This window comes from Sminthopsis crassicaudata, chromosome 1 (assembly GCF_048593235.1).
Source record: "Sminthopsis crassicaudata isolate SCR6 chromosome 1, ASM4859323v1, whole genome shotgun sequence".
Taxonomy (NCBI): Eukaryota; Metazoa; Chordata; class Mammalia; order Dasyuromorphia; family Dasyuridae; genus Sminthopsis; species Sminthopsis crassicaudata.
In genome coordinates, this window is record NC_133617.1 from 532,726,562 (window position 1) to 532,798,650 (window position 72,089).

At 35.6% G+C, this 72,089-nt stretch overlaps 3 protein-coding genes and 1 pseudogene across 3 annotated transcripts; 1 reads left to right on the forward strand and 3 right to left on the reverse strand.

Moving 5' to 3' along the window:
• Positions 1-15,170: 15,170 nt before the first annotated feature.
• Positions 15,171-15,746, reverse strand: IFNB1 (interferon beta 1). Its single transcript, XM_074287913.1, has one exon. The coding sequence runs from the start codon at positions 15,732-15,734 to the stop codon at positions 15,171-15,173; it is 564 nt and encodes a 187-aa protein (XP_074144014.1). The 5' UTR covers positions 15,735-15,746.
• A 6,990-nt stretch (positions 15,747-22,736) lies between these two features.
• Positions 22,737-39,366, reverse strand: LOC141550791 (uncharacterized). The gene is given in 7 exon segments (XM_074281787.1): positions 22,737-22,960; positions 23,136-23,236; positions 23,657-23,864; positions 24,211-24,535; positions 24,537-24,988; positions 24,991-26,230; positions 39,304-39,366. Coding segments are annotated over 7 exon segments (2,613 nt in total).
• A 9,601-nt stretch (positions 39,367-48,967) lies between these two features.
• Positions 48,968-49,555, reverse strand: LOC141550797 (interferon tau-2-like). The gene has a single exon (XM_074281799.1). The coding sequence runs from the start codon at positions 49,553-49,555 to the stop codon at positions 48,968-48,970; it is 588 nt and encodes a 195-aa protein (XP_074137900.1).
• A 16,847-nt stretch (positions 49,556-66,402) lies between these two features.
• Positions 66,403-66,973, forward strand: LOC141550805 (interferon alpha-1-like; annotated as a pseudogene).
• Positions 66,974-72,089: the final 5,116 nt, after the last annotated feature.

Here is a 72,089-nt window from a genome sequence, read left to right on the forward strand (position 1 = left end):
GCCTTTCAGCTAGGGAGCTCCATGGGCAGTGGGAGCGTTCAGCATTGTGGGGTGGGCCATCAGCATCCTTAAAGCAGCCCACAGCTGGAACCTAATGCATTTTTTGCAAAAGGCCCTATTCTCAAATGTCACCAAATGTCCCTGGATGGAGATTTGTTTCCTCTAGGTTTCAAGCTACAAATTTTCAACTACTCCTTCAGCCTGGAGATCATGGGATGACTGACTGGGACACAAAACACCCCTTAGATGCCCTGCTATTGTTTTCAGATCTCACACCTCCCCTCCTGGCCTGAACCCCCAGTGAATTTGGGGATAACTCTATGATTCTTGTCAGCTTGAAGCAGCTACTGAAGATGAGACCTTCACCCTTTTACTCCAAATGAATTTGGGGGGATTGCTTGAGGGGGGAAAATGATGTAAACTAAGAGATTTTTTGGGAAAAATGATGTAACCTTTGGGGGAGCCCGGATGTAAACTGTGTCCCTTTGGGGAGACTCAAACCCTGGGGAAAGCATACTTTTCCCAGACAAGCCCTTCCCAATTTAAGTGGTTTCATTTGATCAGAGGTCTTGGTCAATCACACTCCATTGAAACTGAAATCTTTTGGAGGTGGCCTGGATCCTCTTCAGGGAGTACTCAGACCCTTGGAAAAGCCTTCAAACTCCTAGTTAAGTGGTTTTATTTAATTGGAGATCTCTGTCTGATGGTCCTTTATTGATTAGCCGAAACAGCTCCTAGCCATAGGCCAATATTTACCCATATAACCAGGGATCTGTTAACCCACCTTTCCCAAACTCCTAATGAGGTTTTGCCCACTAAGAAAGCTTCCTTTTTAGAACAATAAAATTCCCTTTTCTTGACACACAGATTTTGGGTTTGTGACCCCAATTCTTTCACCTCTTCACTACCACTAACCTCACCATTTGCATCTCATCAAGATTACAATGTGAATTTATTATTAATCTGAGACCCACTGTAATGTAAAACATTGCAAATAGGTCAAAAGATTGACTCATTTGGTTGGGACAGTGGGAAATATGAGTTTTACATTTCATCTAGTCCATCTTTTGAGTGTTCTTCATTTTATTCTTTTCACTCCATCATCTTCTCTCGCTATGCTGACTACACTTGGTCATCCTCCTATTACCACTCTGCCTCTCCAGAGGCCCTTGTTAGCCCTGTGTAAATGCCTGAAAACATTTTACATCAATATCCACTAGTCCTATTTGATTAAAGTTTTAGTTCTTTGCTTGATTTTTGTGTCCCAGAAGGATTTTGTAAGGTGTTTAATTTCTCTATCGCTTCAAATAATTTTTCTATATAAGAGCTTATGTATTATTTGTTATTTAAATGTTTAATATAATTCAGTTATAAATCCATTAAAACCAGGTTATTTTGGTTAATTTTTTTTTCATTTTTGGAAGATCACAGATGTTTCTATTTTTGAGGTCAGATTTTTGGGGAATAGATATTTTATCTTTTAGAAATATTTACCTGTTCATATATTTGGGAATGATAGTTTCTAATAAATTGGTTTATTTCTCTCACTCTTTCTCTCTCTCTCTCCCTCTGTTCATGCTCTTTTTTTATTGTAGTAAATTATCAAATAGTCAGGGATATCATTGACCACAATTCAACCCAGGCGAGAGAGAACCAAAGGATTATGTATGGGGTCCAAATAAGAAATGTCATTCTTGATCCTTAGCATTGTCTATAACAACTAAACTGCATTATAGAAGGCACATTCATTGGTACAAACTTAATAATCAGAGCCACAGTTAGGCATATATTCCAAGGTACATGTGGGCTATTCTTTTGAACATATATTACAATGACAATCATGTGGCTTCTCTTTTCCTTTTTTCCCCCCAAATTAGTCACATAATAAGCATTCATTAGGGAAATTTTTCTCATCACAGATTGGTTGAAAGTCTTTTTAACATGCTATGTTATTGACCTTGATATAGTGCTTACTGTAGTTAACATCTATCTCTTTTACTTGATTTAATTTTACTTGGTTATCAGCAACAGAGAGAGCCCATGTAGATGTGGCCAGAGCCAAAAAAGTCAGGGCTGCTGATTTCATCATGAAGACAGAAACTGGAACAAGAGGCGATTGTGCTAATCATTGAAGGCAAAGGCTTGGTTAGGAGACTTTCTTTGTTTGACAGATAGAGCCAACCCAACACCCACAATAAGCAAATGCCTTTTGAAAGTCACAAGAATCTTTTCCCAAGTTCAAGAAAAATTTCCTCATTAATATCTTTTAAAGACACAAGACTCAAATATTGAATCAGTCATTTAAATTCTATTCACTCCTATCAAACAGGCATTTTATTATTTTTTTTTTTCCTGAAGCAATTGGGGTTAAGTAATTTGCCCAGGGTCTGAGTTAGGATTTGAAATCAGGTCCTCCTGATATTTTATCATCTTTAAAATTTGATCATCTCCTAATTTGTAACCCCTTCATTCTTTGCTTTGCACTCTGCCATCACTCTCTCTTTTAAAACAATTAAATCTGCTAATTGCTCTGTTAGCTGATTATATTTTTATATTGTAGGCTAAATTCATTATTCTTCCTCACTTTTATTAATATGTATTCAAAGATATACTTTCTTCTAAAGACTATTGCTGCATCTTGCAAATTTTGTTATTTTTTCTCATTGTTATCCTTTTCTTTGATTCATTCTTTAATTCACTCACTTTTATTTCCATGATTTATTTTTAATTCCCTCATTTAATGCAATTAATTTAACTAAATTCACTTAGTTTCCATTTAGCTCTGCTTGTTTTGTTTACATTTTCATAACTGATTATAATTTTTATGTGTTATGATACACAAAAGAAACCTCAAATATTCTGCATTTATAAGTTCTTTATGCCCTAGAAAATGACAATTCTCATAATGATGCTAAAAAGCTAAAAAAAATCATAGTCCTTAATATTCCATTTGACAATTGCCAACTAGCTAATAATTTAATTTTTCTTTTTTCATATTTATCTGTGTCCTTCATTTTAACACATAAGGCTCCTGTTTTAAGTATGTTTATTGAATGTAGAAACATCATTGAATTTTGGTTTGGTTTGTTTTCCAATATGTTTTGCAACTCTCTTTCATTTCATGAGCAAGTTTACAAAATTAATATTCAATCATGAGTACTTTTTGTTTTTCCTTCTGTTTTGGAACAGAAACAGTTGAAGTATCAGCTAGCATCTTCCTCCATCTACCAAGATTCCTACAATCCCAGCCAAGTTGCTTGCAAAGAAAAAAGTTGTGGCGTAGACCTGGGGTAATTGGGATTAATTTTGCCTCTAAGTGGATTGATGTGGGATCTAGCTATGAGTCTTTTTGGAAAAGAGGAATATAAAAGTAGTTTTTATTACTTTGGAAGAGAGTTTCTAAATCCCAGAAACCTCATGCTGACTGATTTTTTTAAGCTTCTTGCTACCTTAATTTGTAGACTTCTTCTAGGTAGTTTTTATGTGTTTTTAGCTCTTTTAAATTGCCCTGAGAATTGCTTCTACTGGAAAGTTTTGCGATATAATTTAAATAAAAGATTTATTCATTCAACTTCTGGTTCTAAATCTTCCTAATTGCAGCAGGATGGTGATCTTTCACTAAATTCCATATTATCTCATTGTTTATTAATTTGTTTGGGTTTAAATAATTCCATCTCAGTCTCCTTCATCCCATATCTTTTCTTAGATCGACACTATATCATCAATTATTTCTCAACTATTCAAACAACAAGCTAGGCACCATACTAAGTTCTAGGAAATACAAATGTAAAAAATAAAACAATCCCTATGCTTGAGAACTTACATTCACATGCAGAGATGCATAGACATATGTATGTAAGTGTATATGCATCATAATTGTAAAGAGAATAAATTCAAATAAATTTTAAATACTTAAATACAAAGTAGTTTGGGAAGAAATCATTAGTAGTTGGAAGGATCAGGTAAGGTTTCATGTAAAAGGTGGTAGTTGAGCTGCCTCTGAAAGGAAGAAAAGGATTCTATGAGATTGATGACAGTTCAAAGACTCATATAAAGATGGGAGGTGAAATTTCATGTACAAGGAGCAAGAAGAAGGTCATTTGGTTTGATCACAGAGTATGGGGAGGAGAAGTAAGATATAATAAGTCTAGAAAGATGGGCTCATTCCAGGACTGAAAAGGCTTGAAAGTATAAGTAGAAGAGTTTATATTTTATTCTCTACAGAGGTCATATGGAACCAGTGGAATTTTTTGATTGAGGAAATAATAGGCCCTTTCTGATTTTAATGAAAATTACTTAAGCAGCAGTATATAGAATGAATTAAAGTGATAAAAGAGCTTAGGTATGGAGATTGAGTAGGAAGTTGTCTAAGTGAGAGGTGATAAGGACCTGAATTAAGATGAGGCAGTGTGTTTAGAAAATATATATGCAAGAGATGTCAAGGAGGTAGAAATGACAAAATTTAACATTTGGTGAGAGAGATTGAAGAGTCAAGATATATTAAAGATATAGACCTGGGAGCTGGGAATTTAGGAAAAATAATTGAAGTTTGCTTTGATATGCTGAATTTGAGATGTCTCTGGGATACTTAGGCATGTATGTCTAGTGATGCAAGAGTGAAGCCCAAGGGAAAGCCTGGGACTGAATAGCTAGATCTGAGAGTCATTGACATAGATATCATAATTAAATTCATAAGAGTTGATAAGGTCAAGTAAGAAAATAGAGAGGGAAGGAAAAAAAAGGCTCAGGACAGAACTTTGAGGAACAGTTAATAGAGGGTGTGATGTAGATGATGATAAAGCAAAAGAAACTGAAGGATGCGTTTGTCAAAATGTGACAAATAGAAAACCTTGGATTTCTATAATCACAAACCAGCACTCCCTCCATGAGAGCCTTTAACTCTTGCCTGAAAGGAAGCAGGAGAAGGGGTCATGAGGCAGGACTGGGAATATTGGAGTAGAATTATATGTATCTGCTTCTTTAAATATTAAAAATCTAGGAAGAATGATTTTTGGATCCAAACTATTTTTTGACACTCTCTGTTAATGGAAAAGGAGGGTCCTAAGCTATATACAAATTTGACTTCTTACCAAGTGCTAATTAGAAAAACATCAACACAAATATTGAATAGTCCATAGCAAAACATTTCATTTATCTAAGTCAATAAAACAGAAATCAAATAAACTGTACAGATTATTATGTAACAGTTCTCCCATTGGTAATGAAATATCACACACACACACACACACACACACACACACACACACACACACACATACACACACACACACACACACACACACACACACAGATATAGAGATAGAAATATAGAGAATCCTCTCTATTACCTAAGAGGAAATTCCCTGAATTCTGTAGTGAGATTATAAGGAAATGGGAACATATTTGAATCAGGTCTTTTGATTTTATGCTGCCTTCAAATTACAATCTGCAAGAGAAGATGAGAAGAAAGAGATGATCCTATAGGTAGGTTCCTTTTGTCAAGGAGAAGAGCCATTTTGTTGTTGGAAACGGGAAAAGGGGGAGAAAGTGAGGGATAACATCAAGGAGGTATAGGAGGAATTCACATTAAATGGTTTCAACTTTCTCCATAAAAAAGTTATTTGCTCTCAATTGTCATGTGCCTTAAGCACACCAATTCACAGATAAACTGAGCACATATTCCTCACAATGAATTACTTCCACATAGCTTAATATTTCTCCTAATATTATCATTGTAGCACTTTTTATCCTAGGATGAACAGAATAAAATTCACTAATCTTGGAACTCCTTTACTTGTCCCTTATCTCTATAGTTATCCCAAGGTTTCTAGCATTACCAATTCCTATTTATAGATCTTGGTATAAATTAGCTTATATTATTTTTCTCCCTTCAGAATTAAAAAAAAATACATACTTTAAGATAGTTAATCATTAATGACTTTAAAATTTGCTAAACATAATTTTATATTGAAGATAGAAACATATTATCTTTATTTTATAGATATGTGCTCTATGGCAATCTATAAAACAAAGGGCTTGAGGTTAAGGAGCTCCTATTTTAATGTCAAGGAAGGGAGGAGAGGACAAGTACAAAAATTACTTTGATACTGGGAAGAGTGAGATGGGCAAAGCCACATTCTACTCAAAGGGTGACAATCTTTTTAAACTTGGGATCAGGTGGACATGGCTCTTTTCAAATATGAATTGATTCAGAGCAGTTCCAATTGTTCAGTGATGAAGAGAGCCATCTACATCCAGGGAGAGGACTGTGGGAATTGAGTGTGGATCACAACATAGCATTTTCACTCTTTCTGTTATTGTTTCCTTGCATTTTTGTTTTCCTTCTCTTCACATGCTTGGGTTAGACACCCTCTAACTCACAGATAGGTTATCCTCAATCTGCTTTAGCCTCTCTGCTGAGACAGTTTACTAGGGTATGGTCACTATTCATACTACAGTTTCTTGGAGCCATAGATGAAAACTAAGTGGATGAGCAGTTCTGAAAAAGGTTTGGCAATTCCTCACACCAGAGGTGTTAGTCTTCTTTAAATACCCCTTCAGACACAGATAAATATGAAAAAAGAAAAATTAAATTGTTAGCTAGTTGGCAATTGTCAAATGGGAATATTAAGGACTATAATTTTTTTTAGTTTCCTATAGCATCATCATGAAAATTGTTATTTTCTAGGGTATAAAGAACTCATAAATGCAGAAATATTTGATGTTTCCTTTGTGTATCATAACACAATAAAAGTTATAATCAATTAGGAAAATGTAAATAAAACAAGCAGAGCTAAATGGAAACTAAGTGAATTTAGTTAAATTAATTGCATTAAATGAGGAATTAAAAATAAATCATGGAAATAAAAGTAAGTGGATTAAAGAATGAATCCTAGCAATAATCAATGGCTACCATTCTAGATCAGGCCTTCATTACTTCTCAAATAGACTACTACAAAACCTTCTAATTGATTATCCTGTCTTTAGTATCTCCTCTCTCAAATTTATCCTTCATACAGCTGCCAAAGTGATATTATTCCTGGAGCACAGATCTGATCATGTCACTCTCTCACTCAGTCAATTTCAGTGGTTATCAAATAATCACATAATTTTCTGCTATTTAAAACTCTTTACAATTTAAATCTAACCTCTCTTTCCAGTATTAATACACATTATTCCTCTTCACACACTTTTTGGTCTAGTCAATCTGGCATTCCTCATACATGACCTTCCGTTTCTTTCCTCTGTTTTTTTTTTTTTTTTGTACAGAATGACCTGCCACAGAAAATACTTCTTTCCCATCTTTACTTCCAAGACTCCTTAATTTCCTTTAAAACTCTGTTGAAGTGGCACTTCCTACATGATATCTTTCTTGATCTACCTTCTCTCCAGCTGTTTCCTTCTTCCTACCCCATCCCCAACTTAAATTACCTTCAATTTATTTTATTTTCTCTTCTTTCTGTGTTTCTGTCTCTGTCTGTCTGTCTGTCTCTCACTGATTGTAGATGACTGGACAGTCATCCTGAGATGAATGTATCCAGTATTTGTCAACCCCCAACATTTGGAGTAGTCATTCTAAATATATTGCTTTGAAGGTTTTAAGCTAACTTCTTGTGACTACATAATAATACTTATTATAGTTGCTTATTTTAAATTTTACACTTTACATTTTACAAGACTCTGAGAGTCTTGTGTAAAAAACTTACTTTATTGTAGAAAATAAATAGCTGTCCTTTATTTTGCAATGGGCATCTTTCCATTCCTACCTTTGGGAAAATCATGAGCCAAATCTAAGTTATAAATAATCCCAACCCTATCCCACAATGCTTCATGGTTGGGCACAAGAAGTCCAAAGAGGACAAGAATAAAAAAGAGCCTAAAACCTTTTATTAGAGGCCACATTCCCTGAAGAATGAACCCAACCACCATTTTTAAAAGCCCAGAACAGATAGCTGCTTTCTTTATACCTAAGTGGGCAATGCCCTAAACTTTTGGACCCAACAGAGTTTCTAATTTTTAGGTTCTCTCTGTTGTTCTTTTGCTTGTTGCAGTATATCCCTCATTAATCTGGCTATGGAACAGTTTTATAATATATGTTTAAAATATATTTCAAATCAAGTTTGAAATCATATGGTATAATCCCTAAATATTAGTCTGGAAACCCAAAGATGTGGATGCCCTTAGAATAAAGAGGTGCAAAATCATCTTCCTACTAAAAATGTGCACATGATTATTTCCAATGTATATATTTTTCTAATATTTTAGTGAGAGGACCAGCAATGAAATTTCCTCATAGAATTCCAAATCAATTAATGAAAAACCATTTGGAAAATCTTGGCTTCCCATATAAGTTGCAAACTCCTTAGACTGGCATTCAGGTCCTTTGCAACTAGTCTCCAACTGAACTTTTCATCCTTATGTTATATTGATTGTTTCCAGTTTCATTCTGCTTTCTTCTATCTTCTTGCTTTTGCTCCTCTCTAGTCTTATAATCTTTCCTATTTTTCAAAGCCTAAATTAGATGTCATCTCCTCCATGAAACCTTCTTATACTCCTCAAGCTCAGGAGACATTATCTTTCTAAATTTTTTTTAGAGTTTTATTTGTATCTTCCTAATACATTTATCATATTCTCATGTGACTTTGTATTATTAATCATATTATGATTCTTGAAGACAAGGACCATCATTCACCTCTGTATTCACCTATTCTGTATGTTGAATTGTCTATTAATAGGAAAGTCTGTCTTCATTGACTTGGCTTTATCTGTATATCAGAAATTTCTAGTTCAATTGTCTATGAGGTAGAATGATATAATAGAGCATTCTAGCTAAAGTTAGGAAGGTCTGAATTCAAATCCTTCCTCAAACACTGATTAGTTAATTAGTGTGACCTTAAGCAAGTCATTAAAAAAAAAGTTCTGCCTCAGTTTCCAAATTTGTAAAATGAGGAAGTTGTTTTAGATGGTCTTTAGGATCTCTTCTAGCTCTAAATATTTCTACATTCCTTCTGCCCTTAGGAATTTTTGTTTAATTTTTTGTTTTCTTAAGAAAGAATCAGGACCCCCAAAATTTTTTAAAATGAGAGAAGATTTTTATTCACAGATTTAGGGTCAGAGACCTTAAATATTCCCATGTGGTAATAAAAGCAGAAAGTGCCAAAGAGTTGCTCTGGTAACAGAGTTCAAAAAGGAAACTAAATCCAATCTTCTGATCTCTAACTTTCGTGCTGCTGGAAGTGAAAATGGTGGTTGAAAAAAGGAAATATAGCTTGGCCAGACAGTATGATGAAATCTCTGCCTTTAGATACTGACCAATTCTTTTTCCTACCTCAAGTCTGGTGGGGGGAAGAGGAGGCAAGGAAGGAGAGAGAGAGAGAGAGAGAGAGAGAGAGAGAGAGAGAGAGAGAGAGAGAGAGAGAGAGAGAGAGAGAGAGAGAGAGAGAGAGAGAGAGAGAGAGAGATCATTTTTTTCCTGAAAGGCAAATTTGGGGCAGATGGGAATTTCCTGGCATTCCTTCTATGGACAGGAAATCCCTATCTGAATGGAGAACGGATACAGTTACCAGATGCTTAACTCAGAAGAGTTGTTAGTGAAGTCAAGATTTGTACCCTAAAGGCATTTCTATTTCTCATTTGTTTGAGAAGGGAAACAAAACCATGACCAGAATCATAGTAGCATGAACAATTCAGGTTACATATGTGGCCACCTATAAAATCTACTTGTTTCTTCTTTGAATCAAGTTTGTGTAACAATATCACTGCTACCCACTTTTTTTTTAATTAGAGAGTTTGAGAGTTACTAATGGTTGTACCAAAAAAGTAGTGACTAAGACACTTGTCAACAACACGAGACTTGAGCAAAAAATAGTTTCATCTTTCTGATTGTTCAAGAAGCTTCTCAGTCATTTCTTTCTATCAATACAAAATAACCATCCTCCCTTGATCTTATCCAAAAGATTGAGAATTGATCACTTTTGTGATCTTCTGTGGGAACATTTTTTTAATATGTCACATATATGTCAAGACTACACGTCTGAGCTTGCTAATTTCTGACAATGATTAGAATGTTTGTTGTCACTTTTTTTTCTCAGTGTATGGTTTATCTCATCTCAGGTTTTCTTCTCAAATTCTGTCTATGAATTTTAGGGCTACCATTTTTATTAAGAGTTCTTAGTATTGTATACAATATGATGAAATTTCTGCCTTTACGTACTGATAGATTTTTTCCTATGAGAGAGAGAGAGAGAGAGAGAGAGAGAGAGAGAGAGAGAGAGAGAGAGAGAGAGAGAGAGAGAGAGAGAGAGAGAGAGAGAGAAATATGTTTCTTTCTTTACTGAAAATATGCTATTTATGCAATACTATGTATGGGCTTCTGATGCATCAGATTTATTATTTCCCACCTTCTCTCTAAGCCACCCTCCATGCCAAAAAATTTGAACTATTTATAATATAGAGGAAATATCTCAATTCCATTGAAGGCAGCTGGATGAACTTGAAGTCAGAAAAGTCTTCCTAATATGCTTCAGTAGCTATATAATTCTAAACAAGTTACTTAACCACTCTCAGCCTCAGTATTCTCCTTTACAAAATGGGGATAATAATAGATCCTATCTGCCAAAAATGTTGGAAAAATATGTTGGAAGCCTTAAAATGCTATATAAATGTCAGCTTTTATTAAGAATAGGTTGTTTCTCCTAATTCATAAATGAATGAAAACAGTATTTAAGTGTTGTCAAAATTTAATATACGTCTGGTAATAAGCAGGGATCTGAGATAGAGACATGGGATTCTCTGATTCTTGATTTTTTTTTAAATTATAGCTTTTTATTTACAAGATATATGCATGGGTAATTTTTCAGCATTGACAATTGCCAAACCTTTTGTTCCAATTTTCCCTCTCCTTCCCCCACCCCATCCCCCAGATGGCAGGTTGACCAATACATGTTAAATATGTTAAAGTATAAATTAAATACAATATTAGTATACATGTCCAAAGAGTTATTTTACTGTTCAAAAAGTGATTCTTATTTTAAAATAAATTTTATTGTTATCTTTTTTATATTCTGCCTAGAGTTCCTTCTATATTCCCCTTCTCTCCTTCCATGAAAATCATTCATCATAACAAAGAAAACCAAAAAAAAAAAAAAAAAAAAAAAAGAAAGAAAGAAAAGAAAAAGAAAGAAAGAAAACAAGGAAAAAGAGAAGGAAAGCCAGTAAATCAATCAATTCATTAAAAAAAAAAACCTACCTTCCAAAAACCTGACATATTCAATCTTCCACATTCATAGACTTATTTCTTCAAAGGAATAGGGGGAATAATCATCTCATATAATTTCTTTGGATATTAAGCTTGTTCTTTGTAATTCTGAAACATTTCTTTTCTCATTTGTTTTGTGATTGTTCTTTCTATTTTCATTATGTATACTTCTCATATTATTTGATGGGCTTCTGGGCTTCAATATTCAGCTTTTCTGGGTATCTAACAAAAATGATAGAAGCCTGTAAGGACTATGGAGGCAGCTACTAAAGTCCTCTGCCATTTGTCCAGGGCCAAAGCCTTTTTGTCACCCTTTAAGCATAGATTTCCAAACTGCAGTCTAGGGATTCTCAAACTACGGCTGGAGGGCCAGATGCTGCTGCTGAGGACGTTTATGCGGCCCACCGGGTTATGGCAAATGGGCTGAGGGGCGGAGACAGAGTGTGAGTTTTTGTTTTTACTATAGTCTGGCCCTCCAACAGTCTGAGGGACAGTGAACTGGCCCTATTTAAAAAGTCTGAGGACCACTGGCCCAGACAAAGTCAACTAAAATGGGGGTTAATATTAATGCCCTGGCCTGGAGGGAGAGGGTCTCAGAATGATTGCTGTTTGGGAAGGGATCTATTTCAGATTGAAGCCAGTGGGGCTCTAAGAAGCTACTTCTGGGGAGCATCATCTTGAAATCCAAGTGTCTAGGAATTTGTGTCAGCAGTTGGATGGTTTTCTAAGTGGTTTATGAGAGGATGAGGGAAATTGGAAGGAAATTGTTGGGATAATAATGGTAGCCAACTTATATATAGGACTGAACTAAGTGTTCTGCAGCTATTACATCATTTGATCTTTATAGAAACTTAATGTTATTCCCCCCTCCTTTTATTTATTTATTTATTTATTCATTCATTCATTCATTCATTCATTCATTCATTCATTTATTCATTTATTTATTTATTTATTTATTTATTTATTTATTTATTTATTTTTTTTTTTTTTATAGATGAGAAAACCAAGACAAATAGGTAAAGTGACTTCCCCAGGATCACAGTTAGTAAGTGCTGAGGCTTTGAATTGAGATCTTTCTGATTCCAGCTTTCATACTTTATCCATTGTGCCACTTAGCTACTCATTTTTTCCTTGGCTCTGTTGCTGTGAGGTCCTAGGAGTACTATTAGTGGGTGAGTATCCTACTAAGAGGAGATTTTGTTTTAGTCCTTTAGAGGTTGGTCAAGATTTCAAGTTTAAAAGAAAGAAAGAGATCACAACATCCAAAAAAGAAAAAAAAAAGCTTCAATCTTCTCTGATCTCTTTTTTTTTTTTTTTTTTTTAATTTTTGGTTCCACCATTCTAAAATTTGATTTTAGGAGTTATTTTAAAGTTGTTTGAAGGGAAATGTTGGGAGAGTTCAATTGAGTTGCTGCCTATTCACCACTATATTGGCTTGACTTTCTTGCAATTAATTATATTTAAATAAATTTTTATTAATCAAAACACATTATATAAATTGTCTCTGTTTATCCTCACAGAAATCTTGTAAAGTAAGTATTCTATGCTACTCTTTTTGAGGGTGGGTGGGTGGAGGGGAATTGTAGCCCAAATACCTTAAGCAAATGATCTGTCTTAGGTCAAATGATTAGTAATTCGTGGAACAGAGACTTAAACCTGAACTGTCCTATTCTAAGTCTTCTCTTCTTTCTATTATTTTATGGGTTGTTTCTAAGATAAGACTCGGGATATATGCTGTCCTGCTCTTTTCCATCAGCTAGTTAAATCTTTTTTTTTGTGGGGAACTTGGATGGGACTGTGTACTTCTCTCTAATAACCTTAGAAATCTAAAAACTCTCAGTGCCTCATAGCCCACTCATTAAAAGTAAACAGCCTGACTTTTTCCTTCTTATTTCTGCCCCTTCCTTTTACTCTAATAACCCTATGATTAAAAATTTTATTTGATTTTTTCACATTATACATTCATTTTTTATTATTATAGCTTTTTATTTACAAAACATATGCATGGGTAATTTTTCATCACTGATTCTTGTGAAACCTTCTGTTGCAACTTTTCCTCTCCTTCCCCCCACCCTCTCCCCTAGATGGCAGGTAGTCCAATACATGTTAAAAATGTTAAAGCATATTTTAAATATAATATATATATATATATATATAAATTTTTATACAGTTATCTTATTGCACAAGTAAAATTGGATTTAGAAAGAATGTAAAAATAACCTGAGAAGGAAAATTAAAATACAAGCAAACAATACAGAGTTGTGGTCCACACTCATTTTCTATAGTTCTTTCGCTGGGTGCTGGTTCTCTTCATTTCTTAACAATTGGAACTGATTTGGATCATCTCATTGTTAAAGAGAACCAATTACATCAGATTTAATCATCATATAGTATATAGTTGTTGTTATGCATTTTTAAAATGTTTCCATATAAATTATGTTGGGGGAAAGAAGCAAAACAAAAGGGAAAAACAAAAGAAATAAAAAGGTAAAAATATTATGCTTCAATCTGCACTCAAGTCTCTATAGTTTTTTCTTTGGATGCTGATGACATTTTCATTCAGTTTTTTTGGCATTGCCTTGAATCACTGAATGAGAAGAGCTAAATTCTATCATAGCTGATCATCACACATTCTTTCTGTTGATGTGTACATGCTGGTTCTGTTCACCTCACTCAGCATCAGCTCAGGTAAGTTTTTCCTGACTTTTCTTAAATCAGCCTGTTCATCATTTCTTATAGAACAATAGTATTCCATTACATTTATATACCACAACTTATTCAGCCATTCCCCAATTGATGGGCATCCACTCACTTTCCAATTCTTTACCACCACAAAAAGATTTTTTTTGCATGTATGGGTCCTTTTCTCTCTTTTATGTTCTCTTTAGGGTATAGATAGTAGTGGCACTGCTGGATCAAAAGGTATACATAAAATAACCCTGTTTTTTCATGACATTTTACACATGTTGTAGATCTTTAAGGGTTGGACTCTAATTTTTTTTTTTTTGGTACTTAATAAATGTTTATTGTTTGTTTGCCTGACGAGAATGCTTTTTTTTTTTTTTGCAAAGGATCCTGTGGAAATCCTTAAGAAACCTTTTTTCACCTCCCCTAAAAATAGAGCCAGAGGAAATGGATTTTAATTTCAGCAGAAGGTAATCAGATTAGACATAAGAAAGACCTTGACTGTATGGATTAGAAGCCCCCTGAACCAAGTTATGGAGTGAGATAAGATATACTCCCTTTGCCTTTTCTTGGAATTCTTTTAAAAAGTTGGGCAAGTAACAATCTATCTGGAATTATTTAGGCATAGCCCTGCCTGGGGGCTGAACTAAATGACATATTGAGGTCCTTATTGGATCTTATTTTCAACTAGTAAGAAGCATGTGTGGGAAGGGGGAGTTGTGATTGGGGAGGGGTGATAGTAAGCTCCTCGAGGGCAAGGGCCATGTTTTATATTTTAAAATATTGAGAAATATTTTTGAGCTCTTTGAGTCTATGATAGAGAAAATCCAGGGGAAAAATATCTGATTTTCTAAATTCTTGGCTCTTCTTTCTTTTTTTCTGAAAAATCAAAGATAAAGAGAAGAAAAAGAAGAAACATAATGAGTAAGAAATTTCTGATATAGAAAAAAGATATAAAGGCATTATCCTAGTGCACACTAATTGCTAAGCTAATGCTTTTAAACTTAATCAATAAATTGAGTTGAAAAAGCAACTTAACACATTTAGATTTCAAAATAATTTATTATCCAAATGTAAACAAATATCTTAAATAAATCTATTTAATAAATAAATATTTAATAAATAAATAAAATTGTCCAGTTTTCATTTTAAATTTGGTATGTTGGATGCCAACAACAGTAATATTTATACACGCTGTCTGGTTTCTATAATGCAAACTCCAAGTCCTTCAGTTTTTAAGACGTTCTGTTAATTTGTAAAGGAAGAAAAAATTCAGTCTTGTTTCCACCTGGACTATCTTCCAGGAGCAGCTGCTATACTTTTTGTTTTCCAAATAGTTCATTATCCTTTGATAGTAATTGTTTAGATGTTCGATGTTCTCTTCATTCAACCTTGTGCTATTGATCTGGTTCATCTCTTTCTTCAAAGCCATTTCTAAATGCTCCATTTGTTGAAAGATTATATTGAGGAATGTCTCAATAATGGTCTTATTCACACCAAAGCTATCATTTTTGCTGCTGAATAGGAGGAAAATTTGCTGGAGCATCTCATGGATGACCATAGTAGCATTCTCCTTTTGGTATTGCTTAGGCTGTAGAATCTCCTTAGGGATCTGGAAGTCCATTCTGTCCTTTTGACATTCTGGATGAAGTTCACCAATCATTTTTTTCAGGAGATGTACACTACTTTTATTGGTTCTTCTTTGATAGAAGCGAAGCGAGTCATAGATTTCAGAAGAGACATAAGCAAAGAAGAAAAGAAGGACAAGCTGCAGGATGCTCCTGTTGGCCATAGTAATCTTGTAAGGATCTGGTTAGGTACACACCTCAGAGGTCTGTAGTATGAATGACTTTCCTCCATGTGTGTCAGCTATTTATTGAGAGATGCTATCCATATTTTTCTTGAACACAGGAATTTCCCACTTTTCAGTTCTCATTTTCACTTTTGCTATGTCATCTACATTGGTTTTCTTTTTCTTTTAACATTTTGCTATTTTCTCTTAGGTGCTTGGAAATTTTTGTAGTTGTGCTGCTTTAATGCACAAGTATAATTACAAAGTTTTTTTTTTTAATTTTCACTGAGCATTTAATAAAGGAGAAGAAACTAGAATAGAGAAGGATATGAATTCAAATTTGACCTCAGATACTTTCTTTTGAGGTTATTTTGGCAAAACACCAAGTCTCTATCTGCCTGAGCTTCTTCATCTGTGAAATGGTATAATATAAAATGAGATATTTGTAAAGCTCTTTGAAAATCTGAAAGAGCTAGATGAGAGTTATTTTCTTATCAGTAATAAATATTGTTTGTGTTAAGAAAATTGTAAACTATTCAGTATCTCACTTACTTTTTAATATAAAATGTGTTCATCAGAAATGAAATGGAGTCAGAAAGCCTAGAGTTCAAGTCTAATCTCAGCCACTTCCTCACTGTGTGACTGTTGACAAGTCACTTAACTCCATTTACTTGAGTTTCCTCATCTATAAAATGGTGTTAAGAAATGCATACCTTCCTCCTATGATTGTTGAAAAGTCAAATGAGATAATATTTGTAAAGCACCCTGCAAACCTATATTAATGCTCCTTATTACAATCTTTTAAGTTCTAAAATTATGATCTTATGATCTGTTTAGACATTACTTAGTTTAATTACCTTATGTTTATAGTTAAGGAAAAATGGTGCTGGCCAGCTATTTGCCCCTCTAAGATAAAGATTATAGGTCTTTAGAGGTCATTGAATTCAACTCCTCATTTTATAGATGAGGAAACAGACTCAGAGAAGTTAAGTGATATTCCTAAAATCATATAGCTACTAAGTGTTTGAGGCAAGATTCAAACCAGGTCTCCCTGATACCTTGCAGCCTCTAATATAGTCAATAAGTGTCTGAGTGAAAGTTGAATTTGATCCTCTAAGCCTACATTTTCTCCATTCACCTGCCTCTTCATGGTCCTCAAGGCTATACATGGGCAAAGTTTAGTGTCAGCCTACTTTCAAAGCAACTGGGTGGTACAGTGGATACAGTGCCTGCCCTGAGTCAGGAAAACTCACCTCTAAGAATTCAAATCTGACCTTGGATACCTACTATTTGTGTGATATTAGACAAGTCACTTAACCCTGTTCTTCATTTCTAAAGTGACCTAGAGCCAGAAATGGCAAACCACTCTTTCTTTGCTCAAGAAAACCCTAAATGGTATCATAAAGAGTTGGATGTGACTGAATAATAACAAATTTTCAAAGTGAAAGCATCTCATTTACAGATCTTACCCAAGCTTGCAGACAAGACACCAGGAAGGATTCCTCGGAGAATCCTATTTTTTTCTGGAGAGGAGGATAAACCTCATGTGCTTCAAACTTTACAGCCCGAATAGGGAATCATGACACAAAAAGGGGTGAGCTGAGAATCCTCCACCCTCCACCTCCACCCCACAACCTCACCCCACTCCACTGTCCCTGGCTTGTAGAGCTGAGTTCCAGACTGGGTTTTGAAACTTTGGAATGAGTAATCGCCACCTCTGATAGTAATGAGTATTTACTGTGTCCATTCTGGCTACTAGTAGAGCCAATATCAACTATAGTAAAGGGTATGGTTACTTGGTCTATTTTTTTTGGGGGGGGAGAGACTGTATAATTATTGGCAGAGGAAGATATGTTTCCTAGGGTTTCTGTTACCCTTTTCTACTGATACTAAAATATCTGGATATTTATGGAAATAGAAAGTTTCATTTTGAACCTTTTAACTGCTAGATTAGGCTATGGATCATGACATGTGACTAATCCTTGTAATGTGTCTTGTACATATCCTGTACCATCAATGATCCTCCTTAGTTGGCTATAAAATTCATTTAAGTTCTATTATAATGCCTCATCATGATGGGATAGGGTGTGGACCAGACCTTGGGATCCTCAAGGTTATTCAATTTTACCAGATTGCAAAGGCTTTGAGTAAGACCCAGGGGCTCATATGTGTGACTTATTCTTCAAGGACCAAGGTCAAGAGTATTCTTTTCTCAACGAATAAAAATCTATTTTCTTTTCCTCCTATCTCTCCCGACCCGGGAGAAAGAAAGGAAAGAAAAAACAAAACTGCTATAATAAATATTCAGTTAAACAAAACAAATTCCCACATTGTCCACAGGAGGTCTCCCAAAGCTTCAATAGCTTAAAACTGCACTAAACCTTTCTTGGATTGCTCTGTATCTGTCTCATTCTGTACTTAAGTCCCTCACTTGGGTAGCATGTTTCATCATGGGTTTTCTGAAACCGTGGCCATTTCTTACACTGATCAGAGTTCTTAAGTCTTTCTAAGTTATCTTTATAATTTGCTTATTATTGTATAAATTGAATTCCTACTCCTGCTCACTTCACTTATAATCAGTTGATACAAATGTCCTCTGAAACCTTCCCCTTCATCATACTTACACAATAGTATTTTCATTTCTATTCAGATGACTCCTAAATCCATAAATCCTTCCCTTCTGAGCTTATACGTTAAATCTCCAACTGCCTATTGGATAGTTAAAACTGGATTAGATTTTTAGATATTTAGGTATTTTAGGTATTTTTAGGTATTTAGGTATTTAGTTTTATTTTTAGGTATTTAGGTATTTTAAGTATTTTTAGGTATTTAGGTATTTAGTTTTATTTTTAGGTATTTTAGGTATTTTTAGGTATTTAGGTATTTTAGAAAACATTTAGGTATTTAGTTTTGTTTTTTTTTTATTACAATTCATGTGGTTTATGTTATATGGTTTGGCACCAATGATGTGGGTCAAGAACCAAAATGATGTGGGTGTTGTAGACAATAGCAGGCAGGCACCAAAGTTGGGGTTCAGTCATATAAAGAATTCACAATGCCCATTCTCTTTGGCAAAAGGTAGATTTATTCAGAGAAATAAGTTAACAGACAAAATGAAAAGATAGAATAGTCACCAGAAATCATAAATATGAAATAGAGTTGGGAGAGCATAGAAAGGGGTTTTAATAATTAATGATGGAAAAGGCAAGTTCCATTTACCAAGACAAAGGAAACGCTCCTTGAGGTACTGAAAAGTGGCATAGAACCTTAAAAGAGTTAAGGAGGAGAAGTGGGGTTGGGAAGCATAGTGGAGTTAGGAGAGATATATGTGGCATGGGGAAAGGGAATGGGAAAAGACTGGACTTGGCAGGTTGATTTTCACTAATCTGATATCAAACTGGACCAGGCATGGTACCCTGTAAGATCACTCAGACACTGGTGACTTCTCAGAATTCCTGGATTCACTCTTGGATGGACAGACAGCTGCTGTCTTTCAGCACCTTCAGTCACTGTCTCAGCCAGGTGATAACCATGCTTTCTTCATTGCTAGGGCAATGACACATCTAGAATTAGCAAAACTTTTTTTCTTTTTGACTCTCTCAGAGTCTCAGGTCTGGAGTTTGTTGTCTCCAGTCAGGTAGAGGGCAGCTTCTCCTGTTTTCAATAATATTCTTCTCAGATTCCCTTTATGGTTTTATGCAAATAAATGGTTAAGAACAAAGGTAAGATTGCAGATAAAGCTTTAGAGGGAAGTTCATTTTGATGATCTTTTATTAGGTTTTTCAAATCTTAGACCCTTTCTAAAATATGAAAAATTAATATTATATCTAATGTGTTTGCATTCTGTCCCTCAGGATTTTGCTATTTTGCTGAAGTCTCTCCTGGGCAGATTATTTTATTATATAAAGGGGACAAAGATAGAGCTACCCTCCCTGTATAGTTACTTTAGAAGATCTTCTAAAAGGGAGTGACTCCTCTTTCAAACAGACCATATGGAAAATAGCTCTCTTTCATTAGATTTCCCCATGAGAGCTTTTATAGTGACCTCTTGCACATGACTCAACTAGGGGATTTAACTAGGCTTACTTGAGCTAGGGTTCTTGTCCTACATTTTTTCTCCTTGTGATTCCTTTCCTGAGCAGATGACCAAATATTGATCTTGAAATAGATATATTCAGGCTTGGAGACAACTTTGTGTTAGAGAGGTCCAGTGGCCCTGCATCTATCTGATGGATCTGGGGAAGTTTATGTTGATGCATAAGCTTCTCTGATGAGAACACAAACAAGAAGAGGGGTAGTGCTTGTGGGAGACATGAACATTAAGGATATAGTACAGAGTCTAGGTGAAAATACATCAATACTTATATGGTAGTGCCATATATTGCTCTATACCTTCTAATAAGATTTAAGCATCAATTTCTAGGAGGAGTATAATAACAGCTATAAAGTGTTACTGAATAACATTTTTAAGAAAATTTGAATGTTTTTAATTTTAACATTTCTTTTCTAACTTGATTTCTCAATTGTGTTCCTTTGTAGAAGAATGCTTCTTATTATGGATCCCCCATTCTGGAGTCTGGCAATGGGATAGGATTGTTATGACATGTGTGATCTTCATTTATGATTCATATCAAAGTCAAATCGAACTAAGGATGTTTTGTCCTGTTATAATCATGTCCCTACTGTTTCCCCTCTTACAGCAAATTTTTATATTGGGAACAAATGGCAAATATGTGAGATTTTGCTGCTTTTCAATTGAAATGTGTAAATCGTTGGGTAAGAAGAATATTTGGCCTAGTGATCTGCTTCTAACTAGATATAGAATTTTTAGCTATTACAATTGTTTGTGAAATCCAGATGCTATTCAAAGCAATTTAAGTACATTATGGTAGCTTTAACTATGATAATGAGACAGCCTGAGAAACTGACTTTCCAGGATGAGCATTTTAGCATTTCCTGACAAGAGGAGAAAATAAGCCAGTATCAGTATTTGCATCATTAAGGGAAAAAATACCTGTCCTATGCCAGATTTATATTGTCTATAGAGGAAACTTCTACTTCTCTCTTTGGGGAGACTTTAAGAATAATTTTACTTTGATTTTACTTTCTCAGAATTCAACATCATCCAGAGAATGTCTGGTTCCAGAACAGATGGGTTCCTTTATGGAAAGGAAGTGGTTGTAGTGCCCCATCTTCTTGAGTACAAATGTAGTTCCTATTATTAGAAATATTTGTATGACACTGAGTAAGCCGCGGATCTCTGAATTTTCTTGTCTCTAAAATGAAGCAGGATGGAATAGGCTTTTCAATTGATTGACTGTGGGGAATGTGAAAGGAAAGAGTCACATTTGATTTTTCTTTCCAATTATAATTGACCTTATGAGTTTTCATTTTTTATTATGTGATTGGCTAATATAGGTTTTATCATTTCTGCCCTTTCAAAAATCTACTTCTGATTTGTTTCTTTCCTATTTCCCAGATTTTGAATATGTGTGGTTTCCTACAGATTCTATAGTAGTTTCTGGTCATTACCTAAAAGTAAAGCAACAAAAAGTAAAATTAAACATCAGATGTGTATGGTAAGGATCACTGTCCCTCCCTTCTAATTAATCAGAGACTTGTCTTAAGAGAGACAAAAAGGAATTTATTGCTTTCTCATGAAACAGTGTCAGCAAGGTAGTGCAAAGGTGATCAGCTCTTATAAAGTTTATATAGATCTTAAAGCAGATTCCTTACCCATTCTCTGATTCTTCCTTCACATTGGCTGGGCTTCAGAGCTTAGGAGGGAATTTTCTCCAGCAACAACAGAAAAGAACTAAAAAATGAGGAGATCTGGAGAGGGAGTAAAGTCTGGTCAAACACGATATGGCGCCTCACCCTTCCCTTATCTTGAGTCATAAGAGAAGATGTGGTGCAAGAACATGAATGTATTGATGGAGGTTTAACAGTGGAAAGCTAGGGACAATGAAAAAAAGATTATTTTCAAATCTTAGATCACCTCACCCACAACACAAAACCCTGTCCCTGCCTCCAAGAAGCTTACATTCTTACATTCTTTTGAAGGAGATAACCGCCACTCTGACCACCCATTGATGTTCCTGTGGGTTTCAACCCACCAATTCAAGTAGACTTTCTCCAATTTAACCTTCACAAATGCCCATCCATTTCTCTCTCACACATGAAAGTTTCCTCTACGGTTTTAGAGAATCAATAAAAAGAAAACATGGATTTACACAATTAGCCACTCCCAAAGTAAGAAATTGTAATGCCGGAGAAACTGAGGCAAGATAGAGATTAGAGAGTTTTTAATATTTTATTAATTGGAGAGTTTAATTGACTGGACAGGACTCTCATCTCAAAGTATCCAGTAATGAATGGGAGAATGATAAACCCTTTTATAGCTTTTCATACAAAGAAAAGTAGAAGAGTGGGAAAAGTTAGAGCTGCTTGGTTCTGTCAGGATGGGGGAAGGCTGTAAATTCTTACTAAAAGCCAGAGTCAGGAAGTTCGAATAAACAGAAGTAAAGACGCCAGTGAAGTATCCAAGATAGTCTTATCTTTTGGAATATTTTAGAGGGACAGTGTCATAAATTCTTGGGGGCAGAAGGAGCTAGGAGCCAGAAAGTCTGATCTGCTCCTCATCTCCCATTGACAATTTATAACCTTAGAGCAAATGGTCTTCAGTCTTAATGAACCAGGGGAGTTTTACAACTTAAGGGACTGAGGCAGAACAGTTAAGGAAACTGAGATAGAACAATTCAGGGAAACTCAGTCAGGACAATGAGGGAAACTAGTGCAGGGAAACTGAGGTAGAACAGCTCAAGGAGACTGTGACATAACATTCCACACTCTCTCTCCTAAATGTTCAAATCTTTGAACACCTTCCTCTTGATACCAGGAGGTCTTAGCACCATAATTTTGATCGACTCCACTTGGGAATGGATGAGGCGGACCAGAGTAGAAAAGATGCAAGGTACAGTTAGACTGAGAAGGTTTGGATGGTCATCCTAAAGTCATCTCCTGGGGGTGAGCACCATCCAACACCAGGGCAAAGTCGGAGCGGGGGTCTATAAGAGCCCTGAAGTAGAAGCAGGACGCCAGGGAGGGATCTACTGTCATCGAGGGTTCTGAGCCTGAGTAGTAGGTGGCAGAAAAGAAAGGACCTCCTTCGAGTTCTCTAAAGGTCATTGTCCACACGGGCTTTGGGGCGTGTGGGTTCCCCAGAGCTTTGGAAAACAAAGGAAGGAGGAAGAGAATTAAGAAAAATCCCATAATAGCACTTCCAGACTGTAGAACCAGTGAAAGGGGAAAGGAGCCCTTAGGGGAGGATATACAGACAATTTAGGGCACTCATAAAATAACAGAGTAAATACAATAATTAATCTTCCCAGGGTTTCCCACCCAGTGTCTTTGGGGGACTGCAGGAACGGATCAGTCTCAGTTTCAAGGGGTCATCACCAATCTCTGTTTTCCACTCCGTGGTGACTGCGGATTTCATTCGGCTGTAGTGAATTCAGGCAGGGATTGATTCAACTTAAACAGAATCACAGTATAAGGTCCTTTCCACCTGAGTTCCAGGCCGGAGATAGAAAATTTTTTTTATCAGGACTTCATCACCAGGCTGGAATGGATGCGCTGGTTCAGAGAGGGGAATTGGAAGGGCTTCTCCTAAAAGGTGTGAGATGTCCTTCTGGGTTTTCTGCAGGGCCTGTGAAACTTGATAAGGGAGAAGTTCCCTGACCAAGGGTAAAATAGGAGGTGGCCTTCCAAACAGAATTTCAAACGAAGTTAAACCCAGTCTGTTGGGAGTGCATCTACTCCTCAGTAGTGGAAATGGCAGGAGCAAAACCCAAGAGCTCTGAGTCTCTAAGACAAACTTGGTAAGGTACTCCTTTAGTGTTCTATTCATTCTCTCTACTTGCCCAGAGCTCTGAGGTCGGTAAGCACAGTGGAGCTTCCAATCAATGTCTAGGGCCTTGCTTATGCCTTGTGATATTTTGGCAACAAAGGCAGGCCCGTTATCAGACCCTATGGCCACTGGAAGACCAAAGCGGGGCAGTAACTCATTTAGTATCTTTTTGACCACTATGAGAGCTGTTTCATTTCGAGTAGGGAAGGCTTCTGTCCAACCTGAAAAAGTATCCACAAAAACTAACAGGTATTTGTACCCAGCTGTTGACGGCTGTACCTCAGTATAATCTACTTCCCATCTTTCCCCAGGGACTGTCCCTTAAGCCTGATTCCCATAGGGCTTCCTTAATTCTTTGCATATTTACTCTAGCGCAAGTGTTACATCTATGAATGTAACTTCTGATCAATTGGCTAACATCCTTTATATAATATCTGCTCAATAACTGATGCATTTTCTTTTCACCCAAATGAGTGAAATAATGCAAATCCTTCACCAGCATTCTACTTAATGCTTGTGGAATAAAAATCTTGTCCTCTATGTACCACCAAGCTCCCTCCCTCTGACCTCCCCTCTGAGAAGTGAAAATATTCTCTGATGGGGAGTAGGCAGGTACTGGAGGAAGAGGAGTGATTGCTAAAAGCAAGGAAGAGGTGGGGGAGGAGATGGCGGCTTGGCGAGCTGCTGCATCCGCAGCCCGATTCCCCACTGCTTCCACTGTCTCACCAGATTGGTGAGCTGAACAATGAATAATAGAAACAGAGAAGGGTAACCAGATAGAATCGAGCAGGGAAAGTATCTCTGCCTTATTCTTGATTTCTCTCCCAGTGGATGTCAACATGCCCCTTTCTTTGTAAAGAGAAGCATGGACATGAGCTGTTGCAAAGGCATAAGTGGCTGTCAGTATAGATATTAGCTGATTTTCCTTTTGCTATGCACAAGGCTTGAGTTAAAGCCACGACTTCCGCTTTCTGGGTAGATGATCCGGAAGGGAGGGAAGAAGACCAAAGGGTAGAGAAAGAAGGATAGTCCACCACTGCTGCCCCCAAAACACGGGTGTCCCCCACAACAAAACTGCTCCCATCAATAAAAAGAATCAGGTCAGGGTTTTTCAATGGGACGTCAGAAAGGTCAGGCCTTGCTGACTGAGATTCCTCAAGGAGCTGGAAGCAATCATGCAAGGGGACCGGGTCAGAATTAGGATCTGGGAGCAAGGTAGCAGGGTTCAGGGCAGATGATTTAGAGAAAGTGAGGTGGGGATGGTCGAGAAGCAGGGCCTGATTGTGAGCAATGCAAGTGTTAGAGAGCCACCTGTCAGGGGCAGACCTGAGCAGAGCCTCAACGAGTGAGGTGTGGAGACAGAAAGAGACTGGCCCAAGAAAAGCTTGTCAGCTTCCTTTACCAGGAGGGCAGTCGCTGCTATGGCCGTAAGACAGGAGGGCCACCCAGCTGCTCCCGAATCCAAACACTTAGAGAGATACGCAACAGGCCGTCACCAGGGCCCAAGAGTTTGAGTCAAAACACCCTTAGGGACACCTCTAGCTTCCGCTACAAAAAGATGAAAAGGCTTTGTGATATCAGGAAGAGCTAGGGCAGGGGCCTTGGTAAGGGCGGTCCTGAGACAATCAAAGGCAGCTTGTTCCACAGAGCCCCACACAAGGGGAGCCTGTCCAGCTGTGACAGAATAAAGAGGTTTTGCTATCTCAGCAAAAGAAGGAATCCATAGGCAACAATATCCAGCTGTTCCCAAAAATTCCCGAACCTTTTTCTTAGTAGTGGAGACTGGAATAGATAGGATAGCCTGAATACGTTCAGAAGACAGGGACTGGTGACCAGACTTGAGAATATACCCCAAATAAGACATTTCAAGAAGACAGAGTTGAGCCTTTTTAGCAGAGACCCTGTAACCTAAGCATTGAAGGAGTTGGAAAAGGGCACGGGTTGCCCTCAAGCAAAGAGACTCATCAGGGGTTGCAAGGAGAAGGTCTTCTACATATTGGACCAGAGAGCAATAGGAAGGCTCCTTGCGGAAGGGCTGGAGGTTCAGATGGAGAGCTTCTCCAAACAGTGTAAGAGAATTTTTAAAGCCCTGAGGCAGTCGAGTCCAAGTAAGCTGACCTGAGAATTCCCCTTGGGGATCTATCCATTGAAAAGCAAAGAGAGGTTGACTGACAGGCGCAAGGGGTATGGAAAAGAAAGCATCCTTTAGATCTAAAACAGTATATACGGTATGTGTGGGAGGTAACAAGCTGAGTAGGGTATACGGATTCGGAACAGTGGGGTGAATAGTTTCAACCCTTTTGTTAACTTCCCTAAGATCCTGAACAGGGCGATAGTCTGAAGACCCAGGTTTCTTAACTGGAAGCAAAGGGGTATTCCAAGGAGACTTACAGGTTACTAAGATACCAGCTTCTCTCAATTGGTTAATGTGAACAGAAATATCTAGGAGGGCTTCCCTAGACATAGAATACTGTTTAACAGAAATAGGAGAGGCAGTAGCTAAAAGCTGCACCACCACCGGTACATGATGAGCAGCCAGAGCTGGAGAGTTATTTTCTGCCCACACCTGAGGGAAATCAGCTTGCAGCTGAGAAAGAAGAGGGGAGTGAGCAGGACAGGGTGACGCAGCAGGGGAAGCCACTAAGATATGTTCAAATTGGAGAGGCAGGGTAAAAAGAAGATGTTTCAGACTAGGGGGTTTTAAGGTTAGAGAAGCCTGGTCTTCAGAAAAAGAGATAGTTGCCTGAAGTTTTCGAAGCAAGTCCCTACCAAGCAATGGTATGGGCAGTCTGGCATAACCAGGAACGAGTGGGTTACTGTGCCATGTCCTAGATGGACTGTGCGCTCAGTAGTCCAGGGATAAGAAACAATTTTACAAGTAGCCCCTTGTATAGAGGTAGATTTTGGAGATACTGGACCCAAAGGTTTTGTTAAAGCAGAGTATGTAGCTCCAGTATTCTCCAGGAACTCAACAGGCTGATCCCCAATTTGTAAGCATACCCTATGTTCTCGGGCCGCCTCAGTCTGTCCCTTCTAGAGCAAGGAAGGACATCCCTGGGACGATTTCGGTTTGGGCATTCTCTCTTCCAGTGCCCTGTTTTCTTACAATAGGCACACTGGTCTGAGCCAAATGACTGCCACCCACGGGGCTGGGAAATATTCCCAGGGAAATTGTTTGTTTCTCTCATGGCTGCCACTACTGCCTTGGCGCACTCTTTACCTGTTGTCTTAGCTGGTGTGTCTCAAGTATTAAAGACTTTCATAGCTATCTTGACTAATTGAGATATATTCATGCCCTCAACTCCCTCCTGCTTCTGTAATTTTCTGCATGTGTCTGGAGCAGATTGACTAACAAATGCAATATTCACAGATCTATAGTTCTCGGGAGCTTCTGGGTCAATTGTGCTATAAGTTCGGTAAGCTTCATACCTTTCTAAAAATGCTCCCAGGGATTCTTCTGCACCCTAAGTAATTTCAGAATCTTGATCATGTTAAGAGGCTTTCTAGCTGCAGCTTTAAGACCCTGGAGAAGGTATCTGTGATAAGCAGAGAGCCCAGTACGACCCTGCTGGGAGTTGGGGTTCCAGGAAGGTCTTTCAGAGGGAAAACTGGCTTCAATCTGAGCATGATGCTCTTCTACAGATCCTCCTCCAGGTCCCAGCTTTCCTGGCCTCCCTTTTAATTTTGTCTCAATAAGTTCACAACTTAAACAATTATCAGTTTGCTTTTAAAATACCCAATACATAGAAAAATAACCCAAATTGCATATTGTCCTTAACAGAAACCTTTTCAAAAGGACAAAGAAAAACTATTATTTTTGAGGCTCTTTAAATAATCTCAGGATGACCCAATATACTCTTTCTTAAAATAGCAATTAAACTTTTAGTATAGATCACATTTATGACCATATTCCTCAAACAATAAAACCCATTTTGTATCAAGAATCAAATATTCAATCAATTAACATAAACTTGAGTCTTTCTCTTTAAATCACCGTTTGAAAAAAAAAAAAACCAGTAGGAAACACCTTTTGGGCGGGGAGGAGGAGAAGATAGAAAAGTATTCCATATGGTCACCTTTCCCCCATTCAAAATAATTCTCTCTCTCTTTTTTTTTTTCTTTCCATCCTTCCATTAAAAAAACTTTCCTCTTTCCTTTGTCCTTCAAAACATTTAACTCAAAACTCCACAAATCTCATATACATAACAGGTTAACAAATTAAAAAAATCAGTCCCAGAGTTTGAGAGAGAAAAGAAACGCTTTTAAGAATGGAACTCCTTCTGCCTCTCTCATCTCCCTTAGAGGTAGAACAGGTTTGGGGAGAACCAGGGTTGGCTGGACAGATCCCGAAGCATTGTATTCAACTCCACCTCTAGTACAGGAAGGCGAGAGAGATAGAGGCTGCAGAGAGCGGAGAAATGGGGGAGGGAGTCGGCAAAGGGGCAGGAGTCAGCACTTCTGTACTGGCCATACCAAGGCCCAGTGTGCCGGCAGGAAAAGAAACGGAGGCAGGAGAAGAAACAGAGGCAGGGGAAGACAGCGGCAGAAAAAGAGAAGGAGATAAAGGCCCAGGTGGTGAAAGGCCAGGGTCAGGATTTTCAGGCAAAGGGGAATACAGACCTAGACTCAAATAAGGTGGGGGAAGGGGATTATCTAAGGGGTCTTCTGGAGAATCCTGTAGGACTTTTTTCTCCATTTTTATTTGAGCTGCTGGCAGTTTGCAATTTTCCTTGTCTGTCCTCAGGGACTGTGTGATCAAAACTCAAATACCATTTGTCATGGCCACAGCCCTTAGCCAGGAAGGGGGGTAAGAGACAACTTGCAGCCAAACATCAATATAGGGGTACTGAACCGGATAGCCAGGTTCGCTTGTGACTATTTGGTACACCACCCAAGCTCTTTCCCTATCAAAGCCTTCAGGGGGCCATCCTACCCCAAAAGAAGGCCACTTCTTTTGGCAAAACAGTTTCAGTTTAGTCTTTTTTCACAATATTCCATAATCATGATGTTTAAATGTCTCAGAAAAATGACTAAGAAGACATTCAAGTGGAGTTATTGTTTTTGAAGCAGAGTTTTCCATGATAAGGTGGCTGAGTTAACAGATATAAGGCTATATCACCAGAGGAAAAACTCCTACTATCTTTAAACCTGCTGTTTCTGACAGAATAGTCTAACCTTTCTGTCCCTTATATCCAATTACCAAATTTCTCAATCACAGTTCTTAAAACTTACAACTTAAAACTTAAAAAGATCAACAGTTCCTAAAACTTAAAAGAGCTCTTACATTAATAAAACAGACAAATCACATAGAACATGGAACAAACATTACACTGAACACAGAACAAAACTCACAGAGACTGCAGTCACAACAGTAACAACATAGAAGACAGAAAACAACCCAAAGGATATCTTCCAGCATCCCAGAAAGATACCCTACTCAGAATTTTGATGCCCATTGGCATATTATTATTCTGAGCTTACAGATGCTATAGCATAACCAGACAGAACGGCAGGCCAGGTGTCTAAACGACACAAAACTTATTCTCCCAAGAGCTGAATCAATCAATTGATATGAAGGCGTGTCCACGGCTGAAGAGCTGCTTCTTTTCCCGGAGACTCTGGAGAAATCCAGAGGGCTGATTTTTCTAGGAATAGACTCAGATTCTGAGCCGCCCCGGGCCTTGATGACCAAGAGGTCTCTAATCTCTGATCTCTAATCCCATCCTCAGTCTCTATTATCTCACTGGGACCTCCAAAATGTAATGCCGGAGAAACTGAGGCAAGATAGAGATTAGAGAGTTTTTAATATTTTATTAATTGGAGAGTTTAATTGACTATTCAGGACTCTCGTCTCAAAGTATCCAGTAATGAATGGGAGAATGATAAACCCTTTTATAGCTTTTCAGACAAAGAAAAGAAGAAGAGCGGGAAAAGTTAGAGCTGCTTGGTTTTGTCAGGTGGGGGGAGGCTGTAAATTCTTACTAAAAGCCAGAGTCAGGAAGTTCGAATAAACAGAAGTAAAGACGCCAGTGAAGTATCCAAGATAGTCTTATCTTTTGGAATATTTTAGAGGGGCAGTGTCATAAATTCTTGAGGGCAGAAGGAGCTAGGAGCCAGAAAGTCTGATCTGTTCCTCATCTCCCATTGACAATTTATAACCTTAGAGCAAATGGTCCTCAGTTTTTTTTTTTTTTACAACTTAAGGGACTGAGGCAGAACAGTTAAGGAAACTGAGATAGAACAATTCAGGGAAACTCAGCCAGGACAATAAGGGAATCTAGTGCAGGGAAACTGAGGTAGAACAGCTCAAAGAGACTGTGACATAACAATATAAGCTGAGGATAACAACAAGGTGAGGCAATAAATGAAAAGGAAACCGAATCAGAAAGTGAGGAAAAAACACAGAGAACAGCAAGTTCTTACCTTCTGGCCAAGTGACAAGATTGCTGAGCAAAACCAAATGAACTAGAAAACTGGCCTTCCTGAGCTATTTTTAATCCTCAAGGAAGTATTCATATAACTGCAATAAAACCTTGCCTTTTCTATTTACTGCACTGGGAATTCCAAGGACATGTGTCCTTAGTTTGGCTCAAATGTGACAGTACAACTCTCATTAGCTTTTGAAACCTATTTTCTTCTCTAGAAAGGGAACTCTATAACTCTTTCCCTGCCTTTTTTAACAGAGTATTTGTTAGGAAGGCACTTATTTTTTTCCCCCCTCAATAGTATTTTATTTTTTTGAAATACAAGTAGTTTTCTCCTTTCTTTTCTTTCTTTTTCTTTTTCTTTTTTTTTCTTTCTTTTTTTCTTTCTTTCTTTCTCTCTTTCAATTTTGTTATTTTTTTTAAATTTTCAATAGTATTTTATTTTGCAAACACATGTAAAGATAGGTTTCAACATTTCTTTTTGTAAGACTTCATGTTCCAAAATTTTCTCCCTCCCTTTCTTATTTCTCCCCTCCCCAAGAGAGCAAATAATCTTGAACACTTGCAAAGTAGCAGGTTGTCTTTTCAAGCAAAGCATACTTCCACTTTCCTATAGCTTTACCTCCAACAGAAAGGAAGTAAAGGAATATTGCTTGTTCAGATGAGAAAAGGGAGAAAGGGTTCGCATTTGCTGCAGACACTACAATAGTAGCAAGGAATTTGCTGAGTGGATCCTAGAGCATAAACCCATGGGTTTGTGCAGAGTGTAGGGATTAGGAAAGGGGACAATGAGTGAGTTTATCAGGGATTAGAAATCAGCCCACTAACTAAATTCTTACTTCTTTGGAGGGGGCGGCTCTTCATATCTTAGTTTATAAAGAGAGCTGCAATTATGTTGCCTTTGTGAATAATTCTTATTTTGGGGAACTTTGTGGATTAGAGAAAATGTTTAAAGTCTATTATCTTGCTGATCACATGGTCTAAAAATCTCTCCTAATGATCACTTTATTCACAAATTTGATGATCATTTTTCTCAATTTTTAGTCTTCTTGACTTTACTACATAATTTGATATTGCCAATCAAACTTTCCTACTGGGTATTTTCTCCCCTGTGTATTTTTGTGACACTGATCTATCTTGGTTCCATACCTAATTACTTGACTAATTAATTGCTCCTTTTTTACATTATCAGCAATATCACTCCCCCAAGGTAGATGTCTTCAAACACTCTTTAATTATCATTTATATTCCAGTAACTCTCAGCTCTTATACATCTCCAAGCTTAGGTGCTTTCCTAAGTTCCATCAACTGCCTATTTCATATTTTGTACGAGATGCTCCATAGCCATTTCAAAGTCAGCATTTTAAAAAGACAACTCATTGTCTATCTAGCCCCCCACCCAAACTTCCTTACCCATGTTGAGGACCTGAAGTCAAGTCAACAAATGTATGTTAAACAATTACTATGTGCTGGACACTGTGCTAAGTGTTGGGAATGTAAGTCTAAGTAAAAACGAAGGCAGTTCCTCTTAGCTTACTTACATTGTAAAGGGAGCTGAAAAGTGAGGAAGGTATGGGAGGAAAAGTCTGAAGACTGAGGAGAAAAGTCTGGAGAAGAAGAAGGCATGATTGGCCTGAGTTTTTTCCCTAAACAGAAAAACTGGCAGAACTGACCTACCAAAAAAATATACTGTCGGTATATACAGGGGTATAGCATAACAGAGAAAATTCAAAGTCACAATCTTCATATTAACCTGGATTCTTCACTCTTTTTTTATCTTGCATATACAGTCTGTCACGAAGTCCTCTTGATTCAGTAATCTCAGAAACATATTTCCTTAAATTGTTTTTGAAAAGCTGCATTTCCTTCCCTGAAAGTAATGGTACAATCTTTCTGAGCCAAAATTAAATTTTTGCTCTATCTCATCCCCATACAGAATTCACTTTCACTTTTGAGTTCCCTTGCATCAGCAGCCTTTTCTATTAGTGCTTTCTTTATATTACATCATAGGGATGTTTGAGTGGGAAAAAACAACTTTAGAGCAGATTTAATTGAAAAAAGGCAACATAGTTGCACATTTAGTTTGCTTTCTGATTACTCTTAAGACAATATAAACTTAAAAATTTTTGTACAAATAGCACAAATATAGCACAGATCAGAAGGAAAACAAAACTGGGGGGGAAATTTTATAGACAGTTGCTGAGATAAATGTCTTATATATCAGATACATAAAGAATTTTGTAACATTAATAAGAATAAGAATCATTCCTCAGTTAATAAATGGTCAAAAGATATGAGCAGGCAGTTTTCCAATGAAGAAATTGAAACAATTAAAAAAAAAACAAACACTGTAAATCATCATTTATTTATTATTAATTTTATAATTATAACATTTTTACAACATTATCCCTTGTACTCCCTTCTGTTCTGAATTTTCCCCTACTTCCCTCCACCTCCTCCCTTAGATGGCAGGCATTCCCATATATATTAAATATATTATAGTATATCCTAGGTACAATATATATGTGCAGAACCGAATTTGGTTGTTGTTGTTGTTGTTGTTGCAAAGGAAGAATTGGATTCAGAAGGTAAAAATAACCTGGGGAGAAAAACAAAAAATGCTAACAGTTTACACTCATTTCCCAGTGTTCCTTTTCTGGATATAGCTGATTCTGTCCATCATTGATCAATTGGAATGGGATTAGCTTTTCTCTATGTTGAAGATATCCACTTCTATCAGAATACATCCTCATACAGTGTCATTGTTGAAGTGTATAATGATCTCCTAGTTGTGCTCATTTCACTCAGCATCAGTTGATGTAAGTCTCTCCAAGCCTCTCTGTATTCATCCTGCTGGTCATTTCTTACAGAACAATAGAATATTCCATAATATTCATATACCATAATTTACCCAACCATTCTCCAATTGATGGGCATCCATTCATTTTCCAGTTTCTATCCACTACCAAAAAGGTCTGCCACAAACATTTTGGCACATACAGGTCCCTTTCCCTTCTTTAGTATTTCCTTGGGATATAAGCCCAGTAGTAGGATTGCTGGATCAAAGGGTATGCACAGTTTGAGAACTTTTGGGGGATAATTCCAGATTGCTCTCCAGAATGGTTGGATTCTTTCACAACTCCACCAACAATGCATCAGTGTCCCAGTTTTTCCACATCCCCTCCAACATTCATCATTATTTGTTCCTGTCATCTTAGCCAATCTGACAGGTGTGCAGTGGTATCTCAGAATTGTCTTAATTTGCATTTCTCTGATCAATAGTGATTTGGAACATTCTTTCATATGAGTGGAAATAGTTTCAATTTCATCATCTGAAAATTGTCTGTTCATATCCTTTGACCATTTATCAATTGGATAATGGCTTGATTTCTTATAAATTATGAATTTTTTCAATGTCTATTTTACCCTCTGTTTCCAAAACGTCTGGGCAGTTCTCTTTGATAATTTCCTGGAAAATAGTGTCCAGGCTCTTTTTTTCCTCACATTTTTCAGGAAGTCTGATTATTTTCAGATTGTCTCTCCTGGATCTGTTTTCCAGGTCTGTTGTCTTTCCAATAAGGTACTTGACATTCTTTTCTCAATTGTTTCATTTTTCTGGGTTTGCTTGACTACTTCTTAGTTTCTCCTTGAGTCATTTCTACTTGTTCCATTCAAATTTTCAATGATGTGTTTTCTTCACTCACTTTTTTTTTATATCTTTTTGTAATTGTCCAATTGAGTTTTTATCTTCTATGGAATTTTTTCCCATTTCATCCATTTTATTTTTTAGAGAGCTGTTTTCTTTTTCCAGCTCACTAATCCTGTTTTCCTTGGAGTTGTTTACCTTTTCTAATTCAGTAATTTTATTTCTCAATGATTTGATCTCTTTATCCTCTCTGGATAAAGGCTCTCTTGCCAAGCTTCCCTTTCCTTTCCCCATTTCTCTTCTAGCTCTCTTGTGAGAGCCTTTTTGATTTCCTCCATGAGATGCTTTTGTTTTGAGGAGCAGATCATATTCCCCTTAGGAGATTCCTCTGGAGATAGTCTCCTCAGTATTTGAAGTCTGCGCTCTCTCCATACTGAAGCTGTCAATGGTTAGAGCCCTTTTAAATTTTTTGTTCATTTTGTCAGAGTGGGAATTGAAGAAAGCAAATTGATAAGAGAAACAATTGGTCTAGTTTTTTTGGGGGGATGGGGCTATACAGTGTTTCCAGGCTTCTTCTACAGACTGTGTGAGGCAGTAGCAAGACACTAACAGGACAGCGATGGCTGTGCTGTGTCTAGGCTCTGTGGCTCTAAGAATGCCCTGAGTCACTTCGGGTGGGGATGGGTGTGGCTGGTCTGGAGAGATGGCAGCTTTCAGGGGTTTTATTCTTTACTTCCACTGTTTACACCTTCTCTGCTGCTCCTGGCTTGCTGCCAAGACGGAACATCCACATTGGGGCAAAAGTCTTTTTGCAGAAACGGAAGAGATCACACCCCTCCCTGCTCTGGTCCGGGCTGTGTGAGCTGCCTGTCTGGCTCTGGCTGCCTGCCCTTGGTCTGCACCCAGTCCGTTCCACCCTCCCCTGAGCAAACACAGATCTTTTTTGGCGAATTTCAAGGATGTCTTCTATTGGTGATTATTTGTGGATTTCTTTTCCGGTCAAGCATTAATTCTGAGGCTTGTCATGAAGTAAGTCCTGAGAGAAAACACAGAGCTCAAGCAGCTGTCTGCCTCCATGCCGCCATCTTGGCCAGAAGTCCTAAATCATTATTTATTAGAGAAATGCAAATTAAAATAACCTTGAGATATTATTTTATACATACATAATTGGCTAAAATGAAGTGGAAGCAACAAATGTTGTAGAGGATATGGAAAATTTGGGAGACATTCATTGTTGGTGGACTTGTGAACTGATCCAACCATTTTGAAAAGCAATCTGGAATTATGCCCAAAGAGTTATTAAAATGCCTATAACTTTTGATCCAGCAATACTATTACTAGGCATTCTTTAAAGGTTATTTTTTTTAAAAAGGGAAAAGAACACATATATTTTAAAATATTTATAGATGCTCTCTTTGTGGTGACAAAAAAACTGGAAATTGCTAAGTTGTGATATATGATTGTAGTGGAATACTACTGTATTATAAGAAATGATGAGCTTGATCTTAGAAAAACATTGATAGACTTACAGGAAATAATGAAGAACAAAGTGAACAGAACCAAGAAAGAGAACACTGTATACAGGAACAGCTACATTGCTTTAAGAACAACTTTGAGTGATTAAGCCATTTTGATTATTTTTTTTAATTTTTTGATGGAATTTTACATTTTAGAGAAATTCACTGAACTACATAATTAGTTGCCCCCAAAATATTATGGACATTAACTTATTTTGTCTAAAATTATATAAATATGAAAATCCAGAATTTTGGAACTCTTGGTCTTGGGATTCCCTCCCCCAATGCAGATTATGACTCAACCAATTACTTAGTAAATGAGTTCCAGGGACTTTTAAAGATCTTTGGGGATTAATGACTCACCTTGAGTCACACAATTCATAAATAGTAGAGGTAGGATTTAAAAAATAATAATAACAGCTTTTATCCTGAGCAGTTGCTCTTCTTTTTTTTCATTTACAAAGAATTGTGGTGCAACTATATGATTTCTCCTAAAGGGGATGTGCACACTAGAGGAGAGATACTCCCTCCCCACTACCTCTCATCTCTTACAATAAGTATTCCAGGCCACATTTTCAAGCATTGCTCTTTTTTCTCCTTCTACTCCCATTGTTTTAAGTTAATATGCATTATGGATGATACTGAAATTCTGCATAATGTGAACAGTACAAACTGTTTGAAAACTCCTTTTCATGGGCCAGTTCTTATATCAATTTTAGCTTTAAATAGCATTTTCAGTGTTCAATAGCTTCATTTATAATTTGAGAGGGGTGGCATAGCTGCAATGGTGCATAGTAATTTTTTGTTTGAAATTTGCATTATATATATATATATATATATATATATATATATATATATATATATATATAATATAAATTGATACTTGGCAAATTTTTTGTTTGATCACTAAGGAAGAAGTGTCTTACTGGAAAATAAAACATTTATATATATATATATATATATATATATATACATATATATAATAGCTTTTAAAAAAATACAAAGATAGTTTTCAATATTGTGCTCCAAATTTTTCCCCCTCCCTCCTCCTCTCTTCCTTCCCCTAGACAACAATCCAATATAGGTTAAATGTGTGCAATTCTTCTAAACTTATTTCCACCTTTATCAAATCATTTTGATTATTATAAGCACCCAAATTAATTTTAAAGGACATATGAAGAAAGTTGCTATCTGTATCCAGAGGAAGAACTGAAAAACAAGTATATGAAAAATAATTTTAAATATAGTTTATACACACATACACACACACACATACATATTTATGACTACCCATCCTTAGGGAGTGAAGAAGGGGGGGGCAAGAAAAAAAGAGATGTACATAATTATTTTATATTTAAAAGAAATAATAAGTTTACATAATAGATTTTCAATTTCATGTGTATTCATCTTTTTTTATTAAATTACATTATGAAAGTGCTTGTTTTTTCTTATAAATTAAAAATAAATTAAAATTTAAGACAGAATCTCCTAAAGAATTTTTATCTTGGATACTCCACCCAGGCCTTCTGGATGCCTGATGAGGGTGTTTCAGGTGCAAGTAAAATGGAATAGAGACACAACAGAATTCTGTGAGTTCTCAGAATATAAAGTTAATATTCTCCCTTGAAATATGGAGACAATAATTTTAGTGACTATAATTTTTGTTATTGTGTTTATTTAATTTTTATTGGGTTCTATGGTTTTATTGCTGGTGTGGAAATTTTCTTGATTGATACTCTGCAATCAAATTATTTTTTAACATTCATTTTTAAAATGTGTGTTCCAAATTCTCTTTCTTCCTCCAGTCTCTTCCCGCCCATTGAAAAGGCAAGCAATGAGATGCCCATTATAATTGTGATGACATGCAAACTATTTCTTTGATATGTTGCAAAAAAAAAAGCAAGAAAAATAAAGTGAAAAACAACATACTTCAGTCTGCAGAGTTTATCAGTTCTCTCTATGAAGGTGGATAACATTTTTTTCAAATAGAATCCTTTGGAATTGTCAAGACAATTTCCTCTAATCTATAGCATTATTTTCCCACATAAAACTAACAACTTCCCCACTCTATGTAAAAACACAATTAAACTCGCCTTCTTTACCAGCCTCCTTCCATTCACCCTCTTCATCTCCTCAGGACAAGAAGCCACAATCACCAACTGACAATGATTCTCAGTAAACACCTTTAATCTAACCATAAGCTTCAGACTAGATTACTTCTCTATCATCTTCATCTCTATCACACTGTAAGTCACATGGTCTATCCTAGAAATTCTCAGCATGATACATTCACACAGACCCTAACATCCACCGCTTCTTTAAATCACATTCCTATTTACTATAATCATTCTTGTTTCTGCAAACTACTTATTCCAACTTTTCATCCCATGAGAAGGTGTAGGAATCATATCATTTTATACTCATCAGATGATGATTCGAATGAACCAAGGCAAACACTGCCGCTCTGCAGGACGTCCTTTATAACCTAATCCGTGACATTGGCTTTATACTAACAATGGTATGATTCCTGAGACATCCAACACATCTTCATAATAAACCTGCACCCTAGCATTGCTGGGGCTTATCATTACTGCAACTGGTAAATCAGCCCAATTCGACTTCCACCCATGACTACATTTGGCCATAGAAGGAAGGACCAACACCTATCTCAGCCTACTCTGCTCTAGAACAATGGTAGTAGGAGGTATCTTCCTCTTAATCCACTTTAGCCCCCAAATAGAGACTAACCAAACTTCCCTAAACCATTATACTCTCTTTAGGAAGCATTACAACCTTATTCACTGCCATCTGTGCTATTACACAAAATGACATAAAAAACTGTAGCTACTGGGCTTATACCCAAAGAGATTTTAAAGAAGGGAAAGGAACCTGCATGTGCAAGAATGTTTGTGGCAGCCCTCTTTGTAGTGGCCAGAAACTGGAAACTATGTGGATGCCCGTCAATGGGAGAATGGTTGGGTAAATTGTGGTATATGAATATTATGGAATATTATTGTTCTGTAAGAAATGACCAGCAGGATGAATACAAAGAGGCCTGGAGAGACTTACATAAACTGATGCTGAGTGAAATGAGCAGGATCAGGAGATCATTATATACTTCAACAACAATACTATATGATCATCAATTCTGATGGACATGACTAAATTCAACAATGAGATGAAGCAAATCAGTTCCAATAAAGAAGTTATGAATTGAACCAGCTACACCCAGGGAAAGAGCTCAGGAAAATGAGTACAAACCTCTACACAGAATTCCCAATCTCTCTACTTTTGTCTGCCTGCATTTTTGATTTCCTTCACAGGTTAATTGTACATTATTTCAAAGTCTGATTTTTTTTTGTACAGCAAAATAACTGTTTGGACATGTATACATATATTGTATTTAATTTATACTTTAACATATTTAACATGTATTGGTCAACCTGCCATCTGGGGGAGGGGTGGGGGGAAGGAGGAACAAAAGGTTTTGCAATTGTCAATGCTGAAAAATTACCCATGCATTCATCTTATAAATAAAAAGCTCTAATAAAAAAAATCGTAGCTTTTTCCACATCCAACCAGCTCAGCCTAATAATGGTCACACTTGGCCTTAATCAACCACATCTAGCATTCCTCCAAATTTGTACACACGCCTTCTTTAAAGCAATACTCTTCCTATTTTCCAACTCTATAATCCACAGCCTTAACGATGAACAAGATATTCATAAAATAGGGGGTCTACTCACACTTCTCCCTATCACCTTATCAGCAAGCAACCTAGGCAGCAAATCTATAAATACATCAACACATCGCTCCCATACTTACTGATCTAAGCTGATATGAAAAAACAGGCACCAAAGGCCAGGCCAACTTTCACAGTTCCATATCATCTACCTCTACTTCTACCCAAAAAGGACTTATTAAAACATATTTCTTATCCTTTATAGTCTCTATAGCACTATTCCTATTAATCATGTAATTACAAACCTTGAACAACTTCCAAGACAACCAGAATAGTAATAAATAAAATTGAACCATACAACAGAGATACCCCATTTCAATCCTGACCTACACAATAATCACCCAGCAAATCAAACAACTCAACAGCCATCACAACCTTGAGCTCAGCCGACATCATATACTAAATAACTTCTATCAACAACGTAAGCAGCAACATGCCAAAAGCCACCGACTTCCCCACTCAACTCTCCAGATACTCCTCAGTAGCCATAGCCACAGTATAACCAAATACCACTAACATATCACCCAAATAAATTTAAAAACAATTAAACATAAAAAAGTATCATTCAGACTTACAACAATTGCACAGCCTAAACCCCCACTAGCTACAAGACAAACCCTATAGACAGGAGAAGGTTTAGAAGCAAAAGCAACAAACCCAAAAATCAATAACAAAGACAACAAGAAAATTACTATCATTTCCATAATAATTTTAGTATGGACTCTAAACATAACCTGTGGCATGAAAAACCATTGTTGTAATTCAACTACAAAATCTAATGACCAACCCACATAAAACACATCCACTCATAAAATTCATTAACCACTCATTCAATGACCTCCCACACCTTCCAACATTTCTGCCTGATGAAATTTGGATCCTTACTGGGAATCTGTCTAGTTATCTAAATCCTAACAGGCCTGTTTCTCACCATTATACTACTATACCTCTGACACCCTAACTACCTTCTCCTCAGTAGCCCACATCTGCTGCGATGGCAACCATGGCTGACTAATCTGCAATCTCCATGCCAACGGAGCCTCAATATTTTTCATATGCTTATTCCTTCCGGTGGGCAGCGGTATTTACTATGGATCCTACCTGAACAAAGAAACATGAAACATTGGAGTAATTCTCCTCCTAAGCTGCTGTAGAATACATACTCCCCTGAGACCAAATACCATTCTGAGGGACTACTGTGATCACAAATCTTTTGTCGGCCATCCCCTACATTGGCACCCCTTTAGTAGAATGAATTTGAGGGGGATTTTCAGTAGATAAAGCACCCTCCCCCAGTTCTTCATCCTCCACTTCGTTCTCCCATTCATCATCATGGCACTAGTTATCGTCTACCTCCTATTCCTTCACTAAACAGGCTCCAACAACCCTTCAGGCATTAATCCTGATTCAATTCCATTCCACCCATATTATACTATTAAAGATGCTCTTGGCCTAATTGTACTTCTCCTTGTGCTTCTTATACTAGCCCTATTCTCACCAGACTTATTAGGAGAGCCAGACAACTTCTCACCAGCCAACCCCTAAACACTCCCCCTCACATCAAGCCAGAATGATACTTTCTATTTGCATACGCCATCCTCCGCCCAATCCCCAATAAACTGGGTGGCATGCTGGCCCTGCTAGCCTCAAACCTAGTTCTCCTAATCATCCCCCTTGTCCATACGGCCAACCAACCAAGCATAATATTCTGACCAGTCTCCCAAACACTATTCTGAATCCTAACCGCCAACCCGCTAACACTTTGTATCATTGCATAGAATAAAGTAGCTAAGTTTTTCCACGGTTAATCCTCACAATAATATTGCTACTATGTTGTACAATGTTTTCCAGATTCTGTTCACTTTACTTTGCATCAGTTCATCTAAGTCTTCCCAAGTTGTTCTGAAACCCCGTCTCACCTTGTCATTTCTCATAGCACAGTTGTACTCCATCACAATCATATATCATAACTTTTTCAGCATTTTTCAATTGATGGGCAACCCCTCAGTTTCCAATTCTTTGCTATTACAAAAAGAGTTGCTATAAATATTTTCTGCATATATAGACCGGTTTTCTTTTCTTTGATCTCTTTGGGACACAAACCTAGTAGTGGTATTATTCTCAGAATAATTGAACCAGTTCACAACTCTACGACAGTTCATTGGTTTATATCCCCTCAATATCTGTCAGTTTTCTTTTTTGTCATATTTGCAAATTGGATAGATCTGAGGTGATGCTTCACAGTTATATTGATTTGTATTTCTTTTATAATTTGTGTTTTAAAACATTTTTATATGACTACTGATTGCTTTAATTTTTTCTTCTGAAAAATGCCTGTTCATGTCCTTTGACCATTTATAAACTTCAATAAATTTAAATTTTATAAACTTGGCTCAGCCCCTATATATTTGAGAATTGGTCCTTTAATCAGACATATGTAGTAAATTCTCCTCCCAATCAATTCTTATTTTCTTTCTAATTTTGACTGTAATGGTTTTGTTCAAAAAAATTTTAATTTAATTTAATAAAAATTATTTATTTTAGTACTCATGATCTTCTCTATCTCTTCTTTGATCACAAACTCTTCCTTTATTGATTAGATCTATCCCACAAGCAAAATATTCCAAGCTCCTGTAATTTGCTTATGGTATCATTTTTTTTCTAAATCATGATCCATAACTTCTGTCAGATTGCTTCCCAGTTTCCCAGAAATTTTGGTCAATTTTTTGTCAAATAGTTAATTCCCCCACCCCCAAAGCTTAGATCTTTGGATTTGTAAAATACTATCTATTGACTATGGTCACTTACTACTGTGTATGTACCAAATCTATTTCACTGATCTCCATTTCTTAGTCAGTACTATATTATTTTGATGATTACCACTTTATAATATAGGTTTATATTGGGTACAGCTAGGCTACCTTCCTTAATATTAAAAAATTTTATATTCTTAACCTTTGTTCTTGATGAATTTTGTTATTTTTTTCTAACTCTATAAAACATTTTTCCTGCAGTTTAATTGACATTGTACTGAATTAATTAATTTAGATAGAATTTTCATTTTTATTATATTACCTTGGCCTACATATGAGCAATTAATATGCCTCCAATTGTTTAGATCTGTCTTTATTTGTGTGAAAAATATTTTGTAATTATGTTCATATAGTTCCTGGGTTTGTCTTGGCTTGAAGATTGTCAAGTACTTTATATTGCTTGCAATTATTTTAAATGGAATTTTTTTTCTATCTCTCCTGGCTGATAATATATGGAAATGTTGATGACTTATGTGTATTTTATTTTCCATCCTATAACTCTGCTAAAGTTTTTTGTTTCAAATGGTTTTTAAATGGATTCTTTGTGGTTCTCTAAATCCCAGTTTCTTAAACTGTAGTTCATGATTCCAAGTGGGTCTTGTAACTGAATATGGAGATCAAGAAATTATGAATTACTATCAGTAAATGTTTGATTTATATACTATTTTACATGCTTTTATACCTGAGGTAAAAAAATTTCTTGGGCAAAAAGGGGTCCCCATCACATCTGCAAAAAAAGCAATAGCTTTATTTCCTTATTGTCTATGTTAATTTCTTCAATCTCTTTTTTTCTTGTCTTAATGCTATAACTAGCATTTCTAATGCAATGCTGAATAACAATGTTGACAATAACTGTGTTTTCTTTACCTCTAATCTTACTAGGAAGACTTCTAGCTTATCCCTATTAAAATCATACTTCTTGATAGTTTTAGATAAATGCTACTTATCATCTTAGGGAAAGCTTCATTTATTCCCATGCTGTATACTGTTTTCATTTATTTATTTTGCAAGGCAATCAGGTTTAAGTGATTTGCCCAGGATCACACAGTTGATAACTGTCAAGGGTCTGAGGTCAAATTTGAACTCAGGTCCTCCTGATTCCAGGGCCAATGCTCCATCCCCTACACCATCAAACTTCCCCTTCTAGTGTTTTAAACAGAAATGAAAGTTATATTTTGTCTAAAACTTTTTTTCTGTAACTATTGAGATAATCTGATATTTGTTGTGTTTGTTATTTATATTGTCAGTCATGCTGATATTTTTTTCCTGCATTCCTAGTATAAATGTCACATGTTCATAGTGTATAATCTGTGTGATCTATTGCTGCAATCTTCTTGCTAATATTTTATTTAAAATTTTTGTTTCAAAATGTTTTATTTGGCTTATACTTTTCTTTCTGATTTTGCTCTTTCTGGTTTAACACCAATACCATATTTATGTTATAAAAGGAAATTGATAGGACTCTTTTCTTTATTTTTCCAAATAGTTTATATCATTTTGGGATTAATTGTCCTTTAAATGTTTGGTAGAATTCACTTATGAATCATCTAGTTCTGGGTTTTTTTCTTATGGAGCTCATTTATGGTTTGTTCAATTTTTTTCTAAGGGTTGTTTAAATATTCTATTTTATCTTCTATTATTCTGGGCAATTTATGTTTTTGTACATATCAAAATATTTCCCTTAGCTTGTCATATTTATTGGCATAAATATGTAGTTCAAAATAACAGAGGTTTGTTTGGACCATTTCAGAAATTGTTGAAAATTCTGTCCTAATCCCAAAGCAAAATTCAACTTTCAAACCTGTGTCACTTAATAACTCAGCAATTTTCTTGAATTTTTAACTCCATCTTTGATGCTACCATGCCTGATAGCTATTTTCCTATATTTCTCTGCCATATACTTGAATAAACTCCTTGAGAAAGTCATCTGCAAACATTATTTTCATTTCCTTTCTTCTTATTTGATTCTAACCTTTTATAATTTGGCTTTCAACCTCATGACTCAAATGAAATTGCTCTTTCCAAAATTTTTAGTGAACTTCTAATTGCCAATCTAATATCCTTTTCTTAACCTTCCTCCTTTGGGACCTCTCTTCAGTTTTTGACATTACTAATTACCCTCTTCTAGATGTTATCTTCTTTCCAGGTGATCATGATGCTTCTCTTTTACCTGCCTTTATCTGCCAGATTAGTTCTCAGTTTCTTTTGCTGAATTTTTATAAAGGTCATACACACTTATCATAGATGTCATCTAAGGCTCTGTCTTGGATCTCTTCCTTTTTTTTTTTTTTTTAAATCAGGAATGTTAACCTATTCTTAATCTGCAAATTTGATGTGTTTTTTTTTAAAATACTACAATAACTGTATTTCAATTACAATTGCTTTCCTTTGTAATCCAATATACTTTATATATTTAAAAACATTATTCTTAGAAGGGATCAGCTAGAAAATAATGTAGGCATATCAAACTCAATATGTTCAAAACAGAACTAATTTTTTTCCCTTGAAATCTTTCCTTTTTCCAAGTTTTTCCCCCACAGAGGGTCTGGAAAATCTTGGTGAAACCTCCAAAACGGTGTGGGACAAAAGCCGCCAGAATCAAAAGTTTGGTGTCTGAGTTGGAGAGCAGAAAAGTTCTTTATTCTTCCTCATGAGAAAGAGCACAGCCCCCGTAGCTCAAACAACTGCTGCCAAGGAGTTTGGGGTGCGGAAGTTCGCAGGCTTCCTTTGTCCTAATCTTAACTCCACCCCAACCCCATATTTCTAAGGTCATCAGTAAGTCCATTCTTTCTTTGGGACCTATATAATAATATAATATATATAATCATGAGCTAGTTTTAAGAAACTTAATCAATTCCAATTGTGAGCTCACAATCTTCTAACTAACAACAAAAAACAGAATGGATCCTTCATTATCCTAATTATTCATAACTAATATATAAACTATCAGAACATCACATTTTACAAAACCTTATTATGTATTTCCTTTCACCAAATTTGGAAGCACACAATTTAAAAGGGCTAGTATGGTTCTGTATTAACATTACCTCATCATGGGATATAAAACTGAATCTGTTTGTAGAGATAAGGGTGTAGCAATGAGAAAACTTCACTGCAGGCCATTTCTCACATAGAGGAGAGTTGAAGAGAACCTAGAGGCACCATTCCCCTGCTCCAGAATTAGAAGTGCTTACACTAATACTTCTCATTAAAAAAAAATGAACCAGCAAAGAAAGAACCAGGGGCAGCTAGGTGGCACAGTGGATAGAGCACCAGCCTTGAATTCAGGAGGACCTGAGTTCAAATCTGGCCTCAGACACTTAACACTTCCTAGCTGTGTGACCCTGGGCAAGTCATTTAACCCCAGCCTCAGAAAAAAGAAAAAGAAAAAGAAAGAACCCAATAACAGAAACTTAACTATGGGAATAGGAAAGACTGGGTTTCATCTTCAGAGGACATTGAAGTAAAAAAAGCTTCTTCTACCCCAAAGAGTAATGTGAAATGATTCCCTGGCCAGAGAAAATTTATAGAAGAATTCAAAGAAGAATTTTAAAATCAAATGAAAAATATTGAAAAAAAAAACAAAAAAACATAAAATCATCCACAAAAAACAAGATTATAAATTATAAAGAATGGAAAAAAAGAACAGAATATGAAACATCTTTTTGTTGTTATTACCAGAAATCATTTATTTATTTAAAAAATCCAAAATATGCATATGTATTTATACAATTATTTTGCTGCACAAAAAAACAAATCAGACCAGAAAAAATGAGGAAAAAAAATAAAATGCAAGCAAATGACAACAAAATGAGTGAAAATACTATGTTGTGAACTACACTCAATTCCTCTAGTCCTCTCTCTTGGTGCAAATGGCTCTCTTCATCACAAGATCATTGGAACTGGTCTGAATCATCTGATTGTTGAAGAGAGCCACATCCTTCAGAATTGATCATTGTATAATCTTGTTGTTGCTGTGTACAATGATCTCCTGGTTCTACTCAATTCACTCAGCATTAGTTCATGTAAGTCTCTCCAGACCTCTCTGAAATCTGAAATCCTTTTAATAGTGTGAAACATCTTATAAGAAAAACAACACACTGGAGAACAGATTAAGAAGAAAATTGGACTACTGGAAAGCTTTGACCAAAAAACGAACGTTGATACAACAAATCAGAGATAATTCAAGAAAATTGTCCTGGAGTGATTGAACTTGAGGAAAAAATAGAAATAGAAAACATCCACTGGTCATCACCTCAAAAATATCTTTTGTGGAAAACACAAAAAAGTTGCAAAGAAACAAGAAAAAGAAACCAACAAGTGAATCTACAATTGTATAGGACTTAGCAGCAATCACAGTAAAAGACTACTAATCCTAGAATCATATTTTTTCGCCTAACATGGTCTTTATCATAATTATTTGTGTACAAATGCAGATTGGCAGTTTCTTTGTAATTTGTAATTTTAGAAAGTTGCCTGGAGAACTGAGGAGTGAAGCTACTTGCCCAGGATCATACAGTCAGCATGTATCAAAGTGTATGTGCAGGGGAATTTAAACCCTGACTTTCCGTTTACCTATCCATCTACTACTCCAAGCTCCCTCCTTTAGCAAATGGCAAGACTTTAATAAATACTTGAACTGTTGTAGAGGACCATGCTAAGTGTGGAAACCCAGAGAGCCTGCAAAAATGTCAGTTGTGACTGCACCAATGGGGCTGGTTGGTTCTCTAGCCTCGCCACAGTTGCCAATCATAACACATTAGAGATTAAAGGAATTTTTATTATTACTATCTTTATCTTACTCATTGAAGTAGAGCTAACAGGTCCAAGGAAAGATAGACATAACCCTAAGAATCAGAAATATCTGTCTGGAGGTCATTCTCACTGACGCAGATATTGCTTGAGAAAAAATGCATGCTTTTCTTTAAACAATAATAATCTTGCTGTGCTTAGAAAACATATATTTTGTGTAGAGATTAAATAAATCAGAGGTAGAGTAAAAGCAAAAGTGAAGAAGTAAAGGAATGCAATTGCTTCTCAGTCTCCTTGTATCATTATCATCCTCTCACATGACATGATCTATTCTGCTCATCAGAATTAGATCCCAATAGTCATTAGCAGGTGGCCCCCCTTGACAAATTGCATTGTTTCATTAAATCAATTCTTTATCCTTCTAGGATGCAGGTCATTGCTAAGATCATTTTAACTAAAGACTCATAAAGTATTTTTTTAAATTTCACTTAATGTGGAAAATATATCATAGGCTCATTTTGAATATCATTTTAGATACTATAAAATTTGTTTCTCAATGAACCATAAGTATTAGATAAGCACAAATAGTAGAAATAAAAAAATGCAAATTATAAAAATTAAAGTTCTAGCTACTGAGTTCTCTTTGAATTTTAATCCCCTTTCAATAATCAAATGACAGTTTATATGGTGCTAAATACTTCATTTGTTGAAGAAACTATACTCTATCCCAATGATTGGCTGCTTGGTTTTAGGAAACATTAACTCAGCTAAGGAGTTCAAATGCTTAGAAAACTAAATTCTTCTTCCTTAGTTTTCTCATAACAGAAAGTTTTTGATTTTGATTTTTTTTCTAATTTTGACACAGATAAATTCCCAAGTGGAGTAACTATACTTTTTAATTTTAAAATACTTACTGAATCCTTGGAAATTGTTCTTCAGAGCCAAGCTGGGATTCTAACTTTGCAAGAAAAGTTCTTCCCACTTCATTTCTTATTCAAAACACTTCTTTGGTCATTCCAGTTGCTGATCCAATGTGCCAAGGCATTCTAAGTAGGAGGAGAGACATTCTGGTTGAAATACTTTAAGATTATTGGGAAAATACTTTATTACTTATTAATATTATTTGAACCTAGTTTTATGTGACTTCAAAACATAGGCCATCCTGACCTCAGCGACTGTTCAGAGAAGCCAGAATTCTTATTTTGGATCTATCCACTCAGATCTTTGGGTATACTCAAAATATTTGTATTTTGGGCTCCCCGAGAGTTTATGTTTTGATTTCATCCACATTTTATTGAATATTTATACTTATTTGTTGATATTCATCCTAAGCAATTCAAGCAACTCAACTTGAACCCTTGTTTGAACTCTATATAACATGAAGCAATAGTGATTTGGGGGAGTAAGTCAACTTTTCTGGCTCTCTTCAACTTAATCAAATGTTTTCTAAAGAACTTTTTTTAAGGTTTATAGGCTTATTTTTGATCAACAAGATCTGCTGGCACATCTCACAAAGAATAACTCTGGCATCTTCTTTTTCCTTCGACATCCTATTTCAATGTCTCTTCCTCCAGCTGTCCTTCACTCTCCCAGCTAAAGATGATCTCTCCTTTATAAAATGCTATTGGATCATTTGTTTTTGGCCATGTATCTCTTTGCCTTAATTTCATTTTCTCTTGAATAACATGTATTTGGGTATATATTGCATTCTCCCATTAGAATAGGGATTCTTTATCGTGTGTGTGTGTGTGTGTGTGTGTGTGTGTGTGTGTGTGTGTGTGTGTTGGGCCCCTTAAAGTACAGTGAAGCCTGTAGATTTTTCAGAATAAAATTTTTTTAACAGTTGAGAAGAATACTAAATTATAATTAGAGGTTAGAGAAAATAGATATTTTTTTCTTTTAAAAATTCAGAAACCTTTTGAAATTAATCCACAGACCTTAAGGATTCAAGGTAAAGAAACCTTACATCAGACTATTAGCATTCTGAAGGAAGTAATTAGATAATTTTTTCTAATCTCTGTGTTGCTAGTATCTCTTCAGTGCCTTGTATACAGTAAGAGCTTAATAAATGTTATTTGAATAGTTCACTTGAATCTGTGATTCATTCCCTTGAAAACATCTAATTTATGATAATTTATTTAATAAAAAATAATAGGGCAAAAGGTTTTTTAAAAATCACATTTAATATAAAAATATGTCATTATTAATACAGTACAAATTATATATTATTATCAACAAATAACAATTATGGCCAGCATAAATAAATAAATGTCAAGTATAGATACAGCAGGTATTCAGCTTTTAGACAAATGAAAGCTTACATTATTTTTAAAATAATCTAGTAAATTCTGATTTTTTTTTTTGATGCAAAAATGACATTCATTTTGCAACTATTGAAAAATGCTGGGTTTCAGGAAACAGGAAATTTGTTAAGCAGCCAAAGTGTTCTGAGTCCATTTCTTCTTTAGTTTTTGAGTTTTTTTTGTGAGTTTGCTCATGAACAGGAAGATCCTCCTGATCTCTACTCTCACAATTTCCCAGGCACAGCGACTGTACTCTTTGCCTTGCAGATATTGACTTATTCCTTGAAAGTAGCTCTTCAGGGCCAGTCTGGGGTTCTCACTTCCCAAGGAGGGCTCTTCCTGCTCCACCTCCTGTCCAAGACACTGCTCTAACTGTTCCAACTGATGATCCAGTCCAATGAGCAGTTGTCTGAGCTGAGTCTCATTCCAAGCAGCACAAGTGGTGTTTAGGCTGAAGATGGTGAAGATCTGCTGGAGGGTTTCATGCACCATAACTGTGGTATTTTCCCTCTGGAGTTGGCTGCCCTCCATGGCTTCCATTGGCAGGTTGAAGCTGGTCCTGTCCTTCAGACATGGCACCAGGGAAAACGTGCTCATTTGGTTCAGAAGGGAAAAGTCTTCCTGCAGACCCTGAGTCAGGTCACAGCCCAGGGAGCAGAGGGTGCTGGAGATGAGCAGAACCAGGGCAACTGGTAACAAGGTCCAGGACATCATGGTGATGCTGATGGATAATTTGAATCTGACTGAGCTGGGAGTCCAGTGAGCCTCGTCTCGGCTTCTTGGATTATCTTGCTTCAAGGTCACTCTCTTATATAGTGCTGAGAGTAGTTTTCATTTCTTAGCATGGAATTTCCCCCCACTTCTGCTTTTTGAATTGGTTTCTACATTGGTTTTAGGAGATACTATCAGAAATCATCATTTGGTTTATTTGTAAAAAGACAACTACATTTATCACTAGATATTTTCTGGATTAAGTTTCGGGTGGAAATTGTAGTGGTCAAATCTGTAGTCAGATTTGATGATTTTCATTTAGAATCCACTGACTTTGGTCAGAAGAAAATCACTTTTTCTACTTACATTTTAATCATGTTTAATACGCATCAAGTAGCTTCACTGTGTTTTAGGAGAAAAAAAAGACTAGATTTGGAATTGGAAAACTTGTGTCCAATCTTGCCTGTATCACTTACTACCTTTGTGTCCATAGGCAAATCATCTTCCTAAGTCTCAGTTTTCACATCTGTAAAATGAGACTGTTGGACTAGATGGCTTCAAAGACACTTTCATATGATGTTTTGTTCTTGTGGAAGGGAGTAATGTGTAGGAGAAATGACAGCAACTAGGAGCTAAAAAAAGGGATTCTAGATAATGAATATGTAGAGAGCTGGCCAAAATCCAGAACCTTTAAACTTTTACTATTTAACCTTTCAAAATTTGAACCATCTTTACAACTCAGTAACTATTTAAAAACATGTAATGATGTTTTAATCATCTTCCCCTTGAACATACATACATGCATATACATATATATATCCATACATTCATATATACATGTGCATATGAATATGTGTATATATTTATATCTACATGTATGTGTATTTGTGTATATATGTGTATTTATTATTTCTGGGTGGGAAAAGTATTTCCCTCCATTATCTTACTGAGTTGTCTTTTATAATAAAGGCAGCTAGGTGACATAGTTGGTAGGTAGAATGCTGGGCTTGGAGTCAGAAAGTTTAAATCTTTCATCAGACTCCTGAAAGCTGCAAGACCTTTTGTCTCAGTTCCTTCATCAAGTCAAATGAGTATAATAATAGCATTTATCTCCCAGGGTTGTTGTGAGGATCGAAATGAAATTATATGTACAACATGTTTAACCGAGTGCTTGGTACATAGCAGATGTCATATAAATGCTAGTTATTGTTATTATTTTATTATAAATAATTTTTTTGAAAAGTTAAACAAGGTAAACAAATTCATTAACTGAGTCTAACTATATATGTAACATTGCACATTCATATTCCTTCACATTTCACAGAAGCAAAAAAGTATATATACTTTTTTTCTGTTTTTTGAAACCAACTTTGATTCTGAAAATTACCATGTTCATTTTCCTTTTTTCCCCTGCTATTTATTTTGCTCTTTTCACTAATATTGAGGTCATTGTATATTATGTTTTTTTCTGATTCTATATACTTCTTTCTACATCTGTTCATTTGTCTGAATTCTTAATAAAAAACCCTCCTTATGTTACAATAGTATTCCATTACAGTCATGTCTCTCAATTTATGTAGCCATTACCCCAATTAAGGGTTATTTTTTCTATTTCTAGTTCTTTGTTTTCACAAAAATAATTAATCATCTTTATTAATTCTTACAGGTATTTAGTTTTAAGAAATGCAGATTCTTATAAGAAAGTCTTAGAAATTGTGATATACAACTGTGAATGTCTTAGCTATTCTCAGCAATCCAATAGTCTAAGACAATTGAAAGACATGTTGAAAATGCCATCTATTCCCAGAGAAAGAACTGATGAAGACTGAATACAGATTAAAATATGTATTTAACTTTATTTTTCTTAGATTATTTTCATCTGTATTTTCTTTTACAACATGATTGATAAGTAAATATGTTTTACATCACAATATATGTATAACCTATATCAAATTGCTTGCCTTCTCAATGAAGGGGGAGGGAAGAAGAGAATTTGGAACTCAATTTTTTAAAAACAGATGTTGAAAATTGTTTTACATATTATTGGGGAAAAATAAACTACTAAATAAATAGATCTATAAATTCCAAAAAAAAGAAGAAATTTTTATATAAACTGTATTTATATATTGGAAGGAAAGACAATGAGAGGTAATGTCTTTGTGTGTAATATGTGTTATGCCAGGTGCCATTACATTCAAAGCATGATAAAAGCATGATAGAAGATCACTTTCTCAGAATCAGAAGCTGCTTAGATATTCAGTAAGTTTCCTTTTGATTTACTGTGCAATGAGGAAGAGTCTTTTAACTGGCCACTGAGCAGAATTAAGTGTGAATACATAAAATTCAAATGAATGGGAAAATTCTCTTTCCCCAATGTCTTCCAAGAAGAGAGAATTGCTGTGAACTTGAGATGCTCATGAGAGCATTTAGCATTTCTTCTATAATAATGATCTATATGTTTTTTATTGTGCACTCCTATCAGTAAACATTTTTGAGCACATGCCCACATTATCAAACATCATGTGTATTTATCTATTCATGTTATATATGAACTACTATAGTATAATTATAAATTTTATAGAACTTAAACAAAAATGAATTTTAAAAGAGATAACATAAAAATGAAACAATATTTTACCCTAAAGATATTAGAGAATCACTGGAATTTATTGAGCAAAGGGATGACATGTGCTTTAAGAAAATCATTTTGGTAGTCATGTATGGGATTAATTAGATTGGGGCAAGACTGGAGAGAAACCATTGGGAGTCTATTGTGGTAATTTGGGCTGGAAGTAGCTGGATAAATAGAGAGGAGACATGTGAGAAATACTGAAATGCTTGAAATGACATAGCTTGGCAACTGATTGGACATGATATGGAGGAAACTGAGGCTTTGGAGGCAAGGATGAATATAAAAACTTTGAGCCTGGTGGAGAAGTTTGGAAAAGGGATGTGTAATTACAGGATTTCAAAGAGGAGGAGATAATATAATCAAAATCATTCATGCCTACTCACTTTTTCTCACAAAAAAGAAAATTGTATGTGCGAGCTTACTCACTAGTCTTTGCTCTAGAGGAGTGCCTACTGTAGCCATGAAGTAATAGAAGTGAGGAGAGACAGAGTTTGACGATGCTTGCATAGTTGCAATGGGTGTCTTAGTCATATCAGCAAGACTTTGAGAAGTCAATGTACTAAGCATCCCAGAAAAGTGAGGAGGAATAGCAGGGGGGAATATTTAAGGGTATGGTGTCAATTTTGGGGAGATAATACCACGAGAAGAATGGCTGGGATTCGTACAATTTTCTTACCCTCCAATTGATCATATGTTCCTTATTGATCTGGCCAGGTCCCACTTAAAATTATTTATTCCATATGAGGCACATATTCTACAAAAATAGTTCACTTAAACGATGTTGTCATCTACTGGTTGAAGTTGTCATGTGCTGCTTAGAGTCTAGACAAATGGCTTTGGGTCTTCAACAAAAATCTAAGTATCCTAAGTCAACGTCAAAGAGCAAATTTTATGAGTCAATAGCATTCATCTTTTAATGTAAAAGATCTTACTTGTGGAAGTCACTTAGGAATGGCTCACCTCAATGGATTTTTAGGGTAAAAACATTATTCAAATACTGTAAGCTTTTAAGGATAATTCTAAACTATTATCTCTTACTTCTCAAATCCTCAGGATTCAATTCCCTCACATTGAACTTTCTTTAAGATAGTGAATGGTTGAAATTTTTAGCAAGACATTCTAAACTATGGACTTTCCTATAAGGAGTCACTTATTTTAAAAACTGAAGTAATCAATTCATCTTACATGAAGGATAGATTTATAAATCTATAGACTTATTGGAAGACTACAAATAGAATTAGATGTCATACTTTGTTTAATTTTATTGTTCCTATGAAATTTCCTTCTTTCTTTCTTTCTTTCTTTTTTTTTGAGAGGCAATTGGGGTTAAGCTATAAAGTGTTAAGTGTCTGGGCTAGATCCTCTTGACTTCAGGGCCAGTACTCCATCCACTGTGCCATCTAGCTGCCTCGCTTCTCTTACTTTTTTTTTTTGGAAGAAGAAAAAGAAAGTAACTGGCTTTGGGAAGGAAATCACTCACAGATTCAGGACAGAGTTAGTTTAACTGAGTTGAGTTTAAGTAAAAATGAAGTGATATCTATAACCCTCTGTTCTTCATTCTTAAGGTGTATGTTGGAAATGTGGTTCAGAAAGTAACTGGATAGCAATTCATAGGCATTTTAACTCCAAGTGCCCCCAATTTTCCTAAATACCTAAATATTAATGTGGAGCAAAGACACCAGAAGGTACAAAATATTGTGTGGACCTTCCAGGTCTCTTTTTCTGATGATTCATCATGAAGATGGAATAGTTTCCTAATACAAGTCAGGAACATATAGCCAGAACAGGAAAGCAGAAGTGACGATCTTTGAGGTTGGTGAGAAGCAAAACCCAAGCCACAGGAGTTTCTTTCTCCTTTGTGTTCAAAGAGTTAGGGGAAACAATCACCATTAATTATCCAGATTCTTCACTTCTTGTTTTCCTTTCCTTTCAGAGAGGAAGAGAGTACAGGAGATAGAGAAACCTATTTTCTTTCTTATCACTGACAACCCAAGTCAATGTTCTAAATTAACTGTTTCATTGATTAGTTCTTGTCATTTCCCTGCTTATATAGTTGATTCCTGTTGATATATGTGTGTGTGTGTATAATATATATATATATATATTTAAGAACAAAATAGAATCTTCAATTATCATTACTTATCATTTTGGAGAAACTGTTGAGAGTAATGAATTGAGAGAAGCTGTAGAAGACAAAGAGAAAGAGGATGAAAAGAAATTTCTGATGGAACTGTTTGTCATAACATCCCCTGAAGAAGATGAAATGAATTTTTTAATAGTTTTTATTTACCAGATATATGCATAGTAATTTTACAATATTGACAATTGCCAAACCTTATAGTTTTTCCTCTCCTTCCCCCCCCAGATGGCAGGTTGACCAATACATGTTAAATATGTTAGAGTATAAATTAAATACAATATATGTATACATGACCAAACAGTTGTTTTGCTGTACAAAAAGAATCGGACTTTGAAATAGTGCACAATTAGTCTGTGAAAGAAATCCAAAATGCAGGTGGACAAAAATAGGAGGATTGGGAATTCTATGTAGTGATTCATAGTCATCTCCCAGAATTTTTTCGCTGGGTGTAGCTGGTTCATTTCATGACTGCTCAATTGGAGCTGATTTGGTTCATCTCATTGTTGAAAATGGCCACGTCCATCAAAATTGATCATCATATAGTATTGTTGTTGAAGTATACAACGATCTGCTGCTAGTCCTGCTCATTTCACTCAGCATCAGTTCATGTAAGTCTCTCCAGGCCTTTCTGAAATCATCCTATTGGCCATTTCTTACAAAATAATAATATTCCATAACATTCATATACCACAATTTATTCAGCCACTCTCCAATTGAGTGGCATCCACGTAGTTTCCAGTTTCTGGCCACTACAAAGAGGGCTGCCACAAACATTCTTTCACATACAGGTCCCTTTTCCTTTTTAAAGATCTCTTTGGGATACAAGCCCAATAGTAACACTGCTGTATCAAAGGGTAGGCACAGTTTGATAACTTTTAAAGCATAGTTCCAAATCGCTCTCCACAATGGCTAGATGTATTCACAATTTCACCAACAATGTATTAGTGACCCAATTTTCTCACATCCCCTCCAACATTCTGCATTATCTTTCCCTGTCATTCTAGCCAATCTGACAGGTGTGTGGTGGTATCTCAGAGTTGTCTTAATTTTCATTTCTCTGATTAATTAAGACTTGGAGCATCTGATGAAGTGAATTCTTAAGAAGAAACTTTATTTGATATCCTAAGTGAATTAAATGGTGAGACTGTGTTTTTGGAAGTGATCAGAAGTGATGGTCTGGAATAGTTCTGCTTATGATCTTTCTTATGGTTCAAACATAGTAAATAATATTTTAGTGTATTTTTGTTAAAATTTGTCACATTGTTAATAAATTTCAGGGCCCATACATAACCTTGCTGTTTCTTTAAACCTAGGAGATTGGGTTTGGAAATATATACATACATCTACCCACATCTTACACACATATACATTTTTAAGATATGCATATATATGGACATATATCTTGTGCATTGGTAGCTTGTAGAGATTTTTTCAATTTATTAAATATTCAAAAAGCTGGAGTGCGTTCTTTAAGCTAATTGGCAAAATTAAGAGGGTTATAACTTTAATAATTAACAAGAAACTATTCAAATATTCCCTCTTGATTTCCTTTGGACTCAAGATAATGAATATAAATTTAAAGGGTCAAGTATCAGGCTATACAGTATTTAGATGACTTTAGAACCATACTACACATATCTAAGTAGTTTGGGTGATTCTTCCTATTGAAGACATCTGTGAGGAAAAAAATCAAACCCTGTAGAATTAATCTATTTAAAGTCAAATAAACATAGCATTATACAATGTTGGAAGAGAAATTAATAATCAGTCCAATTTTTATATTTTATATTTAGTCCTCATTTATAATTTATTTAAATTATAGTAGTTATATTGCAATTATGATTATATTTTTAATTTTATGTTTAATCCTCATTTTATAGAAGAGTAAGAACTATTAGAGAAGGTAAACAGTTTACTTAAGATCTTGTTATAAGTAAGTCAAAAATCTGGATCTCTAACCCAGGTCGTTTCTCTAAATTGAGTGCTGCTCCCACTGCACAAGATTTTGGTTCTGCCTATATGACATCACAGCTCTCATGTATGACTTGCATATTAAATTATTAATAAACTTTTCTATATGCACCAGCAAACACAACTTGGAAATAGCTCATTAGAAGGTAAATATGGAAATACAGACTTTAAGAACTTAGTAGCTGGTGACTTTGAAAAACGGAAAGGAAACAGGAAAAATAAGCATTTTTAAGGGGATGACTTCCTTTGTTAGCTTAAGTAGGTGTTAACTTGGAATATTTTGAACTGAAATTCAATGAAGAATGAGAAAAATACATAAAATCTAAAAATAGAATATTTTAAACTGACAATTTATGAAGAAGGTAAAAATTTCTACATAAAATCTAAAACTGGATGCCATAGAAGATAATAAGCATGGCCCAGAAATAAGAATGACAGTGGAGGAGCTACCTATCAATTCACAGGAGAAAATAACAGAGAAAGTTGGGAACAATATTATTTATAACCTCAGATAGCTATATACAAAACATTGAATATGAGTAATAAAAACCAAAGTAATCTTCACATTTTACCACAAGGATAAACATATGACCTCAGAGTCTTAGTAATACTTACTGGGATGGGATAATGACTAAAATATGGCAATGGAAGAACACGACTTTTATACAAAAAACATCTGATTGAAGAGGTACACAATTATTGGTTTAAGTAGGTTAAGAAGATAAACCCCTGCATAGAAAGTCATGGATTTATGATTTGAGGCATAGTGGAGGGAGTTAGGCAGAGGGTAAAAGGAAAAAGAAGTTGAAATTTTTGTTTTTTCATTTAAGAAATTATCATGGGGAAAGGCTAGGCAGTGGGAAGTGGAAAGAAAGAGGGCCATTTTAGCATCTCCATCTTGCTAGGGCTACCTAGAGCTAATACTTAAAGTTTGATGAATATGGAATTTCATTGATAGTAAATTAAAATTGACTCATTTCTTATTGCTGTTGTGGGAAGAATTTTAAAATGGAATGAAGCTAGAGAACATATGTGAGGGGTGAAATGGTGTGGTCTGGGATCTCTGGATGCTTTTTTTTCTTGTTTCTGCAACTAGTTACTATTCCTCTGGGAGGAATGTCTCAGAGCAAGAAAGATCTCTTGGGTTGTCTATGCCCATATTATTGTGTTGTGCAGGAATCCAGATTCAGAACTTCCCACTGAGGGAAACCTAATAGTGATGATCTTGGTTTAGAGTTCAATTTAAAGATGCATATCTGTGTGGGTGTCTAGTCCTCTCCCTGAGCATTCACACTATAATTGGAGAAGCTCAGTCTGTGAGAATTAGATGAGATAAAATGCGAACATTCAGGCTATTATTTTACCAGACTGATGACTGTGGCAACATAGGTGTTTAGAAAAGAGAGATTAGTTCCTGGTGGATAATTATGTTGACTGCCACTTTGTTGTAGTCAAGCACAACTAGATTGTTACAATTGTTAGCAGAGTAAGATTCAAGCCTCCAAGACACAGGAAAAAAAATTGTGGCCAGACTTTCTAGGGAAGAATTCTGATTTGGGTACATCTCTGTATTCTCTGATCCTCTGATTAGCAAGCAGACATTAAGGAAAGAATTTGATTTTTTTCTTTATTTCCCATCCTTTGGTAGTTTTCATGAATTTGTTTGTTGTTAGGTTTTGAGTAAAAACTTTCTGTGATGACGGTCTGTGTTCTGAAACACCTTGAAAGTGTCTTTAGGCCCCGCATGTAAGAGAAAAGCATGTCCTAATGGAGACATCGGGACTTAATGCTACCTCCTAATAAGCCAAATGGAGGATGTTGATGATGCTTTCATAATACAAAACACAAAATGAGCATAGAGACACGTCATAATTTTGATGTATATCTTCAATTACATCAACCTGCTGGAAGTCTGGTTGAGAACAGAGAATCTGATAAATTCTTTACTTGTTTCTCTGACAATTTCATCTCTACTATGATAGAAAGAGTAATATATTCTACTCCTGTATTTCAGATGCTTATCAATACATGGGTAGGAGAGAAAGTTGTTATGTTGGAAAATTCAATCAACATCCACAAAGGTATCAGTTGGTTGGAGTAAGGATCCTAAGCTAACAATCTGAAACTCAATAGAAATGAAATTTAAAATCCTTATTTGAGGTTCAAAAAACCAGTCATAAGCATAAGAAGACTGACTTAATGTCAATTCTTATAGAAAAGATTGAAGTTGACCTGTAGCATGACATATTATTAGAATAAGTGATGAATTTGAGAATTTGAGTTCAAATCTTGTTGCAGTTACTTAGATAAGATCACTCTTTCATTCTTTCCTTATTATATAATAAGGGAGAATGAGGAGTTAATCTTTAAATTAATCTTCACCTCTAAATATTATAGTAATCAGGAATATCAATGTAAAAATGACTGCAAAATAAGAAATATATAATATATAATATAAATATAATATATAATATAAAAGTACATTAATAGAAATATAGCATCTAGAGAAAAGATGGCTGTAGATTTATTGTGCTCTGTCCCTCCTGTTGATTTGCTCTCCTCCTCAGTTGTTAGGGCCACTCTTTTCCTTATCCTCATCATTTTGTTAACTGGTACCCAGTTTACTGGGGGAATGGGGAGACTATAGCTAAAAGTTAAGTGACCAAATGTTAGGGAGCATAAACTCTTGTGAAAAAAAACAACAACAACATACTTCTCAGGAGGGTAGAAAAGGAACTGAGGAGAAATATTCAATTTTTATTTTGGGGGGGACTCTTCTAGTACTTTTTTGTGGACTTTTACCAAAAGAACAGATTTCTTTTCTTCTTACTTTCTGCCCTTGCACAGTAAAATAGCTACCTACAACATGAGCACACAACATGAGCAGAGGGAGATATGCTTACCTTGGTGAGATGTAGTCTTTGCTCACCTTGCTGTTTTCTAACCTGGACATAAGTCAATGACTAGTGATCCTGAGAACTAGCCTTGCCAGTTATGGGTGAAGAGTTCTTGAGTTCAGGATTCCTATTTAGGCTAATCAGAAGAAGGAGGATTTTTATCAATCGCCCATTTCTTGGAGGAGATGATCATTGGTAGATTATCTAACATCTGAAAGATTGAAGAAAGCCTTTCTTTAGCTAGTCAGGAGGCTGGAACCTATGAATTGCTTAGATAATGTAATTCTGCGGTGAATGCAAAATATCTATTCATCAGATCCTCAAAATTCTCTTCACTCTACAGGGAAGGTATATTTAGTGAAATGTGCTATTTGAAATTTTTTTTTGATGTCTATATTTATTCATGCCTAAATTTTGAGTTTTCAACATTTGTACATTTTTAGCAATGGAGAAATAAACCATTGTCTTACATATGATGTACATATCAAACATATATATGATATTTTTTTCTAGAAATATGTTGTTAACACCTTTTAGGGAAATCTGAGACATGGACCACATTGAAACATGGACCATATTGAAATTTTGTTTTAGAAATTCCTTTTGAATTATTCTGGGGTAGATCACATTTCGAGAAAGAGAGAGAGAGAACATGATCCTTGTCTTTGGAATCTTTGGTCTCCAGGATGAACCTGGACATGTAAGCAACTTAAAATTCACCCCATCTCTATATCATATCAGTATGTAAATTGCATTTATTTGCCAGTGATCCTGTTTTATTCTCTCCCCACCCCAACCTTCACTTCAGCAAAATATTAAACTCCTTGAGGGAAGGGATTATTTGAATCCTCAGTATTGAGCTCAGTGTCTTGCACACAGTATGTAGTTAAGGCAGATAGATCTGGATTATTTTACCGTTTCTTAGGCATCAATCTGAAAATCCCAGTGATTAAAAAATACATCTAGTGGACTTGGATAAAAAAACTGAAAATCAATTTCATGAGGAGTGGTTGGAAGAACTGGAGTTCTTTATCTTGGAAAAGATTAAGGATGCTATGATTTTTGTCTTAACAATCTGAAGTCTGAAGATCATATTTAGAAGCTTTACTTACTCTTTGTAGCTTCAGAGAGAAGAATTGGGACTACTGAGCAAAAATTAGAAAGAAATTATTTTATACTGATCTGTCCCCAAAAGAAATAGGTAGTCTATCCCCTTCCCTAACTCAAGGTGGGGAAGTATTTAAGCAAACCTTTCAGGGATTTTTAAAAATGACAATTGTACTAGTTAATGAATTGTACTAATTATTAGATAAGAAGTTGTACTAGTCAATGAAAGCATAGTTTAGAGAAGCAAGGTGAATCTCCAATATTCTCAGAGCCATAAGTGTAAAGTAGGATTCAAACTGAAGTCTCTTGACTCCAAATCTGAAATCCTACACTGTTAACACGAAATCTTCCAACTGTTGCCAGGACTGGCATCAACTTGCGAGATATTGATGGATAACAACAGTGGTGATGATTTTGGTTTCATCCTAGGAATATCAACTTCTAGGGAAGAAACTTCTTTGGTGGCTAACTCTGGTTGCTGCTCTCCTTATATAATTCAGAGGTCAAAGTGATATAATCTAGGGATTGTACAACCTTTTCTTTGATCTCTTTAAAGAGTTGGTGGTAGGGTTAAGAGAAGCAAAGAAAGCTCCAGATGAAGTTGTTGGCATTTTGCAAATGTCTCTGCCCTAGGGGGAAGAAATACAAACCTGGACAAGAGTTCCATAAAGAGAAAAAGTGAATGGGAAAGGAACTCTGGATAGGAGTGGGAAAAAGCTTCAGATGGAGCTGTCTGAGTTTTCTCAATTTACTGGTTATAGGAAGATGCATTGTAGTCAGGAGAAGATCATTGCTGGTGACGGAGGTGAACAAGGGATTGAAGATGGATGGTGATGTGGTCGCTAAATTTTCTCCCTTGGAGCAAAGCTCTGGTGGCCCTGCTATAGTTCTGTCTTCAGTGAAAAGAGTATTAAACTAGTAATTAAGAAATCAAAGTTCTCGGGGCAGCTAGGTGGCACAGTGGATAGAGCATCAGCCTTGAATTCAGGAGGACTCGAGTTCAAATCTGGTCTCAGACACTTAACACCTCCTAGCTGTGTGACCCTGGGCAAGTCACTTAACCTCAGCCTCAGGGGGAGGGGGAATCAAAGTTCTCAATATGGATATAGAAATCTATCTTACTCTGAAGAAAAGTAGAAGGGGAAAAGGTTACAAGAAGGGGAGGGTGATAGAAGAGAAGGCATATTGGGGGAAGAGATGTCAGATGCAAAACATTTTTGAGGAAGGACAGGGTGAAAGGAGAGAGAACAGAATAAATGGGTGAAAAATAATAGCATTAGTAATTGTGAAAAGAATTTTGAAGCAAACCTCATTTCTCAAATATATAGGAAATGGAGTCAAATCTACCAAAACAAAACAAAACAAAACAAAACATTTCCCAATTGATAAATGATCAAAAGTATGATCTATGCCCAAAGAGATATAAAATCATGTATACTCATTGCCTTACCAATGCCATTTCTATGCCTGTATTCCAAAAGAGATTTTTTTCAGAAAGGAAAAAGACCTATAATTACAAAAAACATTTATAGCAGCTCTCTTCTTAGGGCAAAGAATTGGAAATTGTGGGGATACCCACCAGTTGGGGAATGGCAGAATAAATTGTGGTATGTGATTATGATAGAACATTATTGTTCTATAAGAAATGATAAACTGGATGCTCTTAGAAATACTTGGAAAGTCCTCCATGAGCTCATGCAAAGTGAAATGTACTGTGTACAAAGTAATATTGTGTAGGAATGACTTTGCTATCTCAGCAATACAATGATCCAAGACTACTCTGAAGGATTCATGATGAAAAAATGCTATCCATATCCAGAAAAAGAACTGATTGTGTTTGAATACATATTGAAAAATACTTTTTAGAAACTTTTTGGAGGTTTTTTTTTTGGGAAAATATATATTTTCTTTTGCAACATAACATTTATAGAAATGTTTTGCAAAGCTTTACATATGCCTTCTCAATAGAAGCAGGGCAGAGAAGGAGGAAAGGAGAGAATCTGGAACTTAAAGTTTAAAAAAAACAAATATAAAAAGTTGTTTTATATGTAATTGGGAAAAATTAAAAAAAGAAATCAGGGTTTTAATCTTAACTCTGCCGTTAATTACTTGCTTGACTTTGTATGTGATTTTGTTTCTCTTAGCTTTATTTCCTCATGTATAACAGGAGGAGATTGGACAATGATATTGAGGGTCTATCTAACTGAAAAATTTTTCAATTTCCTTAGAAATTAATAGTATAAAACAACACTGGTTTTCAGTGCTGAAAGGGACTCATTAGTTATTAAATTTAACTGAACTAGATTTAATTCAGCAAGTAGCTTTTACAATTTAACTCATGGCTTTTTTTCTTTACATCATAGTAACTTTTTGATATATGCCATTTCCCAAACTTTTTACAAGGAACCTTTCCTTGTCCCGAAGAAAAACAGTTAAGCAAATATTTTATCATTTCTTCTCTAAGATTAAGAATACCTATAAAGCATTTTACCTGCATAGTATACTGCCAAACATTACACATCAGTAGGAGAATACCTTGTTCTGGTATGTTCCTATATTAATTCAATTGAACATAAGATGATGAAGATAAGGATGACTAAAATCTACATAGTATTTTAAAGTTTGCAAAGCACTTTATATGCATTACAACATTTGATCCTCACTGAGCTGTGTTCACTAGCTGTTATCCCCATTATATACATGAAGAAAAGACAAGCAATCTTTATGTGAAGGCAAATGCAGTATTCAAATCTAGTCTTCCATAACAAAGTGAATATGAATTGGAATTAATCAATTTATACCTATGTTTCAATCCTCTAGATCCAATTCTTTTTCCAGAGAAAAACAAGGACATATGACCTGCCCAGTTTTTAAAAGTTCAGTGATCTCCTCCAAAATTATAATCTTGGCTTTTCATAACCTTGACAATGCTCTCCAAACATTTTCCTTGAACAGAAACAGAAGGCTGTTTTCTAAAAATTTGCCCCATTTCACTGAAATTCTATTTTAGTCCTTTAACAAAGTTTCCTTGTTACTCGCGCTTATTTCTGGGTCAGAGAGACTTTTCCACTGAGAACTGGACCAGAGGCTTTTCCACTGGAATCAGGATCGTGTCTGTCCCTGTTCGGGCGCCAAAATGTTCTGTCTGGGCTAGCTCCTCTGAAGTGCTCAGAATCAGCCAGAGTCAGGATAAGCAAAAGTCTTTGCCCCACGTTGGGTGCCAAAAATGTAATGTTCTGTTATCTCTAAATTTGCGATTGTTCTCTGGAAGGAGATCTCTTGGGGAGCTTCTGGGGAGGCAGCCTTGGCTTTAGTTCTGTATTGTGTCTTTCAAAGTCTTGAATCTTTTCCTGTGAGAATCTCTCCAGCCAGCTTCAGTCTCTAGCTCCCACTGAATCCAAAGCTTCCAGCCAGCACAAAGGTAGAATCTTGAATCCTTTTCTTCCTGAATCCTGGCTTCTTTTATCCTCCCAGAGAATGGGCTTGTGGGTACTCTAGGGGCTTGTCGGAACTCTTTTTACAACCAATGAGCTAGCTCCTTTTAAAGGTGTAAACTCCTTTAAAGGTTTGAATGAAAGGTGTGAATTCTGAGCTAGGGAATTGTTAAGTACCATGCTAAATTAGACAACTGAGTTAGTATCTAGTAATCCTAACAAATGCTCTCAGGTATTGGGGGGCAAAGGTTTATATTTATATGCTTGCCATATCTTTGAAATATATATCCCTTTGTAAACATTAACTTATGTTAATTGGGCAAATAAAATCAAGGTACTATTCATTTGCAGATAACAGACCATGACCTACTGGAATTTTAACCCTTTTTGAAAATCTTACTCAAATGTCTCTTCCCTCTTAATTTCTCCCTTGCTTTGCTTCCCTGTCCTATAGTACAGAGCTGGTTGTAATTATTTTCTTTGAATCCTGATAACATTTTGTTTGCACTTTTTTTTAATCAATAGCTAAAATTTACATAGTACTTCTTTATGGTTTTCAAAGCATTTTACAATTATTATCCCATTTGATTTTTGCAATACTTCTTTGCAAGAATCCCATTAACAGATGAAGAAACTGAAGCTATATAAGATTAAAGCTTTCCCCATGGTTTCACAACTTGTAAATGTCTGGAGCAGGATTTAAATCCAGTTAGGTGGTGCAGTGAATATAGCACCAGTTTGGAGTCAAGAAGACCTGAGTTCAAATTTCATTTTTCTGTGTTGGCCTTAGACAAGTCACTTAAAAAACAAGTCTGCTTGCTTCAACTTCCTCATTTATAAAATTGGATAGTTTTTAGGACCTGACCCTCAGGATTATTGTGAGGATAAAATGAGACAATAAATGTAAACCATCTAGCATAGTACCTGGCACTTACTAAGTATTGTATAAATGTTTGCTAATATTATTATTATTAATTCTGATTGAAAGTTTAGTAGTTTTTATATTTACCTATAAAATGGTAATCAAAATCAAAAAACTTTATAAAGTTTCAAACAAAGATGTCGACTTGAACTCTCCCAGGGTCATTGTGATAATAAAAAGGGATAATATTTATAAAACACTTTGTGAACTTTAACAATGTTAATTATTATTATTATACCTTTAATTATTACTAGTACTTCTATTATAACTTCTACTCCTTTCATATGCAAGTCATTCTAATAGAAACTGAGAGCAGGAGGTGGCAAACCACCCAAATTCTCACCATAAAGAAGTTTATTTTCTAATTGATGAGTGAAATATATAGAGAAGGAATATAATGAAAGCTTGAAAGTGATTAAGGGCATAGGGAAGATGAAAATGAGTCATTTAAAAGATTTAAAGGGAAAAGGAGGACAGTAGAAAGTGTGGGGGGAAAAAAGAGGAAAGGGATGATAGTTCTATCTGAGCTGGGTCTTGGAATAGAAGGCCAGTAGACAACAAGGGAAAGAGCATTTCAGCTTTGAGCAAGTGAAGAGAATCAAGAAAAGAATGGTTAAGTTGGGGGATCAAGAATTAGAAACATTTTACAGGAACAGAGTGTATGAACAAGTTCAGGAATTGAGACAATTTAGGAAGAAAATTGACAAGTTGTACTTTAATTTTTTTTTCCTGAGGCAATTGGGGTAAAGTGACTTGCCCAGGGTCACACAGCTAGGAAGTGTTAAGTGTCTGAGATCAGATTTGAACTCAGGTCCTCCTGACTTCAAGGCTGGTGCTCTATCCACTGTACCACCTAGCTGGCCCAAAACATACTTTAATTTAACAAACATTTATACATACTATATGCCAAGCATTATGTTACTGGAATACAAAAACAAAAAATATGTAGCCTCTGCCCTCAGGAAACTTGTTTGATTAAAAAAAAGAAAGAAAGAAAGAAAGAAACAGCATATATGCAAATAACAAAACACAAAATACATATAAAGAAAAATAAAGTCATGGACATGGGATTGAGTTGTTAATACCAGTTGGGTTTAGTTTTGAGGGGAAGTGAGATCAGAAAAGGTCCCAAGAAGGAGATGGAGTTTGAACTGAGCTTTAAAGAGAGAAAAAAATTCAAGGGACAGAGGTGAGGAGGGGATGAATTTCAAGCATGAGAGATTGCCTGTGGAAAAGAATAGGCCATCCTGAAGACAGGAGATAGAATGTATGGAGAAAAAGCACGTACTCATATGACTTACATCAGTACAGGATCAGAGATGTTGAGCGAGATAAAATGATCACAAAGACATTTAAGGAGTGGAAAAAAGGACAAATATGGAAATATATTTAAAAGTATTACATATATTTAATCTATATCAGATTATTTGTTGTCTTGGAGGGGGAAATTTGGAACATGAAGTCTTACAAAAATAAATGTTAAAAACTATCTTTATACATATTTGGAAAAATAAAATAATATTGAAAAATTACAAGAAAAAGATCAAACGGGGAAAAGAAGAAAGGGGAGGTAAAAGGAAGTAAATTAGATCACATGAAGAGGCACAAAAGACCTATTAGAATAGATGAAAAGAAGAGAGAGGAATGAACAAGAGAGTGACCTTGAAGCCAGATAAACAAAGAAGCAGAGACAAAAGCTCACTGGTCTTCCAGCTCAGCCAACACCAAACCATTCATCAGCATCACCATGATGTCCTGGAGCTTATTATCAATTGCTCTGGTTCAACTCTGTTCCAACACCCTCTGTTCTCGGGGCTGTGACCTGACTTAGGACCTATAGGAAGACTTCTCCCTTCTTAACCAAATGAGCACATTTTCCCTGGTCCATGTCTGGACCAACTTCAACTTCCCAAAACAAGCCATGGAGGACAGTCAGCTCCAGAGGGAAAATGCTATAGTCATCAATCACCAAATATTTACCCTCTTCAGCCAGAATGTCACTCCTGCTTCCTGGAATCAAACACAATGAATGCAACTGCTTACTGGATTGGATCTGCAGCTAGCCCAGCTGGAGAGGTGTCTTAGGCAGAGTGGGAAGTGGAAAGAGTTCTCCCTGGGAAGTGAAAACTCCTGACTGGCACTGAAGAACTATTTCCAAGGACTAAGCCAGTACTTTCAAGGTAAAGACTACAAACTGTACTTGGGAGATCATGAGATTAGAGATCAGGAGGGTCTTTCTGTTCATAAACAAACATAAAAAATCTCAGAAACTGAAGAAGGAGAAGTGGATTCTCAGAATACTGCAGCTCATTCAATGATTCTGTTTCTTACTACCAATCAATCAATGGAAAAGATACTTTAAAATATAATCCCAAATAAAAATGAAATATATCTAAATTAATTTAATTGTTTAAATAATGTATTAAGTTATTATGTAAATTATCTAAATATTATTATTCAAATATTGCAACAGAGAGATGATACTGAGAAACATTGTCTGACCCCACTAATTGAATAACTTGGATATTTTATTTATTTTTATGATTTGTTCTGTTACAATATTTATATTTTAAAATCAAAGAACATATTTATACAGTATTTTTATTGAATCTACTCTACATTTTTATATTAAATTTCTCTTTTTAATAAAAAATTATTGATGAATCCTTACAGAGTATTTTATTATTAAGAACTATTCATTCACTTGGAAAAGTTAATATCTCAATAGCAATAGAATATAATCTGAGAAATTTTGGACAGATCATCTCACATAATTCACCATAAGAGGCTCCAAATAGATACAGGGTATAAATGTAAGATCATATCACAAACAAATTAGAGAAAAATGGAAAGAGATACCGTTCACAATTATGAGTAGGGATAGAATTCTTGACCAGCATTTTGACCAATACAGTGGATCAGAAGAGATAAAACTAACAATTCCCTTTATATAAAATGAATTATTTTGATTATATAAAATTTAAATTTTTTTCCCTAAACTAAACTTGGAGAATTAGGTGGCATAGTGCATAGAATGCCAGGTCTGGAGTCTGGAAGATTCATTTTTCTGAGTTTAAATCTAGCCTCAGAATCTTACCATCTATATGACTGGACACATCACTTTGCCCTGTTTGCCTCTGTTTCTTCATCTGTAAAAAGGAGTTGGAGAAGGAAATGGCTAACTTCTCCAGTATCTTTTCCAAGAAAATCCCAAAATAATATCATAAAGAGTCTGACAACTGAAATGACTTGTCAACAAACATGCTAAAATTAGAACAAAAAAAGTTATATAAGCAATACTCTTGGTGATTTTTTATTTGATAAATGTCTTATATACATTATAGATGTGTAATTGACAAAAATTAGACAAGAGAGTTTTCATGTATATGCATTCAGTCCAAAAAGACTAAAAAAAGGAGGTAGGACCCATAAAAACAAAGATGTTCATGGCAAAACTTTTCATTACAATAAAAAGCTAGCAACAAATTGGACATTGAGGATTATTTTAGCAAAGTGCTAAAATTGGGGAATGCCTGAACAATGGTACATGAATTTAAAGAGATATTATTAAGCTGTAAGAAATTACTGAAGGGACAACTTCAAAGAAATCTGGGAGAAACTGTATAAATTGATGCAGAATGATTGAGCAGAACCAGTAGAACAATTTATATAATGACATTGTAAAGAAAAAACAACTATGAAAGACTTAAGAAATATGAGAGCTCTAACAGGGGTTCTCAAACTACAGAGTGTGAGCTTTTGTTTTTACTACATTCAGCCCTCCAATAGTCTGAGGGACAGTGAACTGGCCCCCTATTTAAAAAGTTTGAGGACCACTGGAGATAGTCCAAGACTAAGAATGGTCTGGGTATAGGAATAGTCCCTCCATCCAAGAGTCAGTCTCTCTGTCCAAGAGTGACATGATGTCATTCTCAGCTTCTCATTGGAATAAACTCACTTCTTTTTGTAAAGTCCACCTTTTATTGTTAACCAGATTGATTACCACCCTCAGAAATACTCCTCTTCCAAAGGGTATATAAACTGTGATCCTGCTGCAATGATTGCCTTTGATATTCTGAAGTGCCACTGACTATTTATTTAAAATGCTGGTATTATTTTTTAAAAAAGATTAAATAACCCATCAATTATTTCTCTCTAACTTTTAAAATGCCACAGAACTAAAATGTAAGGCACTGGTCTTTTTAATCAATCATATTATTTTTTCTACTAAGAAACTATCAATAATTTGGATTTAGCTGCTCTAATCCCTAAGAGTTGAACATGTTTCTTTATGCCTGACATTCTTTCATCATATAAAAAGTACAGATAAACTTGAGAGGGTTTTCTTACTATCTTGGAAATGTGAAACTATATACACATGATACTTCTCCCATCACTAAGCTCCCAACACACAAGCTGTTCACAATATTACAGAATCAAGTAAATGATACAGTAGAGGTTATATCTATGTTACAGTGAGTCTTTTGTGGACAAATCAGTGTCTCTTGTGCAAGTTCCAGAATGTGTCCCCTTAGAGAGCCAGCAGCTAAGACCACACTGAATGAATCCCATGGACAATCTGAAACAGCAAGATAACAATGCTGCTATAAACTCCTCAGAGCCTCCTTACCTGACTGCTCACTCCCATCCTTCCCTAAACATATCCATACATTTCAGGCATGAATGATGCAAAGAATTTTTATTTAAAATAGTTATACTCTGCTATCCAACTATATCAGTGGCATATGGCATTCTCAATCCTAAGAAAAGTCCTCAGTACATTACTTCTTTGCCTCAGAAAATGGAATCTTTTAGATAACAAAACAGGTCAAAGGAAGCATAAGGGAATAATGCTTTTATAGCAGGGAAATTAATAATAATAATAAGTCCATCATAGACTTATTTTTTTTGGTATGGTAAAGCTCACCAAGTGACACTTTAAATTCTCAAGGTCTTCTCAATATAGAACCTGTTAGTAAAACAAGTAAAACAAATTGGTTAAAAAAAAAAGAAAGAAAGAAAGAAAAAAAAACTTTGGTAAAACTTATGCCATTATAAAATTGATGAATTCCTCCTAAAATTCCAGTATTAATAGTTACAGGCTGATATAGCTATATATATCAGGGGAAGTCATAGAACAGAGAGTTCTTAATTTAGAGTCAATGAACTTGCTTTTTAAATATGTTGATAATTGTATTTCTATAATGTCAGTTTCTTTGGTAATGTCATATATTTTCATTTATGCATTTAAATCATTCTCATAAGGGGTCCATAAATGGGGTGTCAGTAAATCTGCTCCAAACCTACTAAATTGAACTGATTTTTAAAATTGCCCTTTGTAGCCAAAATATGATGCAAAATTCTATTCTGTAACCTTTTAGAAACCTCTTTCTTTAATGAGGCTCATAGATTTAGATCTGGAAAGGATCTTAGATTCTATCTAAACAGACCCACTCATTTTACATGTTAAGAAACTGAGGTCTAGAAAGAAGTCCAAATCACCTTCTTATTGTCCCCAGATTTCTTTTGTTAACATTTTATTAAACTGGGGCTCTTCAATGTCCTCAATGATCTCTTAGTTGCTAAAACCAATGATTTTTTTCAGTCTTCATTTTTTTTCTGCATTGTGACATCTTTGGCCACTGTTCTAATCCTCAGTACTCCCTCCTTTTATATGTTTTGTGTGATTATTTATTCCCCACTGTTTTGCTTCTTCCCTTTCTATCTCCCATGTCTCCTCTCTGATCCCTAGCCACCATGCAGGTTTTCCCTAAGTGCCCTTGACTCTGTCTTCTTCCTATACATTTTCTAATTTTTATGGATATATTCAGAATGCTGAGAGGCTCAACTGAGATAAAAAACTTAAACTTTGAAAACTTTAAAAGGTTAAATATGTGAGTTATTATTGTTATTAATTATTGTTATTAGTCTAAGAGTTAGTAGGCCTCAGTCTGATGATGGTTTCATTCTTGAGTATTCTATTCCATTTCTACTGAACTTGAGTAATTAAAAAAAAATAGAACAATTTAGAGAAAAGCTAGTAAATGTTTGATCTCCCCTGTTTTCCACCTACTAAATGTATGTACATATGCTTTCAAGCTTTACCTGCATTACCATCACTTTCTTAAGTCTAGACAACCAATAAAACAATAAATCAAGTGTTGATTTGTATTGATTGCTAAATTTTATGTTGTAAATGCTTGTACTGAAAATTAAACAGTTTTTGCAAGACCTTTAGAGCTGGCTCCATCAGACCCCTTGTTAAATCTTATTAGAGTTATTTCAGTTCTATATATCCAACTCCAGTTTTTTTGGAGTCTTCTGCTGAACATCTTCACATGAATAATCCTTGACACTTCCAATTCAACGTAACCAAAATTAAACTTGTTATCATCCCTCCCCCTAAAACTGCCTAAACCAATTGCCTTTTATTCCTATTTCCCCACCCCTTGGATTTGGTGTCTAGAACTTATCTTTGACCTCACTCACTCCCTGGCATTGATTCAGTTCTGTTAGCTTGATTTACACCATATCAATTATTCAGTAGCCATGATTTCTGCAACACTAACTGCCAATATCTCTTCTTATCTGAACTATTCCTAATTGATCTCCCTGAAGCAAGTGTCTTCTCCTCCAAGTTGGAATTCAAATGGCTTCTAAAATAGACATGTGTATTGCCATTTCTCTACTCCAAAAAAACTTCAGGGATGTGACAGGAGATCTGGAGATAGAAAGGGAAGAAGCAAAACAATACTTACAGAGGATTCATGGAACAAGGGAGTATCCAGGTGTAGAATAGTGGTCAATGATGTCAAACAATGCAGAAAAAAATAAGAACTGAAAAAGTCATTGGTTTTGCAAGTAAGAGATCATTGAGTTCTCTTTTGCTAATATAATAAGTTACAAATTACATAAATTGGAGTTCCGGTGTCTAGTTCCATCTTATCTTTGATACTTTATATCAGGGATGTCAAATACATGGGTTTGTCCAGAATCAGATTAAAAACTAATTGAGAATGGAGCAGCTAGAAGATGTAGTCAATAGAATATCAGCCTTGGAATTAAGAGGACCTGAATTCAAATTAAGTCTCAGACAGTTAACACTTATTAGCTATGTGAACCTGGGCTCATCACTTAAGCCCAACTGCCTTGCCAAAAAATGTAATTGGGTAATATAACAAAATAAATAAAGGTATAATAGAACATAGATGTTAAGTTACTATGAGACCCAAAGAGATCCTTATGTATAGGTTAGTGGGCCCCATTTCTATCCAAACGTGATATCACTGCTTTATATAATTCTAGTTCCTTTTCAGAACTTTCTTCAAGCTGAACTTCCATTATATGTCAGCAACCAGATCTGCTAAAATCTCCTTCAGTTTGTTCTTTGTTAAATTGTTTTCTAAATTCAAGGCTCAGTACAAGTTCCATCTC

Bases quoted from the DNA above. Each gene is read 5' to 3' on its own strand.
- LOC141550797 (XM_074281799.1), bottom strand. From the start codon at position 49,555: ATGATGTCCTGGACCTTGTTACCAGTTGCCCTGGTTCTGCTCATCTCC.
- IFNB1 (XM_074287913.1), bottom strand. From the start codon at position 15,734: ATGGCCAACAGGAGCATCCTGCAGCTTGTCCTTCTTTTCTTCTTTGCT.